This window comes from Salvelinus fontinalis, chromosome 21 (genome assembly GCF_029448725.1).
Source record: "Salvelinus fontinalis isolate EN_2023a chromosome 21, ASM2944872v1, whole genome shotgun sequence".
Classification (NCBI taxonomy): Eukaryota; Metazoa; Chordata; class Actinopteri; order Salmoniformes; family Salmonidae; genus Salvelinus; species Salvelinus fontinalis.
The window spans coordinates 44112091-44169202 of NC_074685.1; the positions used below are offsets into that span (position 1 = coordinate 44112091).

The following is a 57112-nucleotide window of genomic DNA, read 5'->3' on the forward strand; positions in this document are numbered from 1 at the left end:
TCAACAGACACAGAGGCTGATTACCTTTCTGCACATGCCTTTATTTACAATGCTGGCTGCCATGGTTAACACTAACACAGGACATTGAGTGCTAACTGAATTGACTCAGAAAAGTAACAGAAGTAGGCCTACAGTATCACAGCGAGGTCAAACAGGTGTGTGTTAGTCAGATTATCCAGTGTCCACAGCAATACTATTGATAATTCTCTACCCCCAGAGAATGTGGTGTACTATGGTTTTAGCCGTGGTGTCACTAACCCTTGTCTTTTCTCTTTCTCTGTCTTCTCTTCCGGAGGGCCTGAGGATCTTGGACTGTGACTGAGGACACCCTGTCCTGACACCTGGACGTGCCTGGTGTAACGGATGTGAAATGGCTAGCTAGTTAGCGGGTACGCGCTAGTAGCGTTTCAATCAGTTACGTCACTTGCTCTGAAACCTATTAGTAGTGTTGCCCCTTGCTCTGCAAGGGCCGCATCTTTTGTGGAGCGATGGGTAACGATGCTTCGTGGGTGACTGTTGTTGATGTGTGCAGAAGGTTACTGGTTCGCGCCCGAGGTCGGGGCGAGGGGACAGACGTAAAAGTTGCCGTGGCCTTTGTGGAGCGATGGGTAACGATGCTTTGTGGGCGACCATTGTTGATGTGTGCAGAGGGTCCCTGGTTCGCGCCCGTGTCGGGGTGAGGGGACATACTAAAGTTATACTGTTACACTGGCACAATCCCAGCTGGCCCCCCTCTACCTGCTACCTGCCTGTTGCTTTATGAAAAGCCATCAGACCATAGGGTCTTAGTACTTTCTCTCTAGTCATTATGGATATTGTCAGAGCCTGTTGGCCATTAATACTGGTATTGCTCTTTCCTTAATGAAATGGTGAATAAAGGAAGACTGTGCTTTAATTTTAAATTAAGACATAATGAAGACATTGTTAGATGTCATGCAAACTGCAATTGTGACTTCTTTCCCCAATGATTTCCTACGGCTGAGCTATTTTGTTATCAGTTATTCCATACCAAGGCTAGATGAGGCTGAATGGCAACAACACCACACACAACTGCAATGCAACTAATTCAGCTCATTGGCAGTAGTGTAAAGTATTTAAGTAAAAATACTTTAAAGTATTACTTAAGTCGTTTTTTGGGGTACCTTTACTATTTATATTTTTCACTACTTTTACTTCATTACATTCCTAATGAAAATTATGTACTTTTTACTCCATACATTTTGCCTGACACCCAAAAGTACTACTTACAATTTGAATGCTTAGCAGTACAGGAAAAAGGTCACATTCACACACTTAAAAGAGAACGTCCCTGGTCATTTCTACTGCCTCACATCTGGTGGACTCAATAAACATAAATGCTTCCTTTGTAAATTATGTTTGAGTGTTGGAGTATGGCCCTGTTTGTCAAAAAAAGTTTAAAAAAAGGAAATTGTGCCGTCTGGTTTGCTAAATATAAGGAATATTATGTATAGCATTTACTTTTCTTTGTACTTTTACTCAAGTATGGAAATGTATTACTTTTTCCACCACTGTACTTAAGTACATTTAAAATAGGATACTTTTAGACTTTTTCTCAAGTAGTATTTTACTGGGTTACTTTCACTTTTACTTGAGTCGTTTTATATTAAAGTATCTTTACTTTTACTCAAGTATGACTATTGAGTACTTTTCCCACCTCTGCTCATTGGTACATGACTGTTCAGTCTGTTGAAAATTCCATCAATGAAAATAAGGATTTCTTGGTCCAACAAGTCAGTTCTTCATATTTCTGCCCTGCTAGAGCTGCCTCGGTCAACTGTAAGTGCTGTTATTGTGAAGTGGAAACGTCTAGGAGCAACAATGGCTCAGCCGCAAAGTGGTAGGCCACACAAGCTCACAGAACGGGACCACCGAGTGCTGAAGCGCATAGCACGTAAAAATCGTCTGTCCTCGGTTGAAACACTCACTACCGAGTTCCTAACTGCCTCTGGAAACAACGTCAGCACAAGAACTGTTCGTCGGGAGCTTCATGAAATGGGTTTCCATGGCCGAGCAGCCGTACATAAGCCTAAGATCACCATGCGCAATGCCAAGTGTCGGCTGGATTTTCTTTATAACTTTTAACCTTTATTTAACTAGGCAAGTCGGTTAAGAACAAATTCTTATTTACAATGACAGCCTACACCGGCCAAACCCCGACGACACTGGGCCAATTGTGCACTGCCCTATGGGACTCCCAATCACAGCCTGGAATCGAACCAGGGTTGATGTTAAGCTTGTCGCCATTGGACTCTGGAGCAATGAAAAAGCATTCTCTGGAGTGATGAATCATGCTTCACCATCTGGCAGTCCGACGGACAAATCTGGGTTTTGCGGATACCAAGAGAACACTGCCTTCCCCAATGCATAGTGCCAACTGTAAAGTTTGGCGGAGGAGGAATAATGGTTTGGAGCTGTTTTTCATGGTTCAGGCTAGGCCCCTTAGTTCCAGTGAAGGGAAATTGTAATGCTACAGCATACAATGACATTCTGGACGATTCTGTGCTTCCAACAGACCTTTTCCTGTTTCAGCATGACAATGCTCCATGCACAAAGCGAGGGTCACAGAGAAATGGTTTGTTGAGATCGGTGTGGAAGAACTTGACTGGCCTGCACAGAGCCCTGACCTCAACCCCACCAAACACCTTTGGGATGAATTGGAACGCCGACTGCGAGACAGGCCTAATCACCCAACATCAGTGCCCGACCTCACTAATGCTCTTGTGGCTGAATGGAAGCAAGTCCCCGACAGCAATGTTCCAACATCTAGTGGAAAGCCTTCCCAGAAGAGTGGAGGCTGTTATAGCTGCAAAGGGGGGACCAACTCCATATTAATGCCCATGATTTTGGAATGAGATGTTTGTCGAGCAGGTGTCCACATACTTTGGTCATGGTCATTGCTAATTAAGTCAAAATTAACTGCAATACACTGGTCTCATAGCTGGCTGGCTGCAACCTCTCGTTTTACACTCAATCAAATCAAATCAATCAATCAAATGTATTTATAAAGCCCTTTTTACATCAGCCGATGTCACAAAGTGACATCCACCCCGACTAACCATCCTACTTTCATTTTTGCCTTAAGTAACCATCTGTCCAAATGTAACCATACCAAATGTTGAACATATAACAATTTGAGTGTCCCGGATTTACATTTAAATCAAATCAAATCAAATTTTATTTGTCACATACACATGGTTAGCAGATGTTAATGCGAGTGTAGCGAAATGCTTGTGCTTCTAGTTCCGACAATGCAGTAATAACCAACAAGTAATCTAACCTAACAATTCCACAACTACTACCTTATACACACACGTGTAAAGGGATAAAGAATATGTACATAAAGATATATGAATGAGTGATGGTACAGAACGGCATAGGCAAGATGCAGTAGATGGTATAGAGTACAGTATATGCATATACATATGAGATGAGTAATGTAGGGTATGTAAACATTATATTAAGTGGCATTGTTTAAAGTGGCTAGTGGTACATTTTTACATAATTTCCATCAATTCCCATTATTACAATTCCCATGTACTATATTAGGTCTAGTCTATGAGACCAGGCTGATATATTAGCATGACTTGGCTACACAGAACCATGGCTCTCCAACTGAGGCGGGGCTTACTGAGTGCTCTTTGAAATAGGCGCTGGTAATGCTGAATTCCAACCAAGAGTCCAGGGTTCTTGTCTAAAAGCACGATTTTGACTGCTCATACAGTTCTGCTTCAGTACTCTAGTTTAACTGACACCCGGAACAGAAAGACCATTTCCATACACAGCCACATAGAGAAGTCAGATTTAGTCATCACCTCTGTGCACAAAACATCCATTTAATTAGTCTATTAACTGTTGCTCCCCCCCCCCTCCCATCAGTCACAGCGGAAGACATTAACATAGTTTCTAAACCCAGAGGAGCAACATCATGAGACTTCCGGAACGCTTGGGAAACAGACCAGGTGTAGGTACGCCTACCGGTAAAACATGAGCCTATCACAATAATAAATAAAACATGTAAAGAAACCTATAGGCTATTACACAACTTGTAATCATTACCACATGTCGGAGGCATACAAAATTATTGAATGGACTTAAACGGGTGGTAAAGCCTACGTTCCACAAAATGCGATGTGGTTCAACATGACATCACCTACAAGTGTGATCTTGGTTTTCTATTGAGAAACAGTTTCTGTTTATCCTCATACTGGAAAGGGAAAGGGGGATACCTAGTCAGTTGTACAACTGAATGAATTCAACTGAAATGTGTCTTCCGCATTTAACCCAACCCCTCTGAATCAGAGAGGTGCGGGGGGCTGCCATAATCGACATCCACGTCTTCGGCGCCAGGGAACTGGACTGTCTTTGTTGACATTTTATAGTCATAGGGACATCCTTACCCCCCATTGAAGTTGAAATGTAAAATAGTTAAGGTAAGGGGGTGGTGGAAAAAGTACCCAATTGTCATACTTTAGTAAAATTAAAGTAAAGATACCTTAATAGGAAACTTACTCAAGTAAAAGTGAAAGTCACCCAGTAAAAGTCTCAAAGTATTTGGATTTAAATATACTTAAGTATCAAAAGTAAATGTAATTGCTAAAATATACTTAAGTATTAAAAGTAAAACTGTTAATCAATTAAAATGTCTTATATTAAGCAAACCAGACACAAATATTTTCTTGTTTGTTATTTATTCAGATAGCTAGGGGCATGCTCCAACACTCAGACATCATTTACATAATTTACAAATGAAGCGTTTGTGTTTAGTGAGTCAGTCAAATCAGAGGCAGTGGGGATGACCAGGGATGTTCTCTTGATAAGTGCGTGAATTGGACCATTTTCCTGTCCTGCTAAGCATTCAAAATGTAATGACTACTTTTGGGTATCAGGAAACATGTGTAGAGTAAAAAGTACATTCTTTTCTTAAGGAATGTAGTGAAGTAAAAGTAGTCAAAAATATAAATAGTAAAGTGAAGTACAGATACCCCCAAAAACGTAGTACTTTGAAGTATTTTTACTTAAGTAGTTTACACTACTGGATTAGGGTAAGATTAGAGTTTAGAGTAGGAACGCCCCAAGGATCCCGGATAGTACTAACCAATTATGTCTGAAGGAGGTGCCGCGCGTGGACCAATCACTGGCGAATGACACGAGGCCCAAGTGGAACTTGCGTAGCACGCCGTTTATTGCACCCAATATCCAACTATGCAGCGCTGCTTCACATTAACCATTGTACGGCACTGGGCCCTTCGAAAGAAACTTCTCACTATCAGCTACCAACAATCAGCAGCCATGTCTACACTTCTGATAAACCAGCCCAAATATGCCTGGTTGAAAGAATTAGGCCTGAGTGAGGAGAATGACGGTGTTTACAACGGGAACTGGGGAGGCAAAGGAGAGGTAAAACAAGCAAGGGGAGTAGCTAGCTACCTGTTATGTGGGTCCTGGATTCTAAATATAAATCCAGACATGGTTATAAAACACATGATCTGCAAGCTAACTAGGCCACATAGTAGACTTTGCTTGGTACGTTAAGCTAATAGCCCACGTTTGACAATTGAGACAGATCAAAATGTTACGCAAACTTGTCCGAATAGTTTGTTGCTTTGACTTTTGAGTTTCTTAATTCATTGACATATTTGATAGGTTATACAATGTAACGTTAGTAATCAAATTCAACCAATTTCAGTAGCTATTTTTCAGCGAATGTCTCCACTGCACTTGGTTAGCATAGCAAACTAAGTTAACTAGGTAACGTTAGCTGGTTTACTTTGCTACCTAGACACGTCGTCGAGTTTCTTGAGACTGTATACAGGAACCTACTTTACGCGGTCTAGCTGGCTACCATAACGTTACCTAGCTAGCACATGGTCTCTACAAGTAAAAAAAAAAAACGTGCGACAGATCTACAGCTGTCAAACTATTACATGACACTTACAGACATACAGTACTTAACTAGGTATTTATGAAGTCACTGTAAACTGAACTTCCTGAATTCCTACAGTTTTTCTTTTATCGCTTATTTTTTTGCGCACTGCACATTTCTTACCCTACAGTGACACCTATCGGCCAGATATGATAGTACATAGAAGGTTGAATTTGATTCAGTTGTACTGAAAACGTAGTAATTTACTCTCACTAACCCCCAATGCAATTGTCAGGCAGTATCATGGTATAACCCATCGACATCATTCCCTTTTACTGTATTCTTTATAGACTAATGTATAAAGGGTAAGCTGTATAAGTAGTGGACAGTGTGTTTTGAAAAGTGCACTGCAATCTCAGTGGCTTCAGATAACAATGAAGTATCCAATTCAAAGGCTGTGAACTGTATACAGTCATTTCCCTGCTCCAGTGGTGGGGTGTTCTAATCGGTGTTCCCTCTTCAAGGTCATCACGTCGTATTGCCCTGCCAACAATGAGCCCATTGCCAGAGTACGCCAGGTAATCTCAATAAGGTCTCACAGTTCTATCAGTGTACCACTGTCACCATTTTTAAAATTATAAACCACTTCTACCATTTTGTAATTTAACATAGAAATTGTGCATGGCTCCAATTGTACTTTTCTATTAAATTCTGCTCACCCAAATGTCAACATTGTTTGTTTAAAATGGCCGACCATCTCATTTTCCAAAAGCTTCTGAATGGTCTTGTCTTCAAGGCGTCAGTTGCTACTTGTTCGAGCCAAACCAGGTTTATATTCATAATGCTTCCCTAAAGATCAAAAGTCCAATATTAATCATCTGACCTAGATTCAAAGTTACTTTATATGCTCTTTTTAAAATCTTTTTTTTAAGTCTCTTAAAGGAGCCTTACTGACCCCAATGCAAAACGTTAATGTAGTGAAGTTACTGGATACTGTTTCCTTTGTTCAGGCAACCATGGCAGAATATGAAGAAACTGTACAGAAATCGAGGGACGCCTGGAAGGTGTGGGCAGATGTAAGTATGGTGACTTAACCAAGAATCTGTCTTCATTGCTCATTTCATTTCACCTTAGAACATGCCAACTTTAAAAATCAAATTTTCTCCTCAAATCTAGATTCCGGCCCCTAAAAGAGGAGAGATTGTGCGTCAGATTGGTGACGCACTGAGGAAAAAGATCAAAGTCCTGGGCAGTTTGGTAAGACCTATCACGAATGTGACCGCTGTAGTCTTGGCTGCAATCACACAGTGAAAGGGCTACATAACTAGGATGATGAGATTCATAGTAGCGCCGTAGACTTTGACACAACCATGCTAGAACTTGTTTCTTTGGTGTTTGAGGGGAGAGGACAGAGCCATGCTAATAAGGGATGCAGTACTCAAAATGGAACAGTGCTCAAAAGGGAAACTGTTTTCTGTTTGTAGGTGTCCCTGGAAATGGGAAAGATCTATGTTGAGGGAGTCGGCGAGGTGCAGGAATACGTTGACGTCTGTGACTACGCTGTTGGCTTGTCTCGCATGATCGGAGGTCCTGTTCTCCCCTCTGAAAGTAAGTCTGCAGTTAACAATCCATTAAATATTGTCTTATTTGCCGGAGGGTGGTAGTGGGTTTAACCTGACTAGCTCCGGCGTTCCGCTAGCGGAACTCCTCCCACATTCCACTGAAAAGGCAGAGTGCGAAATTCAAAATATATTTTTTAGAAATATTTAACTTTCACACATTAACAAGTCCAATACAGCAAATGAAAGATACACATCTTGTGAATCCAGTCAACATGTCGGATTTAAAAAAAGTTTTACAGCGAAAACACCACATATATTTATGTTAGCTCACCACCAAATACAAAAAAGGACAGACATTTTTCACAGCACAGGTAGCATGCACAAAGCCAACCTAACTAACCAAGAAACAACTTCATCAGATGACAGTCTTATAACATGTTATACAATAAATCTATGTTTTGTTTGAAAAATGTGCATATTTGAGGTATAAATCAGTTTTACATTGAATCTACAATCACAGCTACCGTCAGAAATAGAACCGAAGCAGCCAGAGTAATTACAGACACCAACGTCAAATACCTAAATACTCATCATAAAACATTTCTGAAAAATCGATGGTGTACAGCAAATTAAAGACAAACATCTTGTGAATCCAGCCAATATTTCCGATTTTTTTATTTTTTATTTTTTACAGCGAAAACACAATATAGCATTATATTAGCTTACTACAATAGCCTACCACACTACCGCATTCATTCATCATGCCCGTTAGCGATAGCAATAGGCACGTTAGGGATAGGGAATAAACCAGCAAAAGATATTAATTTTCACTAACCTTCATAAACCTTCATCAGATGACAGTCCTATAACATCAGGTTATACATACACTTATGTTTTGTTCGAAAATGTGCATATTTAGAGCTGAAATCAGTGGTTATACATTGTGCTAACGTAGCATCTTTTTCCCAGAATGTGCAGATATTTTTACGACACTCAACTATTCTGACCAAATAACTATTCATAAACGTTACTAGAAAATACATGTTGTATAGGAAATTATAGATACACTAGTTCATAATGCAATCGCCGTGTTAGAATTCTAAAAATAACTTCACTACGACATACAGCTTAGTTATAGCGAGAGAGTACCCAAAATCTGGGCGCAAACGACTATTTCACATGTTCGACAGATATATGAAATAGCATCATAAAATGGGTCCTACTTTTGATGATCTTTCATCAGAATGTTGTACAAAGGGTCCTTTGTCCAGAACAATCGTTGTTTGGATTTAGAATGTCCTCTTCTCCAGTCAATTAGCACGGAAAGCTAGCAAAGTAGCGCGAAGCTCTCCTTCCTGAACAAAGGCTCACAACGCAACACGCCTAACGTCCCAAATAAATTTCAATAATCTAATAAAACTATATTGAGAACATACTTTACGATGATATTGTCACATGTATCAAATAAAATCAAAGCCGGAGATATTAGTCGTCTATAACGGCAGCATTTCAGAAGGCAAAACCAGGTCCCTTCACGCGCTCTCCAGAAAACAGGAAACCGGTGACACGTCATGCTTTTATTCGACCCCAGATCAAGTTATACACTCCATTTCTTCTCTCACTGCCTGTCGACATCTAGTGGAAGACGGATGAAGTGCATGTATACTGATAGATATGAAGCCCATTTATAGGCAGGCCCTAGAACAGCGCATCGATTTCAGATTTTCCACTTCCTGTCAGGAAGTTTGCTCCAACTTGAGTTCTGTTTTACAGAACTCAAGTTTTACAAGTGAAAACAGCGCCCTCTGTCCTCAACAGGTTTAGAAAACAAAGTGTGCAGGCTTTTTGCGCCATTCCTGCTCGAACACACCTGATCCTGCTCATCAGTTGCTCACCACGAACTTGTGAACAGGGCCACATATCTAGCATCTGTCCCTGTAGTCTTCTTCATTATAATCTAAAAAGGCTAAACTGACCTTAGATCTGCACTCTGAGATGCTTTGTGGATACGGGTCCAAGACTGGAGGACAAGCCTGCACACACAATACTTTTCCAGGACTGTAGTTGGATGTTAAAGGATCTTGGGATAGGAAATGGTGTGTTAAATACATTTTTGTCAATTTGAAGTAATGTGATGTGTCTTTAGGACCGGGCCACGCGCTGATCGAGATGTGGAACCCTGTGGGTCTGGTGGGCATCATCACAGCCTTCAACTTCCCTGTGGCTGTCTACGGCTGGAACAACGCCATCGCCCTCATCTGTGGCAACGTCTGCCTCTGGTGAGCGCCTATAGGTTCACAGAGTTGACTGTTCTACATTATTGAAATGATAGTGTGTATCAGTCTTTCTCTGCCAGTTTCATTTTGGTGATGTCTTTTAATGTTTACACCATGTCGCAAATAACTTCTGCAAGGGGACAAAGTCTAAGCTATAAGGACTCAAACCTGTTTGAAGGGAATCAGGTTCACATTATGGCGATGTACACGGCTCCTATTCCAGTTCTGAAATGTTTGTGTTGATTTTCCTCTAGGAAAGGAGCTCCCACCACCCCTCTAACAAGTGTAGCTGTAACCAAGTAGGTGTTTTGGGGTATTTTATCAGAGTTTGAAGAGTTAATGCAAATTCTCTTATTTTAGTTACTGTCATGTTGAACAGAGAATGTAGACTACATTTAACATTTGCTCATACTCCAAAATAGATAAGGCTCAATTAGACCACCAAACCATTTTCCAGCAACACACAGATGTTTAGAAACGTGTAGAATTGCGTTAGATTGTGCTCAGTTGTGTCCGTGCGTGTTCCAACAGAATCGTGGCTGAGGTGTTGGAGCAAAACAACCTGCCAGGTGCCATCTGCTCCATGACATGTGGTGGCGCTGACATCGGGTGAGTCCCCTCCCCTAGTGACGGTCTTCTGTCCTTTCTCCCGGTACACTATTCCCTAGAAATACAAAAGGATTGTATTGGGTGTAGGCATGGGCAAGAGGGAGTGTCCAACATATTTCTTACACTAGTCTTTTCCTTTCGACCACACAGCACAGCAATGTCGAAAGACGAGCGCGTCGACCTGGTCTCATTCACTGGCAGCACCCACGTGGGCAAGATGGTGGCCATGTTGGTGCAGGAGAGGTTTGGTGAGTCGGAACCTCATCGTCCATATTTTTTTTCACCTCTCAACCAAACTTGACCACATTTGGGACGCATTGCTTATTTCTTTTTTAAACATGACTTAATAGTGTTATTTTTGTACAGGTCGTAATTTGCTGGAGCTTGGTGGAAACAACGCCATCATAGGTAAGGGCGTGAAGACACTAGCTTGTTGATGATACTGGGACGTTATACATGCATGAGCAGACATATTATGATTTGCCTCAGAGTAGCTAGCACAGAATGGTATGATAATAATAGCCTGTCCATTTAATTTCTCAGGAATTGTGTATATACGATTATGTTTCTCAGTTGGCAATATGTGTGTCTTCAGTGTTTGAGGATGCTGATCTGAACCTTGTGGTGCCTTCTGCCGTCTTTGCTTCTGTGGGAACTGCTGGACAGCGCTGCACCACCACCAGGAGGCTGGTAAGTAGACGGTAACATATAGACCACTATGATGGTAACATATAGACCACTATGATGGTAACATATAGACCACTATGACGGTAACATATAGACCACTATGACGGTAACATATAGACCACTATGACGGTAACATATAGACCACTATGACGGTAACATATAGACCACTATGACGGTAACATATAGACCACTATGACGGTAACATAAAGACCGCTATGACGGTAACATATAGACCGCTATGACGGTAACATATAGACCGCTATGACGGTAACATATAGACCGCTATGCTCCTATCTGACCAATGCAACACACACATGCAGCAGTCACACTCTGAACTACAATCCAAGGCCCTGTTTAAATTATTTTACACTCCTTTCTCCTTTAAGTTACTGATGACTTTGTTTTAGATGCTGCACGGAAGCATCCATGACGTAGTGGTGGAGAGGGTAGCCAAAGCCTACAAACAAGTCCGCATTGGAGACCCCTGGGACCGTAAGTGCTTCTGTGAAATGGATCAGCAAATTCTGTTCAACTTCCATACTAAGATGGCTGAACATGAGACCACAATACAAGTGTGAATAACATGGTGCATGTTTTTAATATAGACGCCCCCCTTTTCCCCTACAGCGAGCACTATGTATGGCCCGCTCCACACCAAGCAGGCTGTGGACCAGTACCTGGCAGCCATCGAACAGGCTAAGCAACAGGGTGGCACTGTAGTGTGTGGAGGAAAGGTACTGTGCTCCTGCTGTGTACTTAGAGCACCTCTGTGTGATGTGGGCTGTTAGGAACACACCATATGAAGAAGTCTATATTCTTTATGTAGTCTAAAGGTCTCTTGAAAAATCTATTTTATCTCAATGAGAAAAACCTGTTTAAATAAAAGTAATGTTTATTTTCCATTATAAGAGGACACACCTTAAGTTGACAAGTGACACTTGCACTACACAATCCTTTACTCTTTTAGCTCCAGCACAAATGATCAATGGATCAATTTGGAACCCAGTAGAAACCACAAATAAGACTACAAACCGTTATCTGCTAATGTACGCAATAGCTGTCAAATAAAACCTGAAAAGTGGGAATATCAGAGTTTGTTTTGGTTGCCAGGTGATGGATCGTCCTGGAAACTACGTGGAGCCCACCATCATCACAGGGCTGGCTCACGATGCGCCCATTGTTCACACAGAGACCTTCGTCCCCATCCTCTACGTCCTCAAGTTCCAGGTAGGGCATCCATTACCTTCTGTCTCAGTAGCCTGGTTAAAGGAGATGTAACACTGCACTTAGTCTGGTTCAACCAGGTAATCTGTACCCTGTGCAATGTTGAAAACCAGAGAACTGGCTCATTTTGATTCCTGGTTATTCGGAGGGGGGGGGGGATCAAATCCCTGCTAACTCTTATCTGTTGTTCACTCAGACTGAGGAGGAGGCGTTTGCCTGGAACAATGAGGTCAAGCAGGGCCTCTCCAGCAGCATCTTCACCAAGGACATGGGCCGAGTCTTTCGCTGGCTGGGGTAAGAGCTGGGTGTTGTGAATGAAGAAGTCCTTCTGGGGCGACGTGGTCCCGTGTGGCTCAGTTGGTAGAGCATGGCGCTTGCAACGCCAGGGTTGTGGGTTCATTCCCCACGGGGGGACCAGGATGAATATGTATGAACTTTCCAATTTGTAAGTCGCTCTGGATAAGAGCGTCTGCTAAATGACTTAAATGTAAATGTAAATGTTCCTGAATGTTAGTGGGATTTGGGTTGTGGCTTAGGACTGGGTCTTAGCTTGAAAACAGGTTTGATCCGCTTGATGGACAACAAGAATACTCAGTCTCAGGTGGACCACCGTACACAACGCAATATAGCATCTAGTCTAAGTGGTGTAGTAGACATTGGAAAGTGGAGGTAGGCCTATTCATTGGAAATATGCTTTCTTCCTCTAGACCTAAAGGATCAGACTGCGGCATCGTGAACGTCAACATTCCTACCAGCGGAGCTGAGATTGGAGGAGCCTTCGGTACGTTGGCTGTCTGTCCTTCTCTGTAGACTTCCCTGTGTGCATTAGGCTAACTGCTGACATGTGTGTGTGTTTTGTTTCCAGGTGGGGAGAAACACACAGGAGGTGGACGGGAGTCAGGCAGCGACTCTTGGAAGCAGTACATGAGAAGGTCCACATGGTGAGTGAATAAAATAAATGCTCTCTGCCAGATCACACCCCACTGGAATATTTCAGTTTGTTCCACATCTCATCTTTATGGCAGACCCTCTATCACAGTTGGAACACTGCCATGTAAATTCTTTAACTCATAAGCCGCAAATTCACTGCACTATAAACCATGGTTTTACCTGGGTCTCCCATCAGTATATTTGGGTTATCATACTCCTTTTATAAAGGGTTGGAACGATTACAGACTATGTAATTGAGCACTGGGGGGGAAATGGATTCTTGATTAACAGTTTTCTTATTCTAACTGTTCTTCTCCCCCTTCAGCACTATCAACTACAGCAAGGATCTTCCTCTAGCTCAAGGAATCAAATTTGAGTGAAGCGGGCACACAAGGAACCAGGACCCAGTCAACCTTGATGAATCCACAAGGGAAACAAACACTAACTAACCATTTGGACTTTGCATAGTTTATTCTCCAAAATGCTAAACTTCTGTCCTAGCAACTTTTACAATCAGAAGATGAATTGGACTTGGCCAAGTGGGGCAACCGGGTGCGTTTTGGGTTGGTCATGGTGGTGGAAGTATATATTTTTTTTATGTGACTAGGGGTTGGTTGGAAATAGAAAATTAATACTCCCATTTTTCTATTGTAAAGATGTTACATTTGGCTGAAACGGTCAAATAGAACTAGCCATCCTAGTTGTGTGCACTTTGTTTGTAGCACTTAACTGTAGTACTTAACTCTGCTTTCTAATACTGTACCAGGTGCTTTGTACAAATAAATCATGCCTTTGTTTTGGAAATATGTCTTATTTATTTTATCAGATTTTTATTGCAGAAGGCAAAATAATTTGGCAAGCACGGATATTTGTGTGTGGCACATGTTGAATCACATCACTTCCCATTTCACATGATTCATTAAGGGGTGTAAAGGTGCATGTAGCCTAATATGGTCCATCTGTTACATAACGCAATACAAACGTGACATGCCTGCCAACAAGTGTTAGTACAGTGTGTACTCGCCATATCTTGGCTCCACTAGGGGCACCATGGAGCCTGAAATAAAGGTTTATCCAACTCCTCTTCTTGATGCTCTGCAGTTGGCGTCGGGATGATGGATAGCAACCAGCTAGGGAAATGGCTCTTATTGCTTTCAAATGAATGATTCCCAGATTTCTTACATAAACCACTGGGCTGGGATGGTTTGGTCGGTGGCTGACTGTCAGGTAATTTAACGAATTCATGATAAAACACAGGTCGAGAAGACAAGGATGTGACATTGCTATGTTGTGACGGCTAGCTAGGCTAGTTATGTTAGCCTCGGCAGAATTGAATACCAATGAACGTGGGCAGTCTTGACACGTAGCAGTAAACACAGGCAGATTTGAAGAAGAGAGTGGATAAAATCCAGGATCTGCATGAATGTAAATCGGGCTGCCGTAGCATGCACTCGGCAGGTTGTTTGTGGAATGTTTTATTGCACATTTAGGTAACTAGTTAACTAACAACGTTATACAGCTGGCTAGATGTCAGCTCAGCCTCTGATGTGACACGTGTGAGAAAGGGTGCACAGAATGATACGCGCTGTATGAAACTTGTCAGTGAATGCAAGAATTAATAGAAACGTCGTTATTCCTCAAAAAATATTAGTTAATTCTGTTCTACTTAATTCATAACACTTTTAGCTACCTGACAACTTCAGATGGGCTAGGACGTGTGTAGAGCCCCACGGTGGATGTCTCAGAATACCCATAACATCTAGCTGTTAAAAAGGGAAAGGGTCCCAATTGTTTTTCCACCATCAATATTTCCCATAGGGTATTTTAGAAACACTTAAAAATAAGGGCTGTGTTTCATGTAGGCGTACACTGGCGTGATATTCTGATAACCATGCGAATCTCCCTCGGACAAGGTGCCTTATCAATATATTCTGCCCTATTCACTCTCAGATTCGAAAATGCTAATTAGCATCAAAGTAGACATCATGCAAAACTACAAATCCCTGCAAGTCATCTCTAGCTGACATCTTTGCTAACAGGTATTGTTTCAATTTAAAACTTGCACAAGACAGTTCACAGAATTGTCCATTTAAATACATTTAGCCAATTTATTAATGACTACATATAGCTAACATTAGATAGTTAATCCAGAGATTCTTACCTTTGCCTCAATTTATCAGTCTCTTTCAGATCTTGGCATTTGTAATTCTTTAAGATAGCCACATTTAGCATTTCATTTTGGGGGGGGGGGGGGTGGGGGTAAACAGGCGTACATATTGATAAGTCTCCTTGTCCTAGAGACATTTACACAGTTATCAAAATGTCACACCAGAGTAGCCTACACAAAACGCAGCCCTTATTTCAAGTGTTTCTAAAATCCCTTATGGGAAAAATGAATGGTGGAAAAACAATTGGAACCATTTCCCTGTTTGACCTCCAGGTTTAATGGGTATTATGACTCATACTGTGGTAAACTGTAAACAACATGGATATGATTCGTTAAACTGATCTGATATGGCATACTTACCAGGTACTGCTTTATTTGTCCCTGTATGAACATGTGGGTGAAGTTAAAAAATCCATGAATGTTCTGCAATTTTCTGTCTTTCTTTTGCAGATGATATCTACTTGATGGATTCCCGTGAACATTATTATTAGAATGCAACCAACTGCCTCAATCACTGAAGACTGTTTGACAAAGTATCACCTTGCTTGACAGAACAGGTGCTTCTTGTGAAGGAGGCCTCCAAACTGTCCTCGATTTACTGAACTGGAAAGCAAAATGAAGACATCCCAGACCATAAATCATGACTCTGGTTTACCTGTCGATTTTTGACGGACGTATAAAATAATCACTTGATGTTTCGGTGTGTGTCTGCAGGATACTGACTCTCTCTCTCTCTCTCTCTCTCACACACACACACACACACACACACACACACACACACACACACACACACACACACACACACTAAAGGACAACTTCTTGAATCAATCCAGAGTTCCCAAAGAGGACCGTCACAATGTTTTCGGCTCTTAAGAAGCTGGTGGGCACCGAGCCTGGCCAGCTAGGAAACAAAAACATTCCAGCTGGTTTGCAGTCAATGAACCAGAGCCTACAGAGAAGGTTTGCCAAGGGAGTACAGTATAACAGTAAGTCATTCAGCTCTTGAAAGTGATATCAAGAAGACCTGAAGCCCGGGATGTTGTTTTAAAGTAATTGTCCAGTGGAAATCTCACTTTCATATTCTGTTCATATTCTGTTAACTCATAACCAAATAATGTTGTTGACTCGTTCTACACTCGTCTTTATGGCCAATGCAGAAATAGGAGAAAAAGAAAACACTTGAAAAACCCTAAATAATTCTTGCTATGTCGTCATATGACTTCATGTTAGCTAATTTTATAAACAGTTTGACTTTTTCATAATCTGTGCTCTCACAGAGCTCTGGTAGTGCAGTGTTGTAGGACTACATTAGAGAAGATCATTAAAAATGAATCATGGCTATCTGATCACCTTACCTACTGGTCTATTTTTCTATGGGGTCGAAACAAGTATTGTCTGTTTAGGCCTTGTCTTTTGAATGTCAATAACATTGACATGTTCCATACCGGCAGCAGGATGCTTGCAGCCATTCATTTGGAAGGAATATTATGTTTTACGTAAGCTATGTACCTGACTGTTTCTGCACTCAACAACGTTGTCTTATCTGACTACTAAAGCAGAAACATACTGGCACACAGGCTGTTTCACATTAAAGGGTTAGTTCACCCAAAATACAAATCAACTAAATTTTATGAAGAGACCTACCTAGAATGTAGTGTTTGGACCTGGAGAGTTAGCCACCCAAGATTTGGGTTTGTTTATTTAGCTATAGCATTAGCATTGTCTGCTCAAATCAATAGGGTCCCAGTTAGCATACTCCAGTTAGCATACTCCAGTCTGCGTACCTCGGCCTAAATTCCTCAGGAAGAGTTCAAGCACTTCTTTGATTTCTGTTATTGTTGCATTCTCTCCACGAGGGTCTTAAATAATATCACAAAAATTCCTCCTTTCTATCCCCCTCTCTCTGTCTCGTTTAGTGAAGATCATCATCCGTGGAGACCGGAACACAGGAAAGAGTGCCCTATGGCACCGACTACAGGGGAAGAAGTTTCTGGAAGAGTACATCCCCACACAAGAAATTCAGGTCTCCAGCATCCACTGGAACTATAAAAGTAAGAAGATGCTGTGTGTTTGTGTGAGAGCCACACACTAGTGGTCCTCTGTAGCTCAGTTGGTGGAGCATGGCACTTGCCACGTCAGGACAGTGAGTTCGACTCCTGGCATCACCCATACGTCAAATGTATGCACGCATGACTGTAAGTCGCTTTGAATAAATGCGCCTGCTAAATGGAGTATACTATAATGTTATTTGTACATGGCGTCAAGTCTATTAGCTATAATGTGTATTGTATGAAGAAAACAACTGCCCAAGTCTTTCAAAAGCGCTTCCACAGAGAGAATAGCATCGTAGTATAGACCTATAAACTGAGATGTGACTTTTAAACAACATCGAAGGATTAAACAAACCTTCAGTTTTTCACCATAGGAATGTTGAAAGCTGTAGTCAAATGTTCCCAAACTGTTGATTCAGAATTGTCTGACTTGTTACATTTTTCTTTTTATCAAAGGCATTTTAGTGATTGCCAATTGTGTTTTTTCCCTCTTAGCGACAGACGACGTTGTCAAGGTGGAAGTTTGGGACGTGGTGGACAAAGGTGAGCCTACAGTGTTGCTCAATGTGATTTGCTGTAAAGCAAAAGTGACCAATGTCATCTGCAGTAGATTGGAATGGATGCAGGCTTTTGTTCCAGCCAAATAGTATTTTCATTTCAGATTAATTTAATCTGGTGTTACTGCATTGTTTGGTTAAAACAAAAGCCTTTACCAGCATTGCGTCTCTGCAGAAGTGCGTTTACGTTTGGCCAACCACTTTTTTAAAGAAAGCTTACTTAAGTGTTCCTGTTGAATGTAAAACACACATTCAACAAAATTAGGTATTCATAAAAAAACTGTGTAGAATCTGTAGTTTTGTTCGCATTGAATTCCATGGAATGGAACACTCAATCTGTTACAAATACACTGACATCATTTAAGCTATAACACTGCCATATTGTTCTACCTCTGTCTGTCCATCTGACTGTCTGTCTTGATTAATCAGTCATTTCAACGAACTAAAAAACATTTCCTGATTTTATTTTTGCCATTTGTGTTGGTGTTTTCTCATGCATTTTTCACCTCCTGTTACCTCTGTAGGCCAAAAGCCTCCTCCTGAGGGCTTAGGTGAGAGGTAGCCTAGCCTGTGGTATTGTGAACTAGTCTAGACTGCCTGTGCAGCTAGGACGGTCCTAACTTGAGATCTACAACAAAACTTCCACTTCTGTGGAAATCTCCCATTTATGTCAATCTGTTATTGATATCAATGTGTGATTTATTTAGTTGCACTTGTGTATCTCAAGTAGGAATCAGCCCTTGCACTGACTTTGACATCTTGTCCTGTGTGGTGTGCTTTCTGGAAACATATTCTGGGCTTTATATGGAGTGCTGTGTGGCCATGTTGTTGCCATGGTCAATGGTTTTGTTCTATTGTAAAAAAATAAATAAATAAACTTGAGTGGTTTGGTGATAAGTAGCCTAAATGAAGATGACTGTACCATGAAGTGACTCTGAAGGGTTGGGATTAGAAGGCCTATGTGGTAGAATAGTGGTGATAACATTAAAGTTAGACCAAGCGATATGACAATATCACCGTACAAAGCAGGGCAACTTCCTGCTTACAGAAATGAACAACAACCAAATCTGCCAAGATTACTGCCGCTATTGTCTCAACGGAGGGCATCAATTGAAGAGATAAGTCTTGGCAGATTTAAATGATGTGGTTGTTGATAAATGTAATCAGGAAGACACCCCGCTGTGTATGATGTCATGTTGCTGAGTTTACCTTTAATGTAGACTGTTGATGGAATAGTGTGCATAATAATTCTATTGAAATAGCGCTGCAGGTAGATGAATGGCTTTGTTTTGACATTTCTCCTCCTTAAATGACAGGTAGTGAACACAGTGGAGAGCTGAATATATTAGGTGCCATTTTGAAACCGTGACCTGCTTTTCTGTCATCTTGATAATAAATACGATACAATACGATATACTTTATTGTCCAATTACATGGACATTAATTTCGTGAAGTCAGCATACAAATACAGAAACACAACACACTATAAATAGACTTTATGATTCGGGTGGGACAGCCTCTTTCTGCCAAACAGAATGTCAGCTGAATGAAAAACATTAAGAAACTATTTTAAGTTTCTCTGGATCACAATAAACCTGGAGAAAAATATAACTTGCTTTCCTATATGCGTTGCGGTTGAGCAAATACCCATATTGATAAATGATCAATATGTTTGACACGTGGAATTGATTTGCACATAAGCCTAAATATTTTAGCATAGTTACCCACTGCTACTTTAAGTGTGTGCTGTCTTTCCTCTTATGCATTTTGGTATGCTATACGTCCTCTGTGTGAAACCACGGTAAGTGCCTCTCCTTAATTGCTTTTCTGCCTCGCTAATTGTAATCTCCTGTTTTCCCAACCACTGCAGGGAAAGGCAAGAAGCGAGGAGAAATGCTGAAAACGGAGAATGAACCCCAGGAGGTAAGTGCCATATGATTGTTAATCATCAATAACAAATTACCTTCATTTCTTACCTTGTCTTTTAAAATGCAACCAAAAGAGAATCCCCCTGCTTTGAACAGCGCTCATAACAGAGCTTGAAGTCTCCTTAGCCATGTCAACTGTGTATTATGTCCAATATAGCACGGCTAAGGGCTGTTCTTAAGCGCGACGCAATGCGGAGTGCCTGGATACAACCTTTAGCCGTGGTATATTGGCCATGTATCACAAACCCCCGAGGTGCCTTATTGCTATTATAAACTGGTTACCAACGTAATTAGAGCAGTAGAAATTAATGTTTTGTCATACTTGTGATATACGGTCTGATATACCACGCCTGTCAGCCAATCAGCATTCAGGGCTAAAACCACACAGCTTATAATAAGTTATATGCCATATTTTAGTAATTGCAATGACAAGAAATTGACTTCAAGATTCTGTCGGTTGGAAGATGGTTTTTATATAACCATTTTAGTATCAACCTTCCATGTAAATGAGTTGGATATAAATTATGTTTCATAAATCATATATAGGCCTTTATTTATTGATATATATATACACACACAGTGCATTTGGAAAGTATTCAGAACCCTTGACTTTTCCCACATTTTGTTACGTTACAGCCTTATTCTAAAATTGATTAAATTAATGTTTTTCCTCATCAATCTACACACAATACCCCATAATGACAAAGCGAAAATTGGTTTTTAGAAATACCTTATTTTTAGAAATACCTTATTTACATAAGTATTCAGACCCTTTCCTATGAGACAAACTGTTTTCAGGATATACCTATTTCCAGATGTTTCTACAATTTGATTGGAGTCCACCTGTGATAAATTCAACTGATTGGACATGATTTGGAAAGGCTGTCTATATAAGTTCTATATAAGTAAAAACCAACCCATGAGGTTGAAGGAATTGTCAGTAGAGCGTCGAGACAGGATTGTGTCGAGGCATAGATCTGGGGAAGGGTAACAAATTTCTGCAGCATTGAAGGTCCCCAAGAACACAATGGCCTCAATCATTCTTAAATGAAAGATGTTTGGAACCCCCAAGACTCTTCCTAGAGCTGGCCGCCCGGCCAAACTGAGCATTCAGGGGAGAAGGGCCTTGGTCAGAAGGTGACCAAGAACCTGATGGTCACTCTGACAGAGCTCGAGAGTTCCTCTGTGGAGGTGGGAGAACCATCCGGAAGGACAACCATCTCTGCAGCACTCCACCAATCAAGCCTTTATGGTAGAGTGGCCAGACGGAAGCCACTCCTCAGTAAAAGGCACATGACAGCCCGCTTGGAGTTTGCCAAAAGGCACCTAAAGGACTCTCAGACCATGATAAACAAGATTCTCTGGTCTGATGAAACCAAGATTGAACTCTTTGGCCTGAATACCAAGCGTCATGTGTGGAGGAAACCTGGCACCATCCCTACGGTGAAGCATGGTGGTGGCAGCATTATGCTATAGGGATGTTTTCAGCAGCAGGAACTGGGAGACTTGTCAGGATCGAGGGAAAGATGAACTGAGCAAAGTACAGAGAGATCCTTGATGAAAACCTGCTCCAGAGCGCTCAGGACCTCAGACTGGGGCGTTGGTTCACCTTCCAATAGGGCAACGACACTAAGCACATAGCCAAGACAACGCAGGAGTGGCTTCGGGACAAGTCTCTGAATGTCCTTGAGTGTCCCAGCCAGGGCCCGAACTTGAACCCGATCTAACATCTCTGGAGAGACCTGAGAAGAATGGGAGAAACTCCCCAAATACTGGTGTGCCAAGCTTGTAGCGTCATACCCAAGAAGACTCGAGGCTGGTATCACTGGCAAAGGTGCTTCAACAAAGTAAAGAGTCTGAATACTTATGTAAATGTTATATTTCATTTGTTTGCTTGTCATTATGAATTATTGTGTGTAGATTGATTAGATATACTTTTTGAATACGGCTGTAACTTAACAAAATGTGGAAAAAGTCAAAGGGGTCTGAATACTTTCCGAATGCTCTGTACATAGCTCTGAATATCAATGAATGAAGGCCTAGTGGAGAATGGTTTTCTTCTCTGTTGTGTTACTAGAATGAGATGGCTCTGGATGCAGAGTTCCTGGACGTGTACAAGAACTGCAATGGAGTCATTATGATGTTCGACATCACCAAACAATGGTAAGCCTCTCTGTCTTTCTCTTCTCTATCTCTCTCCTGTCCTCTTTCATTTTTATAGATCACTCTCTTTCTCCCTGTCTGGCTTTCTTTCTGTTTCTCCTTCCCTGCCCCCAACACACATCATGTAAATTGACTTGGGCTACAGGGCAACTAGACATTCAAGAATCCAATTATATCTGGGTCAGTGTGTGACGGCCAGTGATACGACTATCTGACCCAGGTCAGTGTGTGACGGCCAGTGATACGACTATCTGACCCAGGTCAGTGTGTGGCAGCCAGTGATACAACTATCTGACCCAGGTCAGTGTGTGACGGCCAGTGATACAACTATCTGACCCAGGTCAGTGTGTGGCAGCCAGTGATACGACTATCTGACCCAGGTCAGTGTGTGGCAGCCAGTGATACAACTATCTAACCCAGGTCAGTGGGTGGCAGACAGTGATACAACTATCTGACCCAGGTCAGTGTGTGGCAGCCAGTGATACGACTATCTGACCCAGGTCAGTGTGTGACGGCCAGTGATACGACTATCTGACCCAGGTCAGTGTGTGGCAGCCAGTGATACAACTATCTGACCCAGGTCAGTGTGTGGCAGCCAGTGATACAACTATCTAACCCAGGTCAGTGTGTGGCAGCCAGTGATACAACTATCTGACCCAGGTCAGTGTGTGGCAGCCAGTGATACGACTATCTGACCCAGGTCAGTGTGTGACGGCCAGTGATACGACTATCTGACCCAGGTCAGTGTGTGGCAGCCAGTGATACAACTATCTGACCCAGGTCAGTGTGTGGCAGCCAGTGATACAACTATCTGACCCAGGTCAGTGTGTGGCAGCCAGTGATACAACTATCTAACCCAAGTCACAATGATGTGCACAGAACTGGGGGAAAAAGTATCTCTGATTATTAGTGTCTGTTTGAAGAGACAGAACTTGATAACCCACATTTAGTTGACTCTTTGTGAATGACTTAAACCAAGGCTTATTTTAGTAATTGTTGTTCAGCTAGCTTTCAAATCAAATCACATTTTATTTGTCACATACAGGTGTTTAGCAGATGTTATTGTGGGTGTAGCAAAATGCTTGTGTTTCTAGCTCCGACAGTGCAGTTAGTGGTTTGACAAGATATTGTATTTCAGTTCACTAATTGACTTTCTGTTGCTCTTGATAAGAAAAATGAAAGGTTCCCAGTTTTGCATCTCTAGATAGCCCACCTTTACTAGTATACTTTGCATATTGAAGAACCACACAAGATTGACAGTACAGTACATCGTCAGTTATTGAGACACGGCCACCCTCTTCCTATGCATTTTTATAAATCTCAAGTCGGATTGTTTTTGAATCCCTCCTTAATTTGTATATTTATTAACAATTAACTTACTACAATACCCTTTCATTCTTCCCTCTAGCTTATATTTTGCGCTCAAGTCATGGGTCTATTTCACAGGACATTTGACTACATCGTGCGGGAGCTGCCCAAAGTGCCTACCCACGTGCCCGTCTGTGTGCTGGGCAACCAGAGGGACATGGGCGAACACCGGGTTATCCTGCCCGACGACACCCGAGAGTTCCTCTCTCACCTCAACAGGTAGGGGGTGCCACAACTGCCGCGGGGTACATTCAGTTGATTCATTCTGTTACTCTCAAGGAGTTATGATGGTCAATGCTTTGCAGGAGTGTACCACTTGAGTGTTTTATTCTCCAATGGTAAAAGTGTACAAAACTCTCTACCCTCCACTATCTATTACAGCGCTACACCACTCACCTAGTCCTTCACATGTAGAAATATCTGTCTCGGAGGGCCACTTTTAAGGGAGTTTTGCGCTGTAACCCCTGAACTAACCATATTGAAATCTCTAGCTTTGTTAGTCTTTGTCAATAGTCTTCATGAAACACATTCCTGATCAGTGATGTAGTGGTGAAAAAAATACGTGGCTATACTGGCTCCCTATACTTTCAATGCATTTTTCTGCAAAAGGTGGGTGAACTGCGTTACTTTCGTTTACCCTCCGCTACACCACTGGTCCTGATATGTCCTCTACTTGCTTTGCATTTGCAGGCCTCCAGGTTCTTCTTACATCCACTATGCTGAATCTTCCATGAAGAATGGCTTTGGTCTCAAGTACCTGCACCGCTTCTTCAACATCCCCTTCTTACAGCTGCAGGTCAGTCCAAATAAAATGGCCGCTTCTTCAACATCCCCTTCTTACAGCTGCAGGTCAGTCCAAATAAAATGGCTGCTTCTCCAACATTCCTATGGAATATGTGGAAAAGGCCCCCTTTTTCTCCTAGATTGGTCCTTTGAGCTGCGTATATACGAGTTGCCCCTAATTACTGATACAGGGTCAGATTGTCCCGTTTGGCTCAGTTGTTAGGACATGGCGCTTGCAATGCCAGGATTGTGTGTTCGATTCCCATGGGGGACCAGTACGGGGGGAAAAAATATGAAAATGTAGGCACTCACTACTGTAAGTCGCTCTGGATAAGAGAATCTGCTAAATGACGACAAAAATCAACAACAAAAAATAAAATAATAATTATCCCCTTAAAATCTCTTAAGGATCCGCCCCTTTTTTTCAAATTTTCACCTAAAATGACATACCCAAATCTAACTGCCTGTAGCTCAGAACCTGAAACAAGGATATGCATATTCTTGACACCATTTGAAAGGAAACACTTTGAAGTTTGTTGAAATGTGAACTGAATGTAGCAGAATATAACACATTAGATCTGGTAAAAGATAATACAAAGATGTTTTTTTTGTACTATCTTTGAAATGCAAGAGGAAGGCCATAATGTATTATTCCAGCCTAGGCGCAATTTTGATTTTGGCCATAGATGGCAGCAGTGTATGCGCAAAATCTTAGACTAATCCAATGAACCATTGCATTTCTGTTCAAAATTTTGTCTTAAGACTGCCCAAATGTGCCTAATTGGTTAATTAATAACTTTTCAAGTTCATAACTGTGCACTTTCCTCAAACAATAGCATGGTATTATTTCACTGTAATAGCTACTGTAAATTGGACAGTGCAGTTAGCTTAAATTCTTGTTAATCTTTCTGCCAATATCAGATATGTCTATGTCCTGGGTTACTTACAACCTCATGCTAATCGCATTAGCCTACGTTAGCTCAACCGTCCCGCGGGGGACCCACCAATCCTGTAGAGGTTTTAATGGTTTACGGATAGGTGAAGGGAAGGGTTGTCTAATCTTAGACCTACAACTTGTACCTCAAGCTTCCTTCGGATGCAGTTTAGTCCAAACAAAATGGCCTCCATCAAGGCCCAATTTGTCATATATGGCATCCCCTCTAACCATGAGCCCTCTTTCTATTCATGATTACTTCATCAATGAGTAACACAGGGAAAGAGAAGCCAATACTCTTTTTAAGTGAATGATGAACTACCACCCCAGTATGTGTCAGATGATCAGACTATTTTAGACATGGCTTCGGTGTTGTGCATCGATGTCTTGAGAGTAGGGTATAAATATGCGGCACGCCCTGGCTTGCTATTAGGTTCAACACTGTAACTTTACTCGTACGAACGCTGCCCTGTCCACGGTTGGTGTTAAACATTTACAGAGTCATTGTTCATTCAGTGGTGTTACATTATTCAAGGCGAAAATGACATGGGGCACGGAGTCCTGTATCCTCTTCTCTTCTTTGTCGTAAATTTGTCGTATGTACAAGATACATACGTTATACACTGTCCAGCGAAATGCTTACTTGCAGGTTCCTTCTCGACGATACAACAACAATAAGAAATAATACAAGAATACGAACATGAAGTTAACAGCTCAGTAGAATAGAATAAAATGTTTAGTGTAAGTATAGTACAGGAAGGTACAATTTAGTATAGATATGGACCAACTTTTCCTGGATAACCTGACGTCTTTATCTTTTCCCCCCTTTCTTGTTCTTTCTGAAATGTATGGTTGAACACCTGGGCTGAATCTCATAAATGTTTCAGTGCAAGGTAGTATGGCTTCTCGCCTCCCTTCTTCACAGATCTGTTTCTCCGTAAGTTCAGAGGGAGGTGGAAGCAAATTAGAGACTGGAGTGTAGGATGAGGGAGGAGGGGATCAGAGAGAAAAGGGAAGAGTGGAGGATGAAGGGATAAGAGGGTGGAAGGGAAAGGTTGCCTCGTGACTTTTGAAAAACTCAGATAATTGCCTATACTAGCGTAGAACAACGCTACATCTTACCGTTACCGGAAGAACCAGATTTTGCACGGAAATAAAATGTTGTTCCATTATTTATGATGATGTATGACAAATGAGGACCCTAGAATGTGACATTGGCAAACTACAGATCTCATGTATACATCAGAAGAGGAGATTTCACTGTTGTTAAATGTTGTTTTAGGAATTTCTATCTTTTTCTCAAGGGATTGAATTTCTTGACTGCTAACTACAGATATAGGCCTAGCTCAGGCATCACCATGTGAAACCCTTCACTACAGATATAGGCCTAGCTCAGGCATCGGCATGTGACACCCTTGACTACTACAGATATAGGCCTAGCTCAGGCATCGGCATGTGACACCCTTGACTACTACAGATATAGGCCTAGCTCAGACATCGGCATGTGACACCCTTGACTGCTATCTACAGATATAGGCCTAGCTCAGGCATCGGCATGTGAAACCCTTGACTGCTATCTACAGATATAGGCCTAGCTCAGGCATCGGCATGTGAAACCCTTGACTGCTATCTACAGATATAGGCCTAGCTCAGGCATCGGCATGTGAAACCCTTGACTGCTATCTACAGATATAGGCCTAGCTCAGGCATCGGCATGTGAAACCCTTGACTGCTATCTACAGATATAGGCCTAGCTCAGGCATCGGCATGTGAAACCCTTGACTGCTATCTACAGATATAGGCCTAGCTCAGGCATCGGCATGTGAAACCCTTGACTGCTATCTACAGATATAGGCCTAGCTCAGGCATCGGCATGTGAAACCCTTCCGGATGGAAACTCTTAAGAGCTTGAGTGCCTCCGCTTCATTTCCCACATAACAACCCATCCCTGATACGTGCCATGTCCCACGACAGTGGTTTGAGATTTTGCTCACATGAAAGCCTTTCAGTGTTTTCCACAAGTACCCGGAGTAGCCAGCCTTAATAGAAAATGTAGCCAGCCAGGCCTCCCTGGGCTTGTCCTCTTGGGTTGGCAAACTTTTACTGAACGACCTACATTTTGGTTGTTTCTTGTACATTCTAATGCCTTGATTCCATCAGAAATACACAGCAAAATGAATATACCTTCCACATTGGAAAAAGTAGTTGTGGTATTATGTAGAAGGACATGGCTTTACAATTAATATGTATGAAAATGGATGAATTCAGTGTATTGTTAGTGGTTTTGCATATTGTCTAGGCTTATATGATCAGGATTATTTTCTAGGTAAAATAATATTAAACCTTTTTTAACATGTAATCTGTCTTCTCTTGAGATTAAGGTCTTATTTACATGTCTACTGCAAGATATGAATTGCCACAATGGTGTTTGTTCTTGCCACAATGAAATGTGGCTGCTATATGAAACACGCAAAAGAAAATAAATTAATGTGCCGGGAAACAAAAATATGACTAAGTGGATTTTGACTTCATCATTACCACTTAGGTGACATTACGTGGGACGTGCAAATTCAGGGCTCTACGATGACATGTTTTAGAAGAAGCACAAAGAAATGTAGGCGCACAATGAAAGTATTTGAGGAAGAGTGTTTTTGCGATAAGATATTACTAAAAGTTAATGAATTAAAGGTTTTTTGGGTGTGTTCAATGCTCAATAAAATACAATGTATTCTAAAATATTTGAGTCACTTGGGTGAGACATTTTTAAGGGGTGGTCCTTTACCGTGGTAGAGGTAGGATTCCCATGTCTGTCTGAGAAATGAGATTCTCTGACATCCCTTTGCTAGTAGCAGTTGAGAACTCAAATGAACAACAACCTAGTGTGTGTGAACAGAACAATGTAAATAGTCCAGGAAACAAGAGGACAAAGTCACACTTTCGTAGACTTTTGGGTAAATTAGACCAACTTCTATGCTTGTGTGCTTCTAAAAATGAATCTTTCAGCACTTCACTCACATTGCACACACCACTCCAGGCACTGTTGCTGCGCGTGAGGTGGGATATATTTATTTATTTAATTATTCTTTTTATTTTTTATTTTTTTCACCTTTATTTAACCAGGTAGGCTAGTTGAGAACAAGTTCTCATTTACAACTGCGACCTGGCCAAGATAAAGCAAAACAGTGCGACACAAACAACAACACAGAGTTACACGTGGAATAAACAAGCGTACAGTCAATAACACAATAGGGAAAAAAAGAAAGTCTATATACAGTGTGTGCAATATACAGTGTGTGCAAATGGCATGAGGAGGTAAGACAATAAATAGCCCATAGTAGCGAAGTTTTACAATTTAGCAAATTAACACTGGAGTGATGGATGAGATGGTGATGTGCAAGTAGAAATGCTGGTGTGCAAAAGAGCAGAAAATAAAATAAAATAAATATGGGGATGAGGTAGGTAGATTTGGTGGGCTATTTACAGATGGGCTATGTACAGCTGTAGCGATTGGTTAGCTGCTCAGATAGCTGATGTTTAAAGTTAGTGAGGGAAATATAAGTCTCCAGCTTTAGCGATTTTTGAAATTCGTTCCAGTCATTGGCAGCAGAGAACTGGAAGGAAAGGCGGCCAAAGGGGGTGTTGGCTTTAGGGATGACCAGTGAGATATACCTGCTGGAGCGCGTGCTACGGGTGGGTGTTGTTATCATGACCAGTGAGCTGAGATAAGCCGGAGCTTTACCTTGCAGAGACTTTATAATGACCTGGAGCCAATGGGTCTGGCGACTAATATGTAGCGAGGGCCAGCCGACTAGAGCATACAGGTCGCAGTGGTGGGTGGTATAAGGGGCTTTGGTGACAAAACGGATGGCACTGTGATAGACTGCATCCAGTTTGCTGAGTAGAGTATTGGAAGCTATTTTGTAAATTACATCGTCAAAGTCGAGGATCGATAGGATAGTCAGTTTTACGAGGGTATGTTTGCCGGCGTGAGTGAAGGATGCTTTGTTGCGAAATAGGAAGCCGATTGGAGATTTAATTTTGGATTGGAGATGTTTAATATGAGTCTGGAAGGAGAGTTTACAGTCTAGCCAGACACCTAGGTATTTGTAGTTGTCCACATATTCTACGTCAGAACCATCCAGAGTAGTGATGCTAGTCGGGTGGGCGGGTGCAGGCAGCGAACGGTTGAAAAGCATGCATTTGGTTTTACTAGCGTTTAAGAGCAGTTGGAGGCCATGGAAGGAGTGTTGTATGGCATTGAAGCTCGTTTGGAGGTTAGTTAACACAGTGTCCAAAGAAGGGCCATATGTATACAGACTGGTGTCGTCTGCGTAGAGGTGGATCAGGGAATCACCCGCCGCAGAGCGACATCGTTGATATATACAGAGAAAAGAGTCGGCCTGAGAATTGAACCCTGTGGTACTCCCATAGAGACTGCCAGAGGTCCGGACAACAGCCCCTCGATTTGACACACTGAACTCTGTCTGAGAAGTAGCTGGTGAACCAGGCAAGGCAGTCATTTGAGAAACCAAGGCTGTTGAGTCTGCCGATAAGAATGTGGTGGTTGACACAGAGTCGAAAGCCTTGGCCAGGTCGATGAAGACGGCTGCACAGTACTGTCTTTTATCGATGGCGGTTATGATATAGTTTAGTACCTTGAGCGTCGCTGAGGTGTACCCGTGACCAGCTCGAACACTGGATATGGGACTATACATAGTTCTTTGCATAGAAATAAGAAATCATTCTTATTTCTACAGTTCTTTTTGTGATTTAACAACAACCTATGAAACAAAATGGCAGAATTGTGTGTGGTCATTCTTACATTTTTCAGGTCGCACACATCTATTTTTAGGCGCATATTCAAGTAAAATGGTTGCACTGTAGAGCCCTGAAATTCACTCACACTGTTGGTTTGACTGCAACCAACCACAGCGCAAACAAATCACGCTGCCCACAGAAATCACGCTGCCCACAGGTACCGGGAGGCAGGACAGACAGCAGACTGTCAAACCAGCAGTGTTTCCCTGTCATCACTCGCTTTGTGACTGGCAGGCACCTGTTCTATCAATAGATCGCTAGAAGAGGACTTGTCTGAATTTTTTTGACTAGCGAATTGAAAAGTAGCCTAGTTAAAGCTGCAATATGTACATAGAAATATGAGTTATAGATCTGTCATTCTTTTACCAGCAGCATACCACCCTGCATACCACTACTGGCTTGCTTCTGAAGCTAAGCAGGGTTGGTCCTGGTCAGTCCCTGGATGGGAGACCAGATGCTGCTGGAAGTGGTGTTGGAGGGCCAGTAGGAGGCACTCTTTCCTCTGGTCTAAAAAATATCCCAATGCCCCAGGGCAGTGACACTGCCCTGTGTAGGGTGCCGTCTTTCGGATGGGACGTTAAACGGGTGTCCTGACTCTCTGAGGTCATTAAAGATCCCATGGCACTTATCGTAAGAGTAGGGGTGTTAACCCCTGTGTCCTGGCTAAATTCCCAATCTGGCCCTCAAACCATCATGTTCACCTAATAATCCCCAGTTTACAATTGGCTCATTCATCCCCCTCCTCTCCCCTGTAACTATTCCCCAGGTCGTTGCTGCAAATGAGAACGTGTTCTCAGTCAACTTACCTGGTAAAATAACGGTAAAATAAAAAAATTTTTAAAAAAATTGAAAGAAAGTCTAAGAAGCGGTAGATCTGTTCTTCTATGTCTGCCTTTTCTATGCTTCCCAGTCATACTATCGGTTTTGTATACTAGCTTCAAACTGTTGAAAATACAATATTTTTAGTTATAGAAAATATATTTCACAGCGGTTTAGATGGTACACTGATTCTCTTCACTATACTTGCTTATTTTGGCACAAACATAGAAATTAGGTGAACTATTAGAATTTTACCAACCGGGAAATGGCGGAGCGATATCTGCATAGTGCACCTTTTTAATTTAAGTGGATAAAGTAGGCGCTAGTGGAAAACACAGGAGATCTAGTTGATGCGTTCAGAACCACAGAAATAGAGGAAGACGTGTCGCATCAGCTTGCTGCATTCTATCAAATGCCTGGGCCAAATTAATGACTAGAATTATAGGACATTTGCATCATTATTTTGTGCATTGGAGGATAATAAAGTCAACAGTACATGCACATAAACCTTCTTCAGGCCTCATGCAATTAAAACCAATATTTATTTCGTTTATTCAGGTGTGCTCTAGCAGGGCTGGATCAAAAACCTGCAGACCAAGTAGGAGGGTTGGCCAAACCGTTGGTTTTGTGGTGTCTGTGGTAAATGGTTGAGCATCGCTAATTTGGATTGGTTGGTTATTGTTGGTGCTATTTTGTTTTCTATTGATTAACTGTCCACAGTTAGCCCTGACTGATATACTTGCGTCTATCTTGTTGTCTTTTTCTGCAGAGGGAGACCCTGCTGAGACAACTGGAGACCAACCAGCTGGACATAGACGCTACTCTGGAGGAGCTCAATGTTCAGCAGGAGACTGAGGACCAGAACTATGGCATGTGCGTATTTGCTGACATGCAGGCAGGCTTACACGCACGCACGCACGCACGGACGGACGGACGGACACAAACACAGATGCACATACAGTACACACACACCCACCAATAACCCATCTGTTTCTCGCGATCAGCTACTGCAAATGTATAAGAGCATATTAAAGGTTATTATGATCAATAAAATCACTGTATATTTCCTTGTAAATACTTTGTAAACAAAATGTTGATTTTAAATGATATGTTATTTTTCATGATCAAATCCGCTGTTTTGACCTCCCCAGTTTCCTGGAGATGATGGAAACCAGAAACAAAGCTGGCTTCAGCTCCCCTTCCAATGGCCAGAGCCCCTCCTCAGGCTCCCAGTCCCCCATCGTCCCCCAGAGCGGGCCCTCTACTCCTGGGGCCTGTCCCAGCCCCTGCACCCCCCAGCAACCCCCTCTCCCACCCCAGCCCATAACTATCTCCAACCCTATCCCCAGGTCAGTTCAGGGCCCCCCCTCCTACACCAACCCTAACCTTAACCCCTGTCCCCCTCTCCAGAACACTGTCCTCCCTAGGGGTCCAGGTTACCCACAGCAGCCCCCGGCCCCCCAGCCGCAGCCCCCAACCTCTCAGGGGCCCCAACATGGGGGAACCACACCTGTCCCGACCCCCCAGTCACCCAGTGTCACCCAGGCCCCTCCTGCTCAGAAGAGAGGCTTCATGTCGCGCCTCTTTGGATCAGCCACCTCTGAAACTCCCACTGGTGAGTGTTGGAACCACACTGAACAATAATATAAACGCAACATGCAACAATTTCAAAGATTGTGAGTTAAAGTTCATATAATGAAATCAGCCAATTAAAATAAATGAATTGACCCTTATCTATGGATTTCACATGACTGGGAATACAGATATACATCTGTTGGTCACAGATACCTTAAAAAATAAGGTATGGATCAGAAAACCAGTCAGTATCTGGTGTGACCACCATTAGCCCCATGCAGTGCGACGTCTCCTTCACATAGAGTTGATCAGCCTGTTGATTGTGGCCTGTGGAATGTTGTCCCACTCCTCTTCAATGGCTGTGCGAAGTTGCTGGATATTGGCGGAAACTGGAAAACGCTGTTGTACACGTCGATCCAGAGCATCCCAAACATGCTCAATCGGTAACATGTCTGGTGAGTATGCAGGCCATGGAAGAACTGGGACATTTTCAGCTTCCAGGAATTGTGTACAGATCCTTGTGACATGGGGCTGTGCATTATCATGCTGAAACATGAGCTGATGGCGGCGAAAGAATAGCACGACAATGGGCCTCAGGACCTTTCAAATTGCCATTGATAAAATGCAATTGTCTTCGTTGTCTGTAGCTTATGCCTGCCCATACCATAACACCACCACCACCATGTTGTACTCTGTTCACAACATTAACATCAGCAAACCGCACGCTATCTGCCCGGTACAGTTGAAACCGGGATTCATCTGTGAAGAGCACACTTCTCCAGCGTGCCAGTAGCCATCGAAGGTGAGCATTTGCCCACTGAAGTCGGTTACGAAGCCAAACTGTAGTCAAGTCAAGACCGTGGTGAGAACGACGAGCACGCAGATGAGCTTCCCTCAGACGGTTTCTGACAGTTTGTGCAGAAATTCTTCGGTTGTGCAAGCCCACAGTTTCATCAACTGTCCGGGTGGTTGGTCTCAGATGATCCTGCAGGTTGTGACGCCGGTTGGACATACTGCCAAATTCTCTAAAATGACGTTGGAGTCGGCTTATGGTAGAGAAATTAACATTAAATTCTCTGGCAACAGCTCTGGTAGACATTCCTGTAGTCATTATGCTAACCATCCCTCAAAACTTGAGACATCTGTGGTATTGTGTTGTGTGACAAAACTGCACATTTTAGAGTGGCCTTTTATTGTCCCCAGCACAAGGTGCACCTGTGTAATGATCATGATGTTTAATCAGCTTCTTGATATGCCACACCTGTCAGGTGGATGGATTATCTTGGCAAAGGAGAAATGCGTACTAACAGGGATGTAAACTAATTTCTGCACCAAATTGTTGTGCCTATACAACATTTCTGGCATCTTTTATTTCAGCTCATAAAACATGGGACCAACACTTTACATGTTGCGTTTTATATATTTTTTGTTCAGTATACATTCCATTATGTAGGTCAGATTAGGGTGGAGGGATGGTTCACTTCAAATGCATGGAGCTTTATTTGAACTGTTTGTGGAGGTACTGGTATATTAAAAAACAAGGCCAGGCGATTTGATCTGAAATGCTTATCTAATGGCTTCAAATTCAGTCAATTATTAATTAAGACAACCGGAAAACAAGGTACATGTAGAAATGTGTGAGCGTCTCTCATGTGCATTAAGAGGCCAGAGTCAGTCTGTGGCATGTAATAGTGCTACAGTTTGGTTTGGCTCTAAAGGTTGGCTGGGGCTGAGAGAGAGCTAAGGTTTATATCATAGGCTGAATACGGAGAAGGGGAGGACTTTTGGCCTACGTTTCCATCACCAGCTAGGTTTCCATCACTAGCTAGGTTTCCATCATGAGCTAGGTTTCCATCACTATCTAGGTGTCCATCACTATCTAGGTTTCCATCACTATCTAGGTTTCCATCACTATCTAGGTTTCCATCACTATCTAGGTTTCCATCATCAAGCTAGGTTTCCATCACTATTTAGGTTTCCATCACTAGCTAGGTTTCCATCACTATCTAGGTTTCCATCACTATCTAGGTTTCCATCACTATCTAGGTTTCCATCACTATCTAGGTTTCCATCACTATCTAGGTTTCCATCACTAGCTAGGTTTCCATCACTAGCTAGGTTTCCATCACTATCTAGGTTTCCATCACTATCTAGGTTTCCATCACTAGCTAGGTTTCCATCATTATCTAGGTTTCCATCACTAGCTAGGTTTCCATCACTAGCTAGGTTTCCATCACTAGCTAGGTTTCTATCACTATCACTAAAAATATTTTAAAAAGCTCTGGTGGCAGAAACGAAACTCTAGCTAATGTCTCACAAGAAACCCCATTCAGTATGTAGACCAGTATGTCCACTAGCTAGGTTTCCATCACTAGCTAGGTTTCCACCACTATCTAGGTTTCCATCACTATCTACGTATCCATCACTAGCTAGGTTTCCACCACTATCTAGGTTTCCACCACTATCTAGGTTTCCACCACTATCTAGGTTTCCACCACTATCTAGGTTTCCACCACTATCTAGGTTTCCACCACTATCTAGGTTTCCACCACTATCTAGGTTTCCACCACTATCTAGGTTTCCATCACTATCTACGTATCCATCACTATCTAGGTTTCTATCACTATCTACGTATCCATCACTATTTAGGTTTCCACCACTATCTAGGTTTCCACCACTATCTACGTATCCATCACTATCTACGTATCCATCACTATCTAGGTTTCCATCCAATTGGTTACAGATTTTAATGTGAATATTCTAAAATCCACTTAAAAACAACTTGAGCATTTTTCTACCAGAGATATTTCTTATTGCGGATAAACGGCTGTTCGTGATGACGTAGTGCACATAAAAATAACTTCTAAATTCCCATGTAACGAATAACATTTTTTTATAATTTGTATTATTTTCATTGCATTTTCAACTCTAATGATGGTTTTGTCACAAATGTGTTGTGTTATATAGCGAATGTGCCCTAACCTGGTATTGGCATGTGCGCTTTAGCCAACAGCTCACAGATACAGTGGTGGCTTCACGTGCTCGTGGTATATGCTGGCTTCACATGCTCATGGGAAATAGGAAACTGGGACCTAGGAAGTGGTAATTCTGGCATGATTTGTGTTCAAGTGAATTTGAGGTCGGAACAATTCTTCAACCAGTACGATTTTAGCTAGCTTGATAAGCTTGCAAACATTGCTAGTAATAAAGTTAGTAAGCTTGCTTAACATTGACAATATGGTTAGAATAGCTACATTATCCATATTGATAAGGTTGTAATTATAAAACATTTACTTGTTTAAAACTTTTAATTGAAAAGGTCAGTGGTGAAACGTCACAACTCGGGTTTCCCACTGAGTTTCCCACTTGTAATTCTGACTTGGAGGGTCATTCAAGTGAAATTTCCCACTGGGAACTAGGAGCTTCAGATAACTCCGGTAGCATGTGAATGTGGCGGTGGCCTACCTACCTGACGAGATTATTATAGACAAAAGAGCGGCATTAGTGGGAGAGGAATTGAGCATTTCTGGCACAGTTTATATTACTGACACAAGAACATCCCACCTTGTTTAGCGTCATTTGTTTTGTCGACATTTGAAAAGTTTCCCGGGAAAAAATTGCTCTTTCCATCAGGCCTGTCGTTTACTTCACTCGCATAAAAAGGTTGGATGGAAATCTGGTTAATGTCTATAAACTCAAAATAGCAACCAGTCTACTAATGAATAATGCCTACCAAAGGTAATAGGAAGCCATTTCAAAAGTGATCACTTCGGCATAATGTGATTGAATCAACAGTCATACACGTTAACTGACGTGAAATCCTTTGGGATAGAGGATGATCTTTTTGATTTCCATTTTGGTTTATTAATTGAAAATTACATGCTTGAAATAATGTGGCAGCAGCACGAGACAGGCAGCACGAGACAGACAGCACGAGACAGACAGCACGAGACAGACAGCACGAGACAGACAGCACGAGACTGGCAGCACGAGACTGGCAGCACGAGACTGGCAGCACGAGACTGGCAGCACGAGACTGGCAGCACGAGACTGGCAGCACGAGACTGGCAGCACGAGACTGGCAGCACGAGACTGGCAGCACGAGACTGGCAGCACGAGACTGGCAGCACGAGACTGGCAGCACGAGACTGGCAGCACGAGACTGGCAGCACGAGACTGGCAGCACGAGACTGGCAGCACGAGACTGGCAGCACGAGACTGGCAGCACGAGACTGGCAGCACGAGACTGGCAGCACGAGACTGGCAGCACGAGACTGGCAGCACGAGACTGGCAGCACGAGACTGGCAGCACGAGACTGGCAGCACGAGACTGGCAGCACGAGACTGGCAGCACGAGACAGGCAGCTAGAGACAGGCAGAAAGATGGTTTTCCATTGAATTCTCATTCACATCACAAACTATCACTATGCCAATCAAGCGCAGAAAACAAGTACTGTTTGAAGCCAGGTCTGGTATCCGTACCACCCATTATCATCACCACCATGTTGGGGCGGCAGGTAGCCTAGTGGTTAGAGCATTGAACTAGTAACCGAAAGGTTGCAAGATCAAATCCTCGAGCTGACAAGGTAAAAAATCTGTCGTTCTGCCCCTGAACAAGGCAGTTAACCCACTGTTCCTAGGTCGTCATTGAAAATAAGAATTTGTTCTTAACTGATTTGCCTAGTTAAATAAAGGTAAAATAAATAAAATGTTCATCCTTCCTCTCCCACTCTTCTCTCCTCAGATGGCGCAGACGAGAAGGTGCGGAATGTGGATGACTTTGTTCCTGATGTGGACCGTATCTTGCTGGAGGAGGGGGCTGCTGCCAAGGAGAAAGCCAAGGAGAAAGCTCGAAGAGCAGGCAACATGGACAGTGACAGGTAGATCCTCACTCCCTAATCATCTCCATGATCTTCTATGACCCATGTCCAAGGCTTGTGGCTTTGAATAGGTATACAAGTAAGTGTGGATATAGTGACTTTTTCAATATTTGGACTATTTTGATAGGCTGGCCAACCCTCCACCTGGGGAGCAACTGGAACAAACTCTCCCTGTGTACTAGAACACGTTTCTAATGATCATTGTTTAGTGAAGAAGATCTACCGCTGCTGTGCAGTTCAGACACTCACAGTCAATATGTTCTTCAATATAGTGGAGGTGAATGTATCTTAAAAGGGCATTTCAAACATGTTCATCATCTCCAGCACCAACCCCAACATCAACATATGTGAAAATGGTGCGTTTCTATGTTTTGTAGTAAAAAAGATAGAGGAAGATAATGGTTGCGTCATGTGATTTTTAACCAATTATGAGTAAGCTTTGCCTATTAAGACATGTTCCTTTAATGTGCTTGGTGGGAGGAGGATGAGGGGAGGAGAGGTGGCGGAGGAAAGGGGTGAGGGGTGAGGTTTTTGTTCCGTCAGGTCTCCTCTGCTCAGAATCTAGGTCATTCATCACTCATTTGCTAGAGAGAGAGAGAAAGAGGGAGGGGTGAGAGAAGGCACTTTATTTTATTGGATAAGACTTAAAGGGGCAATCTGCAGTTGCTACGTCCATTTTTAGAAATATAAATTGTTATATGTATCCATTCATTCTTGAAGAATATTACCTTATAAATGCCTCATCACTTCCCATCAGAACCCAAAATGTACGCTGGTTTTCCTCCAATGTTTGTCAACAAAGTAAATTTAAACAAAACTCTATAGCTTCAATACAGGGTTAAAACTATCCTTTTGATGGTCAGTTCTTGCATGCACAGCTCTTTCTATGAATTTGACTATGGTTACATTTCTCTAGCCCCGTCCCTTAGCTTTTGTCGGGAAAAGTTCTTTGTTAATGTACATCTAAACTGCGGATTTCCTCTTAATACAGTCTTACGTTATAGAAATGTGAAGAGAAAAATTGGTCAGATTCCTGTGTTGTATAATGAAGGGAATCAACTTCAATTTGAAGGAGAGAATTGTCCTACAAGGGCCGTTTTGCTGTTTTGGAAAATGAGAAATGAGGCTTGAAGTGCTTAGATGTTAGAAGATGAACTTAAAATGATGAAGTTAAAAGGAGAAGTGGAGAGTGGATGTGAGACACACACACACACACACACACACACACACACAATAGCTTAGTGCTAATAAATACCAACTCTCTTTCACTGAATCAGTCTTCAGGGCTGCCTTTTTGAACTGTCATTCTGGTTAAGATTTTAATGGAGCGTAGCATCAGATAATTAAGTAAGTGTGTAGATAATGGTAAAATAAGTTATTGTTAATGTAATGACTTTTCGATAACATCCCAGTAGGCTATAACTGGATGATGTAATAATATATGAACAGATAATGCAATAATGTTATGATTTAGTCACTGTTCATTTAAATAACGGTAAGTAAAACAAAAGTATTGGGGAACCTGTAGTTGAACCTTTTGTCCTAGCGCAGCTGAAATACTGACATTAGCAACGTTACAGATGTTAACCATGTTATAAGCCTACATGTTATCCAGCTCATGTGCTACATTTCTTAACACAATTCTAACAGAAGGCCACAAGGACAATTCTACAGGTGTCACAAACAACATTAATAAAAAAATGTTTTTAAATGGTTAGGACATCAGACTTAACAAGAGTAGCTTCAAAGTCCTGCATTTGTAAATACATTTAAAACAGTGTGACTTTTCCAGCAGGTGTTGCTCAATGGGGTATCATTACTCAGACGCATACTGATTATATATATTTTTTTGTGGTGCTTGAAAAATGGCCCATCATATTGCTCAAATGTGTTGGTTATTCTTACATCAGGACATCAGAACTGACCACTTCTCTCTCTGTCCATGTTTTACAGTGACGGTGAGGGCCGAGGGGGGAACCCCATGGTGTCAGGGTTCCAGGACGATTTTGCCCCAGATGAGCTGTGCAAGTCTGTGCCCAAATCTGTGCCCAAGGCAGCCACTGTCCCCAGCGTGGGCATCACCCTGACCAGCGATGAAGAGGATGAGGGGATGAAGGCACTTAACGTCATCCAGGACGGTGGATCCGACAGAAGGAGGTATGGGTGGGAAGAGAACTTGAATTGCGTAACCTCAGGTTTTTCTTAAGATGCTAGTATTATACAGTATGTAGATAGAGATTGATGTAAGCATTGGGCGGTAGAGATTGATGTAGTCATTGGGCGGTAGAGATTGATGTGGTCATTGGGCGGTAGAGATTGATGTGGTCATTGGGCGGTAGAGATTGATGTGGTCATTGGGCGGTAGAGATTGATGTAGTCATTGGGCGGTAGAGATTGATGTGGTCATTGGGCGGTAGAGATTGATGTGGTCATTGGGCGGTAGAGATTGATGTGGTCATTGGGCGGTAGAGATTGATGTAGTCATTGGGCGGTAGAGATTGATGTGGTCATTGGGCGGTAGAGATTGATGTAGTCATTGGGCGGTAGAGATTGATGTAGTCCCTGGGGCGGTAGAGATTGATGTGGTCATTGGGCGGTAGAGATTGATGTGGTCATTGGGCGGTAGAGATTGATGTGGTCATTGGGCGGTAGAGATTGATGTGGTCATTGGGCGGTAGAGATTGATGTGGTCATTGGGCGGTAGAGATTGATGTGGTCATTGGGCGGTAGAGATTGATGTGGTCATTGGGCGGTAGAGATTGATGTGGTCATTGGGCGGTAGAGATTGATGTGGTCATTGGGCGGTAGAGATTGATGTGGTCATTGGGCGGTAGAGATTGATGTGGTCATTGGGCGGTAGAGATTGATGTGGTCATTGGGCGGTAGAGATTGATGTGGTCATTGGGCGGTAGAGATTGATGTAGTCATTGGGTGGTAGAGATTGATGTAGTCCCTGGGGCGGTAGAGATTGATGTAGTCCCTGGGGCGGTAGAGATTGATGTAGTCCCTGGGGCGGTAGAGATTGATGTGGTCATTGGGCGGTAGAGATTGATGTGGTCATTGGGCGGTAGAGATTGATGTAGTCATTGGGCGGTAGAGATTGATGTAGTCCCTGGGGCGGTAGAGATTGGTGTGGTCATTGGGCGGTAGAGATTGATGTAGTCATTGGGCGGTAGAGATTGATGTGGTCATTGGGCGGTAGAGATTGATGTGGTCATTGGGCGGTAGAGATTGATGTGGTCATTGGGCGGTAGAGATTGATGTGGTCATTGGGCGGTAGAGATTGATGTAGTCATTGGGCGGTAGAGATTGATGTAGTCATTGGGCGGTAGAGATTGATGTAGTCATTGGGCGGTAGAGATTGATGTGGTCATTGGGCGGTAGAGATTGATGTGGTCATTGGGCGGTAGAGATTGATGTGGTCATTGGGCGGTAGAGATTGATGTGGTCATTGGGCGGTAGAGATTGATGTGGTCATTGGGCGGTAGAGATTGATGTGGTCATTGGGCGGTAGAGATTGATGTGGTCATTGGGCGGTAGAGATTGATGTAGTCATTGGGCGGTAGAGATTGATGTAGTCATTGGGCGGTAGAGATTGATGTGGTCATTGGGCGGTAGAGATTGATGTAGTCATTGGGCGGTAGAGATTGATGTGGTCATTGGGCGGTAGAGATTGATGTGGTCATTGGGCGGTAGAGATTGATGTGGTCATTGGGCGGTAGAGATTGATGTGGTCATTGGGCGGTAGAGATTGATGTGGTCATTGGGCGGTAGAGATTGATGTGGTCATTGGGCGGTAGAGATTGATGTGGTCATTGGGCGGTAGAGATTGATGTGGTCATTGGGCGGTAGAGATTGATGTAGTCATTGGGCGGTAGAGATTGATGTAGTCATTGGGCGGTAGAGATTGATGTGGTCATTGAGCGGTAGATATTGATGTAGTCCCTGGGGCGGTAGAGATTGATGTAATCATTGGGCGGTAGAGATTGATGTAATCATTGGGCGGTAGAGATTGATGTGGTCATTGGGCGGTAGAGATTGATGTAGTCATTGGGCGGTAGAGATTGATGTAGTCATTGGGCGGTAGAGATTGATGTAGTCATTGGGCGGTAGAGATTGATGTGGTCATTGGGCGGTAGAGATTGATGTAGTCATTGGGCGGTAGAGATTGATGTGGTCATTGGGCGGTAGAGATTGATGTGGTCATTGGGCGGTAGAGATTGATGTGGTCATTGGGCGGTAGAGATTGATGTAGTCATTGGGCGGTAGAGATTGATGTAGTCCCTGGGGCGGTAGAGATTGATGTAGTCCCTGGGGCGGTAGAGATTGATGTAGTCATTGGGCGGTAGAGATTGATGTAGTCCCTGGGGCGGTAGAGATTGATGTAGTCCCTGGGGCAGTAGAGATTGATGTAGTCCCTGGGGCGGTAGAGATTGATGTAGTCATTGGGCGGTAGAGATTGATGTAGTCCCTGGGGCGGTAGATATTGATGTGGTCATTGGGCGGTAGAGATTGATGTGGTCATTGGGCGGTAGAGATTGATGTGGTCATTGGGCGGTAGAGATTGATGTGGTCATTGGGCGGTAGAGATTGATGTGGTCATTGGGCGGTAGAGATTGATGTGGTCATTGGGCGGTAGAGATTGATGTGGTCATTGGGCGGTAGAGATTGATGTGGTCATTGGGCGGTAGAGATTGATGTGGTCATTGGGCGGTAGAGATTGATGTAGTCATTGGGCGGTAGAGATTGATGTAGTCATTGGGCGGTAGAGATTGATGTGGTCATTGGGCGGTAGAGATTGATGTAGTCATTGGGCGGTAGAGATTGATGTGGTCATTGGGCGGTAGAGATTGATGTGGTCATTGGGCGGTAGAGATTGATGTGGTCATTGGGCGGTAGAGATTGATGTGGTCATTGGGCGGTAGAGATTGATGTGGTCATTGGGCGGTAGAGATTGATGTGGTCATTGGGCGGTAGAGATTGATGTGGTCATTGGGCGGTAGAGATTGATGTGGTCATTGGGCGGTAGAGATTGATGTAGTCATTGGGCGGTAGAGATTGATGTAGTCATTGGGCGGTAGAGATTGATGTGGTCATTGAGCGGTAGATATTGATGTAGTCCCTGGGGCGGTAGAGATTGATGTAATCATTGGGCGGTAGAGATTGATGTAATCATTGGGCGGTAGAGATTGATGTGGTCATTGGGCGGTAGAGATTGATGTAGTCATTGGGCGGTAGAGATTGATGTAGTCATTGGGCGGTAGAGATTGATGTAGTCATTGGGCGGTAGAGATTGATGTGGTCATTGGGCGGTAGAGATTGATGTAGTCATTGGGCGGTAGAGATTGATGTGGTCATTGGGCGGTAGAGATTGATGTGGTCATTGGGCGGTAGAGATTGATGTGGTCATTGGGCGGTAGAGATTGATGTAGTCATTGGGCGGTAGAGATTGATGTAGTCCCTGGGGCGGTAGAGATTGATGTAGTCCCTGGGGCGGTAGAGATTGATGTAGTCATTGGGCGGTAGAGATTGATGTAGTCCCTGGGGCGGTAGAGATTGATGTAGTCCCTGGGGCAGTAGAGATTGATGTAGTCCCTGGGGCGGTAGAGATTGATGTAGTCATTGGGCGGTAGAGATTGATGTAGTCCCTGGGGCGGTAGATATTGATGTGGTCATTGGGCGGTAGAGATTGATGTGGTCATTGGGCGGTAGAGATTGATGTGGTCATTGGGCGGTAGAGATTGATGTAGTCATTGGGCGGTAGAGATTGATGTGGTCATTGGGCGGTAGAGATTGATGTAGTCATTGGGCGGTAGAGATTGATGTAATCTCTGGGCGGTAGATATTGATGTAGTCCCTGGGGCAGTAGAGATTGATGTGGTCATTGGGCGGTAGATATTGATGTGGTCATTGGGCGGTAGAGATTGATGTGGTCATTGGGCGGTAGAGATTGATGTAGTCATTGGGCGGTAGAGATTGATGTAGTCCCTGGGGCAGTAGAGATTGATGTAGTCATTGGGCGGTAGAGATTGATGTGGTCATTGGGCGGTAGAGATTGATGTAGTCCCTGGGGCAGTAGAGATTGATGTAGTCATTGGGCGGTAGAGATTGATGTAGTCCCTGGGGCAGTAGAGATTGATGTAGTCATTGGGCGGTAGAGATTGATGTGGTCATTGGGCGGTAGAGATTGATGTGGTCATTGGGCGGTAGAGATTGATGTGGTCATTGGGCGGTAGAGATTGATGTAGTCATTGGGCGGTAGAGATTGATGTGGTCATTGGGCGGTAGAGATTGATGTGGTCATTGGGCGGTAGAGATTGATGTGGTCATTGGGCGGTAGAGATTGATGTAGTCATTGGGCGGTAGAGATTGATGTGGTCATTGGGCGGTAGAGATTGATGTAGTCATTGGGCGGTAGAGATTGATGTGGTCATTGGGCGGTAGAGATTGGTGTGGTCATTGGGCGGTAGAGATTGATGTGGTCATTGGGCGGTAGAGATTGATGTGGTCATTGGGCGGTAGAGATTGATGTGGTCTATGGGCGGTAGATATTGATGTGGTCATTGGGCGGTAGAGATTGATGTGGTCATTGGGCGGTAGATATTGGTGTGGTCATTGGGCGGTAGAGATTGGTGTGGTCATTGGGCGGTAGATATTGGTGTAGTCATTGGGCCCTTTTTACATCAGCAGTTGTCACAAAGTGCTTATACAGAAACACAGCCTAAAACACCTAAAACCCCAAACTGCAAGCAATGCAGATGTAGAAGCACGGTGGCTAGGAAAAACTCTAGAAAAGCAGGAACCTAGGAAGAAACCTAGAGAGGAACCAGGCTCTGAGGGGTGGCCAGTCCTCTTCTGGCTATGCCGGGTGGAGATTATAAAGTTACATGGCCTTTAAGGCCAGATTGTTCTTCAAGATATTCAAATGTTCATAGATGACCAGCCGAGTCAAATAAGAATCAGTGGTTATAGAGTGTGCAACAGGTCAGCACCTCAGGAGTAATTATCAGTTGTTTTTTCATTGCCGAGCATTCAGAGGTTGAGACAGCAAGTACAGTAGAGCGAGGGGGAGATTGAGAGAGAGAGAAACAGCATGTCCGGGACATGGTAGCGTGTCTGGTGAACAGGTCAGGGTTAACTTATTGATGTTATCATGCATGTTTTAATATTTAGATCTGTATTGTGCTTTCTGATCAGATCCTCCAACGCTTTGAAGACTCAAAACAAGACCGGAGAAGCCAAGAAACCAGCGGGCTTAAAGATGTCGTCCGAGCCCGTCTCATTCCTGAACACGACCCTAGCCCCGGTGCAGTCCATGTGGGCAGGCAAGAAGAAGGGAGGGGATGAATCCTCCCACTCAGACCAAGAAGCTCCAGGGGCCGATCAGATGCTCTCCTTCGTCATGGACGAACCAGACTATGAGGACGAGGAGTTTGAGAAGCCCAAGAAAAAGAAGGTGCCGTTACAGTAGACTGCTCTGTTACAGTAGACTGCTCTGTTACAGTGGACTGCTCTGTTACAGTGGACTGCTCTGTTACAGTGGACTGCTCTGTTACAGTGGACTGCTCTGTTACAGTGGACTGCTCTGTTACAGTGGACTGCTCTGTTACAGTGGACTGCTCTGATACAGTGGACTGCTCTGTTACAGTGGACTGCTCTGTTACAGTGGACTGCTCTGTTACAGTGGACTGCTCTGTTACAGTGGACTGCTCTGTTACAGTGGACTGCTCTGTTACAGTGGACTGCTCTGATACAGTGGACTGCTCTGATACAGTGGACTGCTCTGTTACAGTGGACTGCTCTGTTACAGTGGACTGCTCTGTTACAGTAGACTGCTCTGTTACAGTGGACTGCTCTGTTACAGTGGACTGCTCTGTTACAGTGGACTGCTCTGTTACAGTGGACTGCTCTGTTACAGTGGACTGCTCTGTTACAGTAGACTGCTCTGTTACAGTGGACTGCTCTGTTACAGTGAACTGCTCTGTTACAGTGGACTGCTCAATCCTCTCATCCCCTTCTATTGGGTCAATGTGAAATGTAGAAGAAGGTGTCCATTACTTTCCAGACACAGGGCCTTCTGTTTTCTCATATATGTGATAGTGGTAGGTAGAGATGGGGTTTTTCTATAGTGGTCACGTTTACATGCACAGTAATAATTGAATATTAAACCGATTATAGTAGTAGGCAGATTATGCAATAGTCAGGAAACACCTTACTCTGGTTATTTTAATGGGCGTAAGATCGATTTAAACACCTGGTTTTCCAAGCAATCCTTTTTGAATTATTAGGAGATGTAAACACCTTAATAAGCGTATCAACTGTGTGTTTGATCTGCGCTTGTGCTTTGATCTCATCGAGGAGCAAGCCTTCTTCTGTAGCGCAAGTGTATGCGTCTTAGAAGTAGTCTTCACATACAAACTATATGTCTGAACTCAATAACACAGTCGCTGTGGTAGAACCTTTATTTCCGTTGGTGATTTCCTGCAGTTATCAGCGTGCCATCAAGTAACCTGATTTCAGATGTGTCCATGTAAACAGGATTATTAGGAAAATCGTTCTTCTTGCAAAGCATGTAAATGTTTTAATCAAACGATTATATTAATCTGATTATTCACAATAATCGCATGATTGTGTGCATGTAACCATACTCAGTGATTGACAGATTGAGAACTTTGATTATATTTGACGGTAGTTAGACCTATGGGTGGCAGCCTTTCTCAACCTAGTCCTCAGGACCCATATATTTGGCTGGGTTTAGAAATGCTGATTTAGACTGAATGTGAAAGAGAACAGGTCCATCTATTGTACCAACCTCTTTCTCCTACTTTCTCTCTCCCCTTCTTTCTGTCTTTCCATCTCTCTTTGTCCCCTACTCATTCTCTATCACGCCCCCCTCCCCCCCCCCCCTTCCTGTCTCCCCTTTACCAAGGAGCCTTCAGCTGTACTGGAGGACCTGAAGCCGGTCCAGCCCTCTGTCCTCCCTATCAAGAGCGACGACCTGGACCTGTTTGGACTGGGATTCCAGGATGTGGCGCCCAAGAGCAAGGAAAGCAGTGAGGACCAAGATGGTGAGCAAGGTTCCGAAGCAAAGTAATTGGAAATCATTGGAGTCATGATCACTATTCTGGACTAGTGTGTCTGTGTGTTTTATACTTTCACAGTTTGGGTATATGTATTGGTAAAAAAAATTCAGAGTTGTCTTAATTTTGCTTAATTGTCTTGCAGACCGAGAAAGTAGATCCTCAACAAAGGACAAGAAGAAGAAGAAGAAGAAGAGTAAAGAGGTAAGGTGAAAGATGAGTCGTCTTTACACCCTGGGTGTCATCCTCAGCTAATAGTAACTATGGGACACGTCTGCTCCTTGCAGGAGGACGACAAAAGCAGCAAGAAACGACACAAACAGAAGAAAAAGGAGGAGTCAGGGAGCGGGGACGAGAAAGAGAAGAAAAAGAAGAAGTCAAAGTCGACCAAGAAAGCCGGCGGCGTGGTGGACGACCTGGAGTCTTTTCTCGCCGGAGACGAAGACTACGAGGAGATGTAGAATATCCCCCCCAGCATCCAATCAGGACTACGTTTCTACTGCAGCATTCTAGGGTCAGGATGTAGCCATGAAGACGACAGAATGCGTCGACTGACTGGCTGCGTGATCGAAGACTGCAATTCTCATTGGGTGATAGTTATTTCCCACTTCCTGACGTTGTGGTGCCTCTACGGTGGTTAGATTTTGATCATTTGTGATTGTTTGTTTTGCTTACCCTTTTACTGTACATGCAACACTACCGTCATACAACAACACTACTGCAAATCTGTAGCTGGTATATCCAGGTTTTGAGTTTACACTCTTAGGACAAAACCACCATTACTTTGATGTTTCCACGGTTGATTACACTTGGCTATACTCACTACAATGTCTTTGCTATTCCATTTGTCTTTCCCCATTGGGCCTGCTTTCTGGTAAAGGCTTTAGAACTGACCCTAGTACAGAGTTGTGACTATTTCTATATGGGAGCGCTTTCCTTTACACTGACCAGTGTTCAGGAGTCGGGGGACGTGTGTGCATTCATTATGAATTATGTTGAACATTGCTTGAGCAGCGATATAAATGTTATTTATGTTTATCTGGTGTTGGCTTTTCGAAGTACGGCTATGTCTAGGTACAGTAGGAGTCTGTGAGTGTTTACTAAACCAGACATTTTGGGAGTTTCTCTGAAATGATTCAGCAAATTTCACTGTGCATGATCATTTTGGTTTGATGTCAATGCCTTAAGGAAAGCTTTACTTTAACACTGGAAAGGGTTACTTTAACACCGGAAAGGGGGTTACTTTAACACTGGAAAGGGTTACTTTAACACCGGAAAGGGTTACTTTAACACCGGAAAGGGTTACTTTAACACCGGAAAGGGGGTTACTTTAACACCGGAAAGGGGGTTACTTTAACACCGGAAAGGGGGTTACTTTAACACCGGAAAGGGGGTTACTTTAACACCGGAAAGGGGGTTACTTTAACACCGGAAAGGGGGTTACTTTAACACCGGAAAGGGGGTTACTTTAACACCGGAAAGGGGGTTACTTTAACACCGGAAAGGGTTACTTTAACACCGGAAAGGGTTACTTTAACACCGGAAAGGGGGTTACTTTAACACCGGAAAGGGGGTTACTTTAACACCGGAAAGGGGGTTACTTTAACACCGGAAAGGGGGTTACTTTAACACCGGAAAGGGGGTTACTTTAACACCGGAAAGGGGGTTACTTTAACACCGGAAAGGGGGTTACTTTAACACCGGAAAGGGGGTTACTTTAACACCGGAAAGGGGGTTACTTTAACACCGGAAAGGGGGTTACTTTAACACCGGAAAGGGGGTTACTTTAACACCGGAAAGGGGGTTACTTTAACACCGGAAAGGGGGTTACTTTAACACCGGAAAGGGGGTTACTTTAACACCGGAAAGGGGGTTACTTTAACACCGGAAAGGGTTACTTTAACACCGGAAAGGGGGTTACTTTAACACCGGAAAGGGGGTTACTTTAACACCGGAAAGGGGGTTACTTTAACACTGTAAAGTGTTACTTTAACACCGGAAAGGGTTACTTTAACACCGGAAAGGGTTACTTTAACACCGGAAAGGGGGCTACTTTAACACCGGAAAGGGGGCTACTTTAACACCGGAAAGGGGGTTACTTTAACACCGGAAAGGGGGTTACTTTAACACCGGAAAGGGTTACTTTAACACCGGAGAGGGTTACTTTAACACCGGAAAGGGTTACTTTAACACCGGAAAGGGGGTTACTTTAACACTGTAAAGTGGCGATATGAATGCCTTTTAGTTGTAGAGATCTGATTGTTCAATGATGCCGTCATTCTGGCAAAATGCAAGGGAAGCCAAGATACGATGTCTTTTTTTCAACCTGCTGTTCTGTTAAGTCGTGTTGTTGTTTTTACTAAGTGGCAGTTGTACAATGTAATTTGACGTTTCTTCTAATTTCTTCCATTAACCAAATGATGTGTTTCTTGGACACATGTTTTAATATCTCCGTGGTTACCTGTAACTTTTACACAAGTTTACTTGGATCCTATTTCTTGATGTTGCTGAGCACCATGTGGGATGGTTTTGCTGTGTAGAGTGATATCTCATAATGGAACATAGTCCTTACTGAACTTGTTAACTTTACTGTAGGGGAGTGTGTAAGTCTGCTAGTCAGTCATAACTACACACTGCTATCTATCTGCACTCCGATCCAGGGGATGTTTACAACAAAGTAAATGGCCTCAAGCTATTCATTCCACCTTAAGTCCCCGTAGAAAGAATTGACAACATATCAGGAATGTATTTAGAGTCATATCATACATGTATGCATTGTTACCATTCCATATTTATTTTGAAATATTAAGAAAATATTTTTGGACATTAAACAGATCCCATGTTAATATATCCATTATAGAAAAGTATATGCACTTGTATTCATGCATTTGTACTGCATATTTCTCTATGTGTGTTTTTACCTTGCTCTGTTGTGTCTAAAATAGGTATTTTGAACTGTCTTTAAAAGAGACACTACATATCCATTTCCACCCAGCCATCTATGGGTCGTGACTGCAGTGTACTGCTAGTTAGGTATCCTGACCACTGCCTCACTGTATATTATCAGGGAGAACATGCAACATTTCCAGACTGTGTATCGGAACCTACTGTACATCAATAGAACTCTTACATCAATAGAACTGTTCCATCAATAGAACTGTTACATCAACAGATCTGTTTCATCAATAGAACTGTTCCATCGATAGAACTGTTACATCGATAGAACTTTTTCATCGATAGAACTTTTTCATCAATAGAACTGTTTCATCGATAGAACTGTTTCATCGATAGAACTGTTTCATCGATAGAACTGTTTCATCGATAGAACTGTTTCATCGATAGAACTGTTTCATCGATAGAACTGTTTCATCGATAGAACTGTTTCATCGATAGAACTGTTACATCGATAGAACTGTTACATCGATAGAACTGTTTCATCGATAGAACTGTTTCATCGATAGAACTGTTTCATCGATAGAACTGTTTCATCGATAGAACTGTTTCATCGATAGAACTGTTTCATCGATAGAACTGTTTCATCGATAGAACTGTTTCATCGATAGAACTGTTTCATCGATAGAACTGTTTCATCGATAGAACTGTTTCATCGATAGAACTGTTTCATCGATAGAACTGTTTCATCGATAGAACTGTTTCATCGATAGAACTGTTTCATCGATAGAACTGTTTCATCGATAGAACTGTTTCATCAATAGAACTGTTACATCAATAGAACTGTTACTTACATCAGTAGAACTGTCCCAAGAGACGGCTCTGCGAGCGTTTGTTGAATCAGGTAGACCTATAGCTCAGTCTTTCCCTGACCGCTCGTATATCCTTGGTTCTCTCTGGTCGAAGGCGGTATACTCTGGGGACACCGGGGTCCCCTCACACCTCATCCCCTCTTCTGGCTTAGTCCTCTTTCTCACCATAGGGAGTGATGTCATTTTTTGCTGTAGCCTAACCCTCCCAGCTGGCTTGACGGGAGGGAACCCAATGTGGCGAGGTCGACTCCCAGGCTGACCATGGGGTCATCCTCAGTGTTTCCCCCTCATGCAGCTGTCTGCCTGTCAGGCTAGCTGCTAGGCTAGGGCACCCACCCCTACCGCTACTATGGACCAAATCCTAACTTCCTCTACAGTCGAATAATGTCAGTTGGTGTCCTGTTGACATTAATGCATGACTAAATGAACATTTTGCTTAAGTGGAAGTTAGGAGTCACCCCTATGAAAGTAAAATCCCAGGCGAGCCATGTCAACTCGTCAAAGAGCCCCACTGCATGAGCGTCACTGTGAGAAACAACAACACACCTGGCTGTACCACTGTAGAATTAGAATTTGTAGAACAGACATTGTTAGTGCATACATTATGGAGGGATAGTGTCTTTTCTAGTTATTCTAATTCTGTGTTTATGTAATATAACCCAGTCCTACCCAGACCTGTTTTGTTTTTTGGTAGTTGATTTTGTTTCATTACGTTATTTTGCTTTTTGTTCAATGACGTGTGAAGGAATTTGTTTTGATTCATGTAGATCAAACCAATGCAACTTTTTGTTTACTGCTTTTTCTGTGGTATGATGTCTTCTGGGTAAAGTTAAAACAGGAATCATCCAGATCATGCAAACTGCCAGTGAAAGGTGGCAACAAGCGAACTTGAGATTATCTCTTGGTTACATCTTCCACCTTGATTTTAAATGTAATATCCGTTGTGCATTGTCTTCATCTTGCTTGCTCCCTGCATATTGTCTTTGTTGAGGTAATTGTGTCTTTAGTTGATTGAACTGTTGGTTGAATTTGGTCTGTTTTATGTGTATGCATCTGAATATATTGAGAGATGGTGGGCAACTGGGGGGGAATAAAAGAGATTATTTTGACATTCCTCATATGCTTCCATCTACACACTGTAAGTGATAAAATTGTCTAATAAATGCAAAAATACTTACATTTTTTGGCTCAAAATCTCATGAATTGGCATGTTTGTAATGAGTTATTTTCTAAACCTTTATTTTACTGTATGTAGTCTGTTCCATTATAGTCTTGTGATAAAACAATCAGCTGAAATACAGAAACAGATTTAGCAGTTGTAAGACCTATGTAAAAACTGTTGTAAATACAGTCCATTATTTTTGTGACACCTAAATGTAAAGTGGGATATCTTTTCAAATAGAACGATAATTGTTTCTTTTTTTTCTGCTCTCCAGAAGCCGTACTTCTGGTTTCAGGTCTAAAATATCTACATTCATTCAGAAGACCAAAACATTACGCTTACACACATTGTCATACCGTTGAAGGGACAGTTCAGTAGAATGTTTCTTAACGGGCCTTTTTTTGTATCCATTGCTCCCAAAAGGTATGTTTTCTCTGCAGCCACTCGGGGGCAGTGTGATAAAATAGATGAATGTTTCGACTGGTCGTTCACCTCAAGGCCCAGTGTGTGAAATTCGCTAGTGCATGGGGTGCATTAGGTTCTATAGAGCACTGGATTTCATATGCGCCAAAGTGCAGTGAGATGAATATACTAACTCTCAATGACAAATTACTTGCATTAAAGAAAATGTAACTTTCTAACTTTTTTGCAGGTCAAGTGAAGAGACCAGTTGGTTTGATAATTGGTAGTTCTGATATCTATACATTTACTGTGTGTCCATGTATTGCTCATTGAGGAATTGCTTTGCCTATGAAGGTTTTCAGTTGTTTTTCTGTGAAGCTCATAGGATGTGTTACTTAGCAACAGGTTTGGGGTCAATTCCAGTCAATTCAGAAAGTAAGCCAAATTCTAATTCCAAACTTTCTTTGTTGAAATGCATTGAAGAGAATCGGGATTTCAGTGTACTTCCTGAATTGACTGGAATTGAAATGGAATTGACCTCAACCCTGCTTTGCACCACTTCACAGCAAAACTCCGTTATTTTCTGTCAACATATTGTTGCAGTATTATCTCCAGCCAGTACGGTCAATCACATGGGACTAACATTGCATTGCAATTCATTCTTATAATTGTACGGCTTTCATGCAAACCTCTGAAATCCATTCTCTGTTATTCTAAGATGATTTGTTGATCAAATCTGCAGTGAAGTGAACTAGATGAACTGTATGCTTGTCCAAGGCGATATGTTGCGAAAAATATATGGTGCATAAAGCCATACAATATAAAATGTAATTGAGAATTATGAAGTTGATTTTCTTATGGTAATAGAAATCGTTTTCTATATGTCAAGTGCAAGACCTGGCTTAAAATGTTTTGAAACACATGAACACCCTGTATACATGACTCCCAGGTTAATCTCAAAGTAGTACATTTCTCAGAGTGGAGATTTCATGGTTTTTATTGTCATGAAGTGTATGCCGTTTTCACAGTGAGATGATTATAAATGGTCAGACCTGACAGAGCCACACCTGCAGCAATTAAGAACCTGTCAGCTCATGATGTACTTCTCTGAGAACTCTCTGCAAAGCTGTCTTTGCAGAGAGCTGTCAGTCTTTCTTTCACGCTTGCTCTCTCTCTCCCTCTCTCCCTCCTTCTCTCACGCTCTCTTGCTCTCCCTCCCTCTCTCTCGCTCTTTTTCCCTTCTCCCTCCCTCCCGCTCTCGCTCTCTCTCCCTCCCCCTCTCTCTCTCTCCCTAACTCTCTCTCTCGCTCTCTCCCTTTCTCTTTCTCCCTCCCTCCCTCTCACTCTCTCCCTCCCTCTCTCTCTTGTACTGCCCTTTCATTGGCCTGAGTTTTATTTTTAGCACAATTCATTTTTGCACAAGGGAACCAATTATTGGAATGACACTCTGGATACTTGACATATTTTTTCATTCAACGCAGTGAAAACAGGATTCCAAAGCGATTCAGTGGAGTGGTCCCTTTTGTTTACACCACATCTTTGAACACTGTTATTTAAATAAGCCTCTGTCATAATGTGGACTTTAGGACTTTTGTTTAATTAACAGAAGGAACCGTCCGCACAGACCTGGGTACTCTTCTTTAAGGCTTTTCCAGAGGAAGTGAATACCTTATTCTGAGTTCCCCGCTGCACTCCCAGGAGGACGAATACATACATGCACTCCAAAAAGAAATAAAGAACTTGCAGTGTGATGGTACATACCCCTCACAGCAGCATTCATTTATGACACTGCTATGGTCCCGTATTCTGAAATTGCATTCTGACTCCATCCAATTGGCTGTTGAGGTTGGTTGCCCAGGAGACAGACAATGTCCTGATAGGCAGTTGAGAGAGTCAGCACTGTCTGAATGTGAGTGATGTTCTCTCTTGGTTAACTCCTTTTCACATCAGGGAAAATGCTGGCAATGTTCCCCTCAGTTGATCAATACAATGTAAATGTTGAAATTCCCTGCATAGCCTAGGTGGAAAGGCTAGAAGGGATTATGTATGTGATTTGATCGCTCTTTATTTTCTAATTAAAGCATCTTTGTGAATGAATTTGATCAGTATTACTTAGTATACCAAGTATCCACCCTTCAGAAGTACGACTTAGAATTATTTTCAGAAGTACTAAACATTCCTATATTCTTGTTCCAGTAACTACAGTTTGGAGGTCACAGCATATCTTATCCAGAAATGTGGTTGTTGATCTAAATGTATAGAGCTGTGTAGCTCTTATGAATGGCCTGTTATGAACCATACACTAACGTGGTACAGCATTAGCTCAACTGAGACATTTGACCATGCAAGTACTGCACCATATTTAATCCCAGCCTATTCTGTGCTTTAGGATCAACCGACAGGCAGAATAAATTGAACAGATTTATATGAGAGCATGAAAATATGACTTTCTTGTGGTTTAACAGAGCTGTAAATGAGAGTGTGAAAAGCTAATATCCAAACCAGCACAGTTTGGATCAGGTCAGTGCGATATAAAGGCTATTGGAAAGCACCATCGTGACAAACGGACAACTCTCAGACACAGATGTTACTGTACATGTACATCCTTGACATAATGGAATCTAGTAAATTATCAACTGAGACTAATTGACCTATTGTATCAACAGATGTTAGTATTGAACCAAAGTTTCTGACCTAGAAGCAGGCTTTCTTTTTCCTACGTGGAAATGGATGTTGCTATTAGATCCCTTTTCCAATGACATTATCGCCATTATGATCTCCAGAGGCTGTTTGACACATGTGATCTCCAGAGGCTGTTTGACACATGTGAACTCCAGAGGCTGTTTGACACATGTGATCTCCAGAGGCTGTTTGACACATGTGATCTCCAGAGGCTGTTTGACACATGTGAACTCCAGAGGCTGTTTGACACATGTGATCTCCAGAGGCTGTTTGACACATGTGATCTCCAGAGGCTGTTTGACACATGTGATCTCCAGAGGCTGTTTGACACATGTGATCTCCAGAGGCTGTTTGACACATGTGATCTCCAGAGGCTGTTTGATACATGTGATCTCCAGAGGCTGTTTGACACATGTGATCTCCAGAGGCTGTTTGACACATGTGATCTCCAGAGGCTGTTTGACACATGTGATCTCCAGAGGCTGTTTGATACATGTGATCTCCAGAGGCTGTTTGACACATGTGATCTCCAGAGGCTGTTTGACACATGTGATCTCCAGAGGCTGTTTGACACATGTGATCTCCAGAGGCTGTTTGACACATGTGATCTCCAGAGGCTGTTTGATACATGTGATCTCCAGAGGCTGTTTGACACATGTGATCTCCAGAGGCTGTTTGACACATGTGATCTCCAGATCACAACCCTCCCCTGTCCAACAAGGTTTAAAGAGGGTGCTGTGAAGGAATGTATATGTCTAATGTATATAGTGCTGTGTTGGTCCTACTGTCAATGGTCTCCATAGGCTTGACTTCCTACGTATGTCCTATTCTAATTGACAATTGTCCTTTCTGGACATAGATTTCTACTTCTACAGAATGCCAAGGTTAACCCACACTAACCAGGGCGGAAAGTTCTGCACCAATTAAAGACTCGCAACAAAAGTTACGGTGAAATATAGTCAGGGAAGGTCTGAAATGTGACGTGGGTGTTACTAATGAACCGTCTGAAGTAAAAGATGCCGTGTTTTGGTGTTTTCTCTCTGCTGTTGGTGGTGGAGAGGCTTTGAATGATAAAGCCTGTACTGAGGAGGAAATATTAGCTTCTCAATTGATCTACTTAGTTTTCCCCGCAGATTTTTCCTGGGATAGTGTATATCTGTGCATGTGTAGGCCTATTTAATAATGCTGCTATGTAATCAGGAGTGTACTTCTGTGTGTTTCTGAGCTTACGTCATATATATGCTAATATCCACATGCGTGTGACTGGGTCAGGTCCATTCACATCCCTATTAAGACGTGGTCTGTGAAGACTCTTCAACAGCATGGCAACAGATGGTCCTGTCACTACCTGGTCATGGTACAAACACAAACACAATAGTAAGTCATAACGGTTCGGTACGGGACAATTCCCCATGCAACCACCGCCAATTACTGACAATGCACTGAGACAAGCTCCCCCTTATTGCATAATCAGGGGATATAACAAGGTTGCAGTCTTATCTCCCTGCCGTCTTATCCTCCTATCACCCCCCCATCTCCCTGCCGTCTTATCCTCCTATCACCCCCCCATCTCCCTGCCGTCTTATCCTCCTATCACCCCCCCATCTCCCTGCCGTCTTATCCTCCTATCACCCCCCCATCTCCCTGCCGTCTTATCCTCCTATCACCCCCCATCTCCCTGCCGTCTTATCCTCCTATCACCCCCCCATCTCCCTGCCGTCTTATCCTCCTATCACCCCCCCATCTCCCTGCCGTCTTATCCTCCTATCACCCCCCCATCTCCCTGCCGTCTTATCCTCCTATCACCCCCCATCTCCCTGCCGTCTTATCCTCCTATCACCCCCCCATCTCCCTGCCGTCTTATCCTCCTATCACCCCCCCATCTCCCTGCCGTCTTATCCTCCTATCACCCCCCCATCTCCCTGCCGTCTTATCCTCCTATCACCCCCCCATCTCCCTGCCGTCTTATCCTCCTATCACCCCCCCATCTCCCTGCCGTCTTATCCTCCTATCACCCCCCCATCTCCCTGCCGTCTTATCCTCCTATCACCCCCCCATCTCCCTGCCGTCTTATCCTCCTATCACCCCCCCATCTCCCTGCCGTCTTATCCTCCTATCATCCCCCCATCTCCCTGCCGTCTTATCCTCCTATCACCCCCCCATCTCCCTGCCGTCTTATCCTCCTATCACCCCCCCATCTCCCTGCCGTCTTATCCTCCTATCACCCCCCCATCTCCCTGCCGTCTTATCCTCCTATCACCCCCCCATCTCCCTGCCGTCTTATCCTCCTATCACCCCCCCATCTCCCTGCCGTCTTATCCTCCTATCACCCCCCCATCTCCCTGCCGTCTTATCCTCCTATCACCCCCCCATCTCCCTGCCGTCTTATCCCCCTATCACCCCCCCATCTCCCCGCCGTCTTATCCCCCTATCACCCCCCCCTCCCCCATGTCTCATCTTCCATTCAGCCACCAACAGACAGTAATTATTTTCGTCAACAGAAAGTTTGGCATGCAGCCAAGTCTACTCATTACTCCGAAAAAAATTAGCATTTCACAGCATGGGACTAAAGGAACCATCAAAGGCAGCTCGCCTGACAGCTTTCGCATCCACAGGAGAGGAGAGAGAGAGATAAAGAGAGGGAGAGCAACCACTGATGAGTAAGCGATAGACATTTACATTATAGGGGGAGGGAGAGAAAGCTCACACTAAGGGAGTGAACGTTATTTATAATAAGGGTTACATGGAGGAAATCGGACTTCTCTGAAATGAATGTGGATGGCCCTCCCTTCAGCAAAATACATTTT

The 57112-nt window shown here is 43.0% G+C and overlaps 2 protein-coding genes across 3 annotated transcripts; both read left to right on the forward strand.

The window, feature by feature from the left end:
* The first annotated feature begins 5189 nt into the window (after positions 1-5189).
* Positions 5190-13976, forward strand: aldh7a1 (aldehyde dehydrogenase 7 family, member A1). Its single transcript, XM_055875404.1, has 18 exons — positions 5190-5418; positions 6409-6462; positions 6895-6960; positions 7061-7141; positions 7369-7492; positions 9593-9725; positions 9977-10021; positions 10254-10331; positions 10482-10579; positions 10698-10739; positions 10927-11021; positions 11426-11510; positions 11646-11752; positions 12129-12245; positions 12439-12536; positions 12950-13023; positions 13108-13183; positions 13498-13976. The coding sequence occupies exons 1-18, from the start codon at positions 5224-5226 to the stop codon at positions 13550-13552; spliced, it is 1623 nt and encodes a 540-aa protein (XP_055731379.1). The 5' UTR covers positions 5190-5223; the 3' UTR covers positions 13553-13976.
* Positions 13977-14238: 262 nt separating this feature from the next.
* Positions 14239-51238, forward strand: LOC129818982 (rab-like protein 6). 2 transcript variants are annotated; one of them, XM_055875402.1, is made up of 17 exons: positions 14239-14399; positions 15790-15896; positions 16150-16325; positions 17256-17390; positions 17886-17932; positions 19814-19870; positions 21953-22038; positions 23485-23625; positions 24097-24202; positions 31530-31633; positions 31912-32375; positions 37080-37215; positions 39169-39372; positions 44413-44671; positions 46145-46283; positions 46441-46499; positions 46583-51238. In XM_055875402.1, the coding sequence occupies exons 3-17, from the start codon at positions 16196-16198 to the stop codon at positions 46754-46756; spliced, it is 2241 nt and encodes a 746-aa protein (XP_055731377.1). In that variant the 5' UTR covers positions 14239-14399; positions 15790-15896; positions 16150-16195; the 3' UTR covers positions 46757-51238. The 2 variants fall into 2 exon arrangements, with proteins under 2 accessions (XP_055731377.1, XP_055731378.1); XM_055875403.1 differs by having other exon boundaries at positions 15790-16325; positions 17886-17933; positions 19818-19870.
* The last annotated feature ends 5874 nt before the right edge of the window (positions 51239-57112 follow it).

Bases quoted from the DNA above. Each gene is read 5' to 3' on its own strand.
- aldh7a1 (XM_055875404.1), top strand. From the start codon at position 5,224: ATGCAGCGCTGCTTCACATTAACCATTGTACGGCACTGGGCCCTTCGA. The intron at 10,332-10,481 runs GTGAGTCCCCTC...TCGACCACACAG, and splicing joins TGTGGTGGCGCTGACATCGG to CACAGCAATGTCGAAAGACG. The intron at 11,511-11,645 runs GTAAGTGCTTCT...TTTCCCCTACAG, and splicing joins CATTGGAGACCCCTGGGACC to CGAGCACTATGTATGGCCCG.
- LOC129818982 (XM_055875402.1), top strand. From the start codon at position 16,196: ATGTTTTCGGCTCTTAAGAAGCTGGTGGGCACCGAGCCTGGCCAGCTA. The intron at 17,933-19,813 runs GGTGAGCCTACA...TTCCCAACCACT, and splicing joins TTTGGGACGTGGTGGACAAA to GCAGGGAAAGGCAAGAAGCG. The intron at 44,672-46,144 runs GTGCCGTTACAG...CCCTTTACCAAG, and splicing joins AGAAGCCCAAGAAAAAGAAG to GAGCCTTCAGCTGTACTGGA.